Source organism: Gastrolobium bilobum, unplaced genomic scaffold, assembly GCF_033153095.1.
Source record: "Gastrolobium bilobum isolate Gb01-03AN ecotype WA unplaced genomic scaffold, APGP_CSIRO_Gbil_v1 utg3440, whole genome shotgun sequence".
Lineage (NCBI taxonomy): Eukaryota > Viridiplantae > Streptophyta > Magnoliopsida > Fabales > Fabaceae > Gastrolobium > Gastrolobium bilobum.
Genome location: NW_026897292.1, coordinates 71,946 through 144,034, shown reverse-complemented (window position 1 = coordinate 144,034; position 72,089 = coordinate 71,946). Strand labels below are relative to the sequence as shown.

Below are 72,089 nucleotides of genomic sequence, written 5' to 3'. Positions count from 1 at the left end.
CTGTAAGTGCACCCATAAAGTTTACCTCCAGGACCTTTTTTGTACTCCTTTAACGGTTTAAAAAATTGCACCTGTCATTTTCGGCTTCCCCGTCTTTCTCATTGTTTGTGTGTTGTTGCGTGCATAAGACAAAAAAAGAGAGAAAGGATCGACCATTCGAATATTCCATATTTCATATCTAAATTTTAGAAGCGGGGGGAAAATCAAATAGATATATACGTAGTCTATATCTGTGTTTATTGAATCACGACTACAAAAATAATAGAATGATTTCTGATTCGACCAATTAAATCGTATCAGTCTCTACTGGGGATTATTACTCATTTTTGTACTTACTGTTTTATTTTCAAATTACTTCTTCAATTAATAAAAGAAAATGGGAGTAGTAAATTTATATTAGGAATTATCTTATCCCATTCGGAAGGATATCATTTCATAATTATCTACGACTGTTTATGCGCTTGCTTGACACACATGTGAGTATTCTAATACTTCTGCGTCCAAAGTTGATTGGTTCAATGATTTTACTATTTTTAACATTGATTATTTTATTTTATATTGAAATGATTGTTATTTGTCCATATCCTAATATTCCAGGACCTTATTCCTTCGTCCATCACATTGTAATTTTTTAGTGGAAAAGGCATAACAAGGGAGGAAATGATGACCCTTTTGGGTGCACATATTGTTAGTGTTGCATACTATCATTTCTTTTCTACTAGACTTGGTGGGGTACCTGACCAGTGGTGAACCTACTGTTGCGCACTTGTCCACAATTTTTTTTATTTTCAATGCGTTTAAAACTTTGTTTAAAAAAAAAAAATTCAAAAACGCTGCCCCTGAACCCCAAAACACCGACAATAAATGTGCAGACATAAATAAAATTTTTTAGATCCGCCATTGGGTATCTTCATTCAACCTCCTCCGGTCACCTTGTCCTCGGAGTACGGCTCGAAGGCTACCCCTCATTGAAACAACGAGTGCATTGAGCTTCGTTATCGGAGGAAGGATGTGACTAATTCTCCATTCGAGGAGAGAGAAACATCCTCTGGCCCTCAAAGATTTTCCAAGAATTTGTTTGAGACATGATTTAAACCCCTGACCCAAGCAAATCCTTGAAAGCTCAGTTGCTTAACCCCACATCTTCATCCAATAAATTCATAAATATTTATACTTATATGACAATTCATTTAGTTCCTTTTTAATTAATAAAAAACTTTATCACATTTTTTTTAAAATGTAAATTTTATTATATATATACACGCACTCCATTTTGTTTCCTTGGACGAGAAAAAGGGGTAGTCTACTCTGGCCCATATTCCTAATGTAATAAAGGAGTTTGGTTCCTATGGATTGTCATTATTATTAGCCCTGATGTGATTATATAGGACTTTATGCCTCCTTTTATCTCAACATTTTAATTATGGTATTTGTTGGCATGCAACGATAGGGTAAATCGGAGCGGTATAACTAGCTTATAAGAAATCATTTGACGTATGAGCCATCATTATATAAAGTTCCTCATTTCACATTTTCAAACTTAAACTTTTTATTGGTCTATTGGAATAATGGTGTTCTTAGCAAAGTTTTTAACTATTGTCTGAACCCACCTCGCAAGCCATGTCCCTTAGAATGATATATTGTTCATTTAGGAGAATGCAATTGTAGCGATTCATAAATTAATTTACAGAAGTGGCCCCTTTCATCTTATTTGAAGAAACAGAAATCATGGTCATGAATTTATTTCAATTGATAAGCTTTCCGTGTGAGAACCAAACTATTTATTTCAATTGAATGGTTATTTCATGAATTCATTGCAAATGTTCATGGGAATATATAAAATAAATACAAGTGACACTAATATCAACCAAATTGATTGACACCGACCAATTAACAACAATTTGGTATGATGGTAAATAAGTTATCATTAGAAAAAAATTAAAGTTCAAATCTTAAGGAGAAATTTTTAAACATAACAATATCAAGAGTTTAGTTTCAGGGAAAAATGTTTCTACTTTTAAATAACACAACTTGTATCCTTTCACTCTCATAAAGAGGTGAGACCTACACCTTTATTTTTTTTGTCCACTCTCTCTCTCCTCCTTTATCTATTTCTTTCTCTCACTTAAAATGACACAACTTTACATTCTTTAAAATGACACACACTTTACCCTTAGTTTTATATTAATACCTATAAAGATCTCTTGGTCAAAAGAAAAAAGAGAGTAACATTTTATGTACATGTATCATTAATGAATTAGTAATAATAGAACTAAAATAAAGGAAATGTCATTTTCTGTTCTTGTATGATCTACTTGATCACATTATATTCTTCTTGTGTTGAATTATAAAATCAAACTAAAAAATTATTTACAAAAAAAAAAAAAAAATCAAACTAAACAAATAAATAAAAAGTATTGTAGGACAAACCGACCATTGATTCAGAACCAAACAATCAAACATATAAGTAGGGGCATAGTTCATGCTTGATGCTGCTAGAAAATGCTCGAGTTTCAATGTGCTAGCTGGTGTTGGATTGTGGAGGGACCCAGATTAGCCATCTAAATTTCAAAGTATTCAACTACACGTTACTTCAACCATCTGAAATTCATTTAACACGAGAAACATTTTACGGTAATAATTAGACTGTGGAAACAATCTTGTTTGACTTTTGTTGAGAAAAAGGCTTGCTTGCCCAGATTTTCCTTCAGCACCACGTCTTGTGGATCTTATTTTCATTGTCATGAATAGAATAACTTTGAATAAGTGTTCTCATGAACACAATTTTAAAATATTTATTTAAATTCTTATGTTTTAGGCAAAATTCTTTCGACGAATTAAAAATTTAATACATATGCAGTATGATAATCTTAATTCAAAGTAATACAAGCCTTTTATTTGTCCTTTAACTCATCCTCATTCTTATTATGATAAATCTTGGACCTCCTTTATATCAAAAAATAAAAATTAGGTACCCGTACTAAAGAGTATTCATTCGGCCCACAACTACTTTTTTTTTTGATAGACGGCCCACATCTACTTCTAAAAAATGATTCGCTAACAAGAATCAACTAATATAATCACTAATCATCAATAAAATTTTACTCTGATTTATAGGAGTTAATTATGTCGAATTCAAAGATTTTCTTACTAACCGAAAATAGTTGATTCAAATGATACATGCTTGGTTCCGAGCTAATCTTATCATAATACAGTGTTCCCGACTTATAAAGAAAAAAAATAATCTTCTTACTAGTCATTTTTTATATCAACCGTAAAATAAGGGAAACGGAGCGGTTAAGGTGAACTATGGCCTCTCAAGCTAATATGAATTTTAAGAGTTCGCTTTTTCTGCAGATAAGTTATCTGCGGTAAGTCCAATACAACGTCATTTTGGAGCGGAAATCATAATATTTTTGTAATTTTAATTTATTTCAGGATTATAATAGTCTTTATATTTATAATTTTTTAAAATTTTAATACCAAAACAACGTCATTTCGAGAATAAATGCAGATAACTTATCTGCAGTAACTGTAGAAACATTTTTCCCAAACTTTAATCCTAAATGAAAGATAAAGTAACATAAGTTTCTCTCCTCAAGCTCAGATTCAGCGGTTCAGCTTTCGTATATGAAAAAAGTTTGAAAAATTCTTCAAATCTATTGATCCATTATTGTGTTACCTTACTTAAAATAATGTGAATTTTCCTTCTTTCGTCCTTCTTACGAAATTTTCTAACCCTTCCATATCATTTTTAAATCTAGTTCTCTTTTTACATACTAATAATTATAGCGACGATTGACAATGGTTCACTTTTTCATTCATTCCACTTCAGAACTGAACATTCTGCTACATTGTTCCCAAACACACCTTTGGAGTCGAACCCCAATTCTTGGGCTTTTTATCACAAACAACCTTTTTTTCCCCCATTCTTTTATCTCAACATCTTTGGGCCTAGCTAAGCCCAATTCAAAATAATCAAATATCAATCCTTACGGGCCGGGCCATGCTTATTTTTTTTAAAAAAAATTTGAAATAAAACAAAACGACGCCGCACATCACAAAACAAGGTTTTCACAAATCCCTTCCTCCAAAAACCCTCGGCGTTTGTTCTCACCACCAAGGAAAACGACAATCGTCAGACTCGCAGCCTGTTATCGCCGGTGCCGTCGCTTGGATTCCGACTGAAAACAGGTAATTTTTTCTATTTCTTGTTTTGTACTTTTGTTGGCTTGAAAAATAACCGTCGCCTGAAAACAGTTAAGTTTGTTTTTATTTTATTTTATCTTTTTTTGTATAGAGAGTGATATGGTTTTCTGTGAATACTTGCCAATTGCATTGAAAAAGCCTTGCTCTATATTACTCATTCGCAATCTATGATTTTTGCTGTGTTGTATGTGTGTATGTTTTGCTATGATTCTCAAATTCTTCAATATGATATAGTTTAATGGATTCTGAGGCTGAAGACACAAAATCCCAGTTAGAACCACTACCCAAGAAGAACAAGAACAAGAAGAACAAGAAGAAAAAGGATTCTCCACCTGAACCGGTTCCGGTTCCGGTTCAGGTTCGGGCCAAGGTCCAAGTGGTCCATGAGCACCCGCATAAAACACCTCCTATTGTTGGCTATTTTCCTTCTGGCTTTGATCCGGTCAACTCTTCTGCCAATGGTTCCGATTCGACCGGTTTTCAAGTTTATCGGAACAGGAACATGACCAAAAGGTTGCAGCTTGTGGTCAGCCCTGCTGGGTCTCCTGTGGAATTCGTCGGAACGAGTTATTCTGGCGAGGCTGGGGCTGCACACCGCGCCATGTATGCGCTTGGAGTTTTCGACAAGGAAGCTCAGACCTTGAAGGTTGTACCAATTGCTGCTAATAAGGTAAACTGTTAAGAAGAAAGGAAAAATTGACCCTGCTCTTTTTGATGTGGGGTGTCTGTCATGCTGATTAGTGGGTGTTGTTCAGATATTCAGGTTGGAACCAAAAGTTAAAGCCTTGGAAGTTGCTGACAAGGAGCCTGTGAACTCGACAATGGAAGAGCTTACTCCGCAGCTGAAGGCAGTGAAAGCGAGACAGACTACTGCTTTGTGGGGAACTAAGAAGGAAATAGAGAAAGTATATTCTTACTCATGTTTGAACCGTTTGCTAAGCTGTGTTAACTACAACAAAAAATCCTGAGTTCAGTATGAATAGTTGATATTAATGTGTGCCTGTGTAGTTTTATTGGAATATAAGAGAAAACACATGTTTGCAATGCTGATACACTAATATTGTGATTGTGGTAGTACGTCTGAAAGGGGACAATGCGTGGTTGGTAGCTCATTAACATAGAAACAACTGTTAATTTTTTAGCCCAATTGCTTTTGGTGTGCTTGGAAGGAAGGTGCAAAATAGGGAGGGGAGCGAATGTGTAGTAGGATGGAAAGGTTTTTTGATTTTAAATTATTGTTGCTTTTTTGGTAGAGGGTGAAAACAAAATGGTTTAAAAACACTTCAAAATCAATTGCATCTGATGAATGTTGATTTTAAAATTTCTCCCTACCCTCTTCTTTGTAGGCTCTCTGGTGAATGTTTGGGTTGTGTGTTTGGGTGTGTGAAAGAGGGCCATGCAAGGCCTTTTTAAGAAGCCTTTAACCGGGGTTCCTTCCTTGAGTTGGGTTTATTGCCATGATTTCCTCCGTTTACCTGTTATGCTATTAGGCAGCCATGTGTGTGGAGCATGCAGTGTGCTGCTCCTTATCATGGCAAATTATCGTGCCTCTCCATTGGGTTTTGCATAGATGCTAGTTCTTGGCCAATCCAATCCATGCAAAGCCCACTTCACGATTGTTTTAATTATTTCCTGTCTGGAGAACATTTTTTGTTAAATCATTTAAGATGCATTTCTATACTTTGTATATATAGCCTAAAAGAATGCCCCTGAATATAGGTGTTAAATTGTTAATGCGCCCATTTTATAGTTTCTCCGTTATTTTGTTATTATAAAAAATTTATTAGACATAACCTAATTTTAACCAATTCTTTGAGTTACTCCTCACCTTTTTTATAATCTTAATTAATTTTATTTTGTTAAGATTGTATTTATTGGTGATGTATTTAAGTGATTGGGTCTTCCAATAATCATCATTCAACTTGGTTCAGGTGATTTTTATCGGAAACATTTTAAACTAATCTTGGAATTTGTATCACTCTGCAGGCTAAAAAGAAGCTGGCTCTCAAACAAGATGATGATCCTGATGCTCAAAAGAATCTGGATGTGAAAATGAAAAATGTTGTTGTAAACAAAAAGGCTCTTGAAAGTACAGAAGCTCTTGTTTCTCGCAATATACCACCATATGATACTTCTGCTACTACACCTCAAGAGGCATATATACTGGACCAAATCATCCTTAAAGGTGAATGGGATTACCTTGAAGACATTTATAATATTTTGCACGGAGAAGAAGCCGACTTCAAGGCTTACCCAACTTTTGTTTGCAACAGGATAGAGAGATTAAAGAAGATTAAGGTAAAAATACAAACTTCGCTTTTTGCTTAAAAGTATAAGTTTATAGTTCTTAATTTTTTGTCATTTGGAGCTGTTTGAATTGGAAAAAATAATTTTGCTGTACTAGTGATACTCTATTCTTGCTTATATTATGGCAGGATAAGAAATGTCTAGACTTTTGCTATATCAAACATTTTAGAATTCTTACTTAGGGGATGCTGTAATCAGTTTTCGGTGAACCTTTGTTGAAGGTGCCCAATTAGTCAATATGATTACCCCATTGCTAGTGGTAGATGCTGGACCTGAACTTATTTAGACTAATTTCAGTACTAAATCCATCTTTTCTAATATTCTGGAAGTTTTATGACTTATGTTTTTCCCAATTAAAATAATATATCCATTATCTTTGTTTACAGGAAGAGTCAGAAAAGAAGAAGCTTTCTTGCATATTCTCATACATCAATCATCTTATAAAGTTCAAAGATCAGCATTCCATGGATGGTGTATCCTCTGCAAAGGGCCATAAAATCCCCAACATTCTGCGTCATAAATTTTCATCAATGTTTCCTGCTTCTGAATCAAAAAGGCTGCCTGCTGAAAAGATTAATCTTCTCATTTGTTATGTCTTGGTGCTGACTCTTTTCTCAGATGAATTTCGAACTGACTACAGGGATATAGCAAAGGATCTGAGGATGAGTGTAATACCCGTGAGACAACTCTATGAGCATTTGGGTTGCAAATTTGCACGCCAAAACAACATGTCTTATGCCACCCTTCCTGTTCCTCTTAAATTTCCTGATTCGAGGACGAGGAAGCGAAAAAGATAGATGGATCATTTTTGAGTCTGTTTTTTTGTCATTGAATGTTGCAAATCAAGTTGTCTGCCTGTCTCTTTGGTGCAGTGATGTCAAAAATTGCTATCCAACCCCACTAATGGTAGGATATTTAAGATATTTTTTTTTATCTGCACAATTTGAGCCATGTTTGTTGTTTTACTAATCATGGAAGTTACTCTGAAATTAGCATCACATAAATTGATAGAGATACCCAAATTATTTTGAGAAAAGAAGGTAGAGTTATATCATTTTTAGTTACTCACAGGTGATGAACAAGCTGTTAAGAATACTTGCTGATTTAAGAGGGGGTGGAAAATTCAAACTTTATATAATATAACAAACAAAAAACTGTTTGGATCCTAAATGTTCTCCTCCTTTCACCCAATTTTGAGATAGTGAACTCACAAGAAGCTATTATCTCATTAGTTAAATGGAAACCAATTCTAATTCCTGAACGTTAGATGCATAATCTTCTTCTGTGTCTGCCACTTAAACATGTAATATGCAGTTTAGTTTCCAGTTCCTCGCCACTCGCAGTGGACGTTAGTCTCTGGATTTTACTTTTACACGACAATAGTTGCTGACCGAAATAACCACATAGCCATTTGCAGCCTACAATGGATATCGAACTTCAAATGAGAAAGCACGACGAAATTTCCTTCAGCGAGCGCTATTGTTTCCTTGATTTTATGTTATGTTCATAATGAATATCATAGTCTGATAAATTTGAAGTTGCAGTTCTTTGTTGAGGCAGCGAGAGTGCATTCACTCTGATTTTATCACTAATTCTCACGCCTGCACTAGGCTTTTTATTTTTATTTATTTATTTATTTTTGAGGGGGTGAAATTTTGATTTTGATTTGATAGGCACTCAACACTTTTACAAGTGGAGAATGACGCCAAACGATGGAAACTAATAAGTGATAATAAAGTAATTAACTTACTGTTTCCACTTTCTTGTGATTCTTTTAAGGGTTTTATAATTCTCATGTTGAATGAGAATTGAAATCTTATGTTGTAGAAATAAAAAGTATGTGGGACTCATGTGTTAGAAAAAATTATATGTAGGACCTATGTAAGCACGGAAATCGAAGGGTGTGTAGGAAAACTTGAATTCTCATGTTGAATGAGAATTATAAAATCCTTCTTTTAATTATAATAATGAAATTCAGAGCCCAATCTCCAAGCATAGACCAAATTAAAAGGGTTATATTTGTAGTAGGGAGTTGGTTATGGCTCAGTGAATCGTACCGTTAGGTAAGAAGAATTCATAAAATTCAATAGATCATTGAATAATTACCAAAACCGTGGTAAAAGAGGACAAAGGGTGCGATTAGATAATGTGATCATGTACCCTTAACTGGCACCAAAAGGTCTAGTTCCTTTGTCACATTTGACAACCACCTTTGTCCCCATTTATAACAAATGAATTAGTGCATGTCATTTTCAACAAGTTCATCAAGGATTGGAAGTCCTATCGCACATGGGTAGATACTAGAAAGTGTGAGAAAAAGGGTCTACAAACGTATCAATCAAAAACAGTGATGGCTCATTGCAGTTTCTAGTCTTGTATTCGTATTTGTTAATCATAGTACTTTGAATTTTTATCACCCGTAATAGTTTTCTTTACTAGACAGCTATTATAAGCCGACAATGTAGAAAATAGAAAGATTTCTTTTTCTCCCTCTTTTATTTCCTTACCTCTCTTTTTGAACATATATTAAAGGAATGATTGTCACCGACATAGTTATGAACTTTTGATGATCATAATCTAAATTTGATTGCGCAGAAAAAGATATGGCTTTCGGTTATACATGCATTGGTTCATTTAGTACTTAAATATGGTTGAATTAGGATGTTGAATGTTGAGTCTGATGTAACATAAAGCATGTTAGATTAGATATTACCACCACCAAATATGTGCATCAACATAAAGCATGCTAGATTAGATATTACCACGAACCCTGGATATTCATAGATGTGTTAAAAACTTAATAAGAAAAACTTTATTACGCTGAATTAGATATCACTGTGTTTATAAAAAAAATAAAATATTTTATATTCGTTCTAGAACTTGTTTTTGTTATAAAGTAGTACATTAATTAACTTACTAAATTAAGACACTTTTTTTTGTTGTTGTTGTTGTACATAGACACTATTTTTCTTATGGCAAACTATATTAATACTACAAACAAAATAATCATTCATTACTGCTAGATATACATTAGATGACGATGAAACTCTAAGCGACTTCATTTAGTATTTGATAAAGAAGAAAGAAAAATTGAAATAGGGACAATGTTTTCCTCCTTACTAATTAGGTCAAGCATGACTTAATTTACAAATAGGCAGGTCTAGCATGTGTTTTTACCGATTTATACCATTTCAATGCTTGGTTCTTCATCCAAGATTATTCTCTGATTGATTCAGTGGATTTTTTTTTTAAGAAATACAAGCAAAATCAGGTCAAATGTGACCCGTGATGCAGAAAATGGGTTTGCACCAACCTAAATTGTGAGCTAAAGTCCCTTTTAAAATTTATAGCCATTACTAAGTTTTTAGGGCTTGAATTCATTTCCAAACTTGTTGAGGGCTACTTTATATAATGTTATTTAGGTTTTTTTTTTACTGTCAATGTAGATGACTTATCTGCATTGAGCCCAAAACAACATCATTTTGAAGCGAAAATCAAGATATTTTTGTAATTATAATTTATTTCAGGGTTATAATAATCTTTTTCATTATAATTTTTTAATTTTTCAATACAAAACGACGTCGTTTTGGGAGCGAATGTAGATAACTGCAGAAACATTAAAATCATGTTATTTTGAAGAAAGTAACCTAAATATTGTTTAAAACAGAATTACGATTTTTTTTTTTTGCCTCTATAGCTGCTGACAATAAAAGCTTTAATTTTTCTGTAAATTTCAGAGGGCAAATCGTTCCAATATATATAGAAATATCTAAAGGAAGAAAACTCATATTAGTTCATCAAACCTAACTTTGAAATAAAAATGAATATATAATTACACAATGCGACATCTACATTCTTAATTTTACATATACATTTGTCATTTCATATAACACGTGTATACATTGCCAAGTTATAAGATATTTAAGTAAATTTTCGCTTATCCAAAGTTATGATAACACAAACAAATTAGAGTTCAAAGGATAGAATTAGACAGTAACAATACGTTGTATTGATTTATTTACTAAGTTTCAAAAAACTAAAATTATGGTGTATACCAAAACAATTAATGACTTATATTACTATCACAAATCTGATTTATCAAATTAAAATCAAAAGGGGCCTATAATTTTATTGTTGGAATGATCCAGTTTAGTATTCCATTAATATCAGACAACACGTCGGGGTATAAATAAGTGTGAAGACAAGGGTGGTGGGGTTGGCCTACATGTGCAGAAGAAATCATCCATTATCCATAAGCACATTTCCATCTTCCAAAATAAACAAGGGAAATGGGGTAAAGTGGTAAACAAAACAAGAAACTTCTGTTTGTTTGATCCAATAATTAGAGCATTCTCTCTCTGAGTCTCTCTATCTCAGTTCCCTACCTGTCCACTAAAATAAGATGTGCGTATATATCTATGTATATATTGTGGGACCCTCCATACTAATTAAGCTGCATTTGATACTGAAGATGACTTTGTAGTAACGCCTTCTTTGTTATACTAAAGGGCATTGTCATGCGATTGTTCATTCAAAATGTGTATGTTTTGTGCAAATACTTTCCTTTTCATTTAATTAATTTATGACTTTTGAAGGGTAACTTACTATCTTAAAAAAAGTTAAATTAAACATTTTTTTTTAGTGAAATATATTTAGAAGACATAAACAATTTATGCTGATATAAATGTTATACCAAATATATATATATATATATATATATATATATATATATATATATATATATATATATATATATATATAGAAACATTTCTCAACCAGCTTGAGATAAGTTTATCTCCGGTCACCTAAAACTACGTCGTTTTATTTATTTATTTCTTTATATTCATTGATTCATCTTTGGATGATTATTATGATTCTCTTTTTCTCTCTCTTCCTTTATCACCATTGATCCATCTTTGTACAGTTATGATTTAGTAGCCAGAGATAAAATTATATCAAGCAACTTGAGAAACGATAAGCCCATATATATATATATATATATATATATATATATATATATATATAGGAAAAAACTATTTTCATGCTGCATGAGATAAGTTTTTTCTCCTACACACCATTCGATAACTGTGCCACTTTTTCTTTTCTTTTCTTTTCTTTTTTCAGGTGATAGAGTCTACAAGTTTATCTATATGACGTGAGATAACTTATCTCCTTTAACATGAGATTAATAAAATCCATATATATTTTGGAGATATTTCGATCTGTTTAAAGTTTTGCGACTAATCCAATTCAGGGCGAGTCATGAGATTAAGATTTTAAACTCTTTCCAAAACGATATTAGGAGGATAGAATACATGTTTTTATCCTTACCTGCTCAATCTCCTGCGTCAATTGAGCTACCATCATTTAGTATAACAAATTTATTTTAACTACTACTTTAACATATATATTTTGTGAAGTGAATACGAATGAATCAGCTGAGTTAAAATAATTTCTTTTGGCTATCAAAAAATAAAAAAAATAATTTCTTTTGTCTTTTTGAAGTTTTATTTCAAATTTTAACTAAAATTTATTAAAAAAGAAGTAGAATGTGCATAACTGCATGCCACGTCCTTATTCTGAAATATTTCACCAAGTTAATTGTCGATATTTAGCATTCTTTTTTTACGCAATAAATGAAGGTGTCATAATATCAGATTATCAGTTATAAATGTCTGTGATATAATTTAATTTATTTTAAACTATATAATCTTATCATTGTCTTGTTATGTAATTCTTAATGATTAGTAATAATATATATTAAAAAGTCAAGTTGCAATCCAAACAAAAAAGCAGCTATTGTTAAACGTATTAAAATAAAATAAAAATATAACATATATCTAAATCTAAATAAGAAACAAAAAAATTCAACTATTCAAATTATATTAAAAATTGTGAAAATAAAATAGAATAAAAGGTTGACACCGAAAGGGTGCCTCCTCTGATTACGGATACGCGTAAACACCACCAAACTCTAAGGGCAGCGTCGTCTTTTCGCTTCAAACGTCCGACATCTTGCGCGCGAATAACATGAATGTCCCTTTTGTCACTTTTATATTAATTCTCAATTAAACCCAAACCCAAAACTTTATTAAATTGCCAAAACCGATTGAAGCTTCAAATTCAATTAACACATATCACATACTTTCGGCTAAAATCTGTTTGCATAAAATGCCTCTGTATTTTCTCTTCAGGCAATAGCCCGTAAAAATATTAAAATGGGCAGCATTCTAACAATTTTTTTTTAGAGTTATTAGATAAATATAAATAAATAATTTTATATTATTTTTTTAACACACTGAAAAATAAATAAATTAAACAATATTTATCTAGAAAAAAATGTTTCTTTTTTTTTTTTTTTTTTGCAGAATTTTAATTCTGTCACACTTACATAAAAGTTAATGAATTTCATGAATCTTTTCCTTATCTTCTCTTTATAATGAGACCTATTTATTTTTATATTAGTGTAATAGAAAAAAAATTTCTACAGTAAAAATAGAAACATAAAACCCATATATTTAACACTAAAATAAAATATGAGACAATTATATTATCTACTTATTTAATCTTCTTATCCCTGTTACCTTTTTGTTATTGTTAAATTAAATTTAAATCAATGGTTACCTATGAAGCACTAATACTTCAAAAATTCTGACGTGTCGTGTCCGACATTTTCCGACACTCCAATACTCATTATAAAGACTCAAAAAAAGTTCAAAGTTTACGTTGCATTGCATTTTGAGTTCTAACTATTAGATTCGTTAGATTACAATTATGATTTTATTGAGCTTAATATAAATATTTGAGATATTTTATGTTTCTTTGCAAAATTGATAGGTATTATAAGTTTAACTTTATTTTTTTATTAAATTACTAAATACTAAATATAATATACACTACATAAATTAAAAATACTATATACTATCAAAAAGTGTCCTAACGTGTCAAAATTTAATATTTTTCAGAATTAACGTGTCGGAGTGTCGTGTCATATCCCGTGTCCCGTGTCGGTGTCGGTGCAACATAGACGGTCACAAATATAATAGTTATTTTATTTTATTTTCTCTCCTTTGTTTTTTTCACTAAATATATATATATATATTTTTTGAGCTGTTAATTTTTTTTTAGTATACCGATCTTAATTATTTCTTTGAGAAAAATCAGTTTTCCTTTTGCCTCTTTTTAAAGATATATTTGACGGTTTTATTTTTTTCATATTGTATGATAGAATTATTTCTTGTAAAAATAATAATAATTATGTATTATGAGTAATATAAAATTATAATTAATTATAATTTTTTTTTCTTTCCACTACATCAGTCAATAATATTTGAGGAAAGATATATATATATTTTTTTTTAGCATAAAAGAATGATTTCCGTTATTATATATCATGAAATCCCTTTCCATTTATAGTATGAGTCCCTGGTGCTGCGCATCACTGGCTTCACTCTCACTCACTCACTCACTACGAAAATCAACGATGACCGTTAGATCTCCGATGAGCTCAATGGCGTGTTTGTGAATCAACCTGGGTGATCATAGCATTACCTTTGATACAATACAATCTTCTCTTTTTCTTGTAGCCGACGATTCTTTGCTTTCACTACTCTACTTATCTCCTTTACTCTTCTTCTTCTTCTTCTTCTTCTTAAGCTTGCAATGAGTGTTTGAGTTGAGCTTATTTTTCAGCTTCACCTCCACGCGCTTCTCTGGACTACGCGCGACTCTGATCCGAGTCACTCACTCTGGTATCGTAACTAACTTTTATTGCTTCACCTCAGTTTTTTCCAAAATAAGAATTAACAAACCAACAACCATCATTATTATTATTATTTGGCTTTTTTATTTTAATTATGTTGGAATTGAAGTACCAAATTGTGTGACTAGGTGGCACTCCATTGTGTGAGAAATGAGGTTGTTGGAGTTTGGGTGTGTATTTATAATCCTATTTGAAATTGTGTTATATGGAAAGGCTGAGATTTACATAGCAACCGTTGAAGGTGACCCTATCATAAGTTACACTGGCGGCATCGATGGGTTTGAAGCCACTGCAGTGGAATCTGGTGAAAAGATTGATACCACAAGGTATATTATGCTATTTTCGTATTAAATTTTTAATTATTTAATACCTCTTAACAAGCATAAGAATAGTAGAGTTGAAATCAACTCCTAAGAGGTTTACGTTTCAGTTTAATCAGTGATCTCGAGTTTGAGTCCCTTGCAACTCAGCTGTGTTAAAACTTGATAGGAAGAGTTTTATCATTCATGTGCTACGGTTGAATTTGTCAACAAATATGAAATGGTTCCTTACTGTTGAGATATTCAAGTGTGATGAGTCCCACATTGGTTGGTAATGAGCTAAGTGAAGAGTATACAAGTGAAAGGACCCATGAACCCAATGCCTTAAGGTTTTGGGTTGAGACATGGTGTCGGATCCACTTGCTACGGTTGGTGTAGCCTTAGCTCATTGGTGGTGGCCCCCCCGCCACGGGCTTTCCCTGGACCCGCTTGACATTGGAGTTTGAGGGAACGAATTTTCCAACACTTACTTCCTTACTTTATCTAAATTTCATATTTTTCGATTTTATTTTTGCGGAATTATTGAGAAACCTAGTAGTAGTCAAAAGTTTGTATCCATTTTTCATGATATTATATGTATGGATACACACTTGAGATCACTAAATATTCAGAAGTTTCTCTATTTAATTAATTTTCTTCTTGTTGTTTCTGGATATCTTGTTTGTGTGTACACCTTCTCTTTGTTTCTTTGTCTATAGTGAGTTACAGATTTTGAAAAAGTGGAGATATTCCTATAGGGTAACTTCTGAATACGGCTAGTGCTATTTGTTATCTCTTGGTTTTTTAAGGAACAGAATGCTATGATCACCGCCTCAATCTGTTGAGTAAAAAAGCGATTTGTTGACATAAATTAATGCTAAGTGGGTGTTGAACTAAGAGCTGGATATTGATTTGTGGGGTTGCTCAATTTTCATACTATGTTAAATTTGTTCCAGTGAATTGGTCACTTCTTATGCTCGCCACCTTGAAAAAAGACATGATATGCTTCTGGGGATGCTGTTTGACCCTGGGACATACAAGAAACTCTATAGCTATAGACATCTTATAAATGGGTTTGCTGTTCATCTTTCTCCAGAACAGGTGACGTCTTGTGTTGTCTTTTTAGTGTTATGTGGTTAACAATTACAAAAAATCCATTTCTAATTTCCTTATGCTATCATCTTATATTAGTAGGCAGAAATTCTTAGACATGGTCCTGGTGTGAAATCTGTTGAGAGGGATTGGAAAGTGAGGAGACTTACAACTCATACCCCAGAATTTTTGGGGCTTCCAAATGGAGTGTGGCCAACAGGAGGTGGTTATGATCATGCTGGAGAGGACATTGTCATTGGATTTGTGGACTCTGGGATTTACCCTCACCATCCAAGCTTTGGAACTCATAATACTGAACCATATGGGCCAGTTCCAAAATATAGAGGAAAATGTGAAGTTGATCCAGACACTAAAAGAAGTTTCTGTAATGGGAAGATTATTGGAGCACAACATTTTGCTCAAGCTGCAACAGCTGCTGGGGCATTTAACCCTTCAATTGATTTTGCCTCTCCTCTAGATGGCGATGGTCATGGAAGGTTAGGCCCTTTTTCCTTCTTTAACATTTCACTTTAAAGCCTTCAGATGTTCTCTTTATAATGGTTCATGTGCTTGACATTACAGAAAACTCTGTCTATATTTATCTATCTATTTTTCGTTGTACTTAAAGTAATAACTGGTAGTCAACACGGTTTATTGATAAGTGTCGCCAGTAATGGATATCCCGTCACAAATTATAGTGAGATTTCTGAAGCATTGACACTTAGAGGCTAAAAAGTGAGATGTATCCTCATGATTCATGATTGATGATAAGGAGCTAAACGTTGAAAATTTGAAATGTACACGATCCTTCACTTAGCCTGTTAGCAAAAACCATACTTATCAAATGCGGATTGCGGCCTGATGCGGCCAACCCTCAAAACCGTTATGTCGTTATTGCGGGTTGCGGTTGAAAAAATAGCGAAAAAAATATATTTATTAAAAAATCAAATTATATGTATATATATCTGTGTGTAACATAATAAATTATTAAAAAAATAATAACACCTAAAAAAATACAAATAATAAAAAAAATATAAAGATAAATAGTAAAAAAAATTTAAAAATAAAGGCAGAGTTGACATGTCATCTCTTAGTAATAAGTGTACAAACTTTAGCTATAGTTGTACTACTTTAGTTGTAACTATACTTTACTGATTTATCATATTTATCTTAGTTACTTTAGTGTTTTACTTTAGTTACCTTTTAATGATGCATTCTTTTTTTTTTTTGTGGGATATAAAAATAGTTTTACCCACTTTTACTATAACCAGGTTACTTGGTTACAGTGACTTGTGAATTCACTTTTCTGACAAATATATTTTTCTCTTTTTTTGAATAAAGATAGATCAGAATCTCTTTCTCTCTCTCTCTCTTTCTCTTTCATCCGTTCTCTCTCCAAGAGTCTCTCTTTTTCTCGCTCTTACTATTTCTCTCACTTTTTCTCCGTCATATGCTCTCTCTCTCTCACTCTTTCTCTCACTCAAAGCTTTGCTTCTTCGTTCATGGCTTCCACATTGAACCTCAATACTATAAGAGAGAAATAGAGAAGGGAAGAAACGAGCTCGATAAAGAAAGCAAGAGAGGCAGAAGAGAGACGCACAACAGAAAGGCAGAAAGAGAGAATGAATTAGGGTTAAAACCATAAAAGGACATTGTTCAAGCGAGATTTGGCCGCAAATGCGGCCGCAACAACCGCTATTGCGATCTGGTGCGGCGCTGCGAGGATGGTTGCTGCGAAGCTCCTCAAAGCGCAACTGGCGTGGCTTGCGGCACAATAGCGCCGCTATTGACTACTATGTCAAAAACTTTCCAATTCCGGTTCTTCATACTATGTCTTATAAACATCTGAGATGGATAGTATCAGTAGTCGTGGTTGAAGCCATATATTCTAATTTGATAACAGTTGTTCTTTTAACAATACCCTCGTTCTTCTTGCCTTATCATCTGGCAGTCATACAGCCTCTATTGCAGCTGGAAGAAATGGTATTCCTGTGAAGATGTATGGACATGAATTTGGGAAAGCAAGTGGTATGGCTCCCCGTGCAAGGTGAGGAACATTGTTTGATTAAAACTGGGAAGTGGGAACTGTGTTTACACTTCTTTCTGTTGCGTTAAACACTTGATGTATTTATCTTCAGGATTGCTGTGTACAAAGCACTTTATAGACTGTTTGGAGGATTTGTTGCAGACGTAGTTGCTGCACTTGATCAGGTATACAAGTATACTATATGTTTATGATGGTGTTTTTACTCAAAATGTTGTATTGTCCAACAGCATATTTATGTTAAAGATTTTTTGTTGGTTCATTAACTCTGGATGAAAAACTCAAATTTTTTACTTCCTCCTCCACTGATCTCTAGACAGTTCACTGCATTGCTTATGAAAAGTTTCTTACCCAGCATTTTTCTTTTTTGTTTTATGTTATTTTTATCTTCAAAGGAGAAAAAAAGAAGCTCTAACTCAACATTCACGTTCAACATAAAATTGAACCATCAGTTTCACGGCCTTATAATTTTTTTAACAGTTAGTGTTTTATCTCAAGATGTCTAATTATTCAAATTTGAGACTCAACAGGCTGTACATGATGGGGTGGATATACTCAGCCTTTCAGTCGGACCAAACAGTCCTCAAGCAACCACCAAAACCACGTATTTGAACCCTTTTGATGCTACACTTCTTGGAGCTGTGAAAGCTGGTGTGTTTGTTGCACAGGCTGCTGGAAATGCTGGTCCTTTTCCTAAAACATTAGTTTCGTATAGTCCGTGGATAACATCTGTAGCAGCTGCAATTGATGATCGTACATATAAAAACCATCTGATCCTTGGAAATGGAAGAATCTTAGCTGGAGTTGGATTGTCACGTGAGTTTTCCAACTTCCTACTATGTTTCTTAGGATGTATTTTTCTTAATAATGGAATGATACTAGGAAATACAATGCTGATGATTTTGGTGGAAACTTTAATGATAGTTGGTAAAAATCTGAAAAAAAAAAACAAAAAGCTGTCCACGTAAAAGGTAAAGAAAGAAAAGTACAAAAACACAAGAAAGAAAAGTATAAAAACACGTTGTTCTGGAAGAAAAGTCTCTTTTCATTTTACTGCTTTACTTAATTGATTATTTCAACAATTTTCTCTTGTGTGCCACAAGAAGAAAATAAGAAACCGAAAGAGAAAACTTTCATAAGCATGACCTTGGGACTAAGCCCTGGCATAATCTTCTGTTCTTTTCTTTACAATAAATGGCAAAAAGCATTACTTGCTTTTAATCGTATCATTTCCTCATTGAAGTTTGGTTTATTAAACAGAGATCAGTATTGTTGAATTATATTCACCTTTGGTGGTCTAAAGTATTTTAGTGAAATAAGTATCGTTACATCTGTATAGTTGTGTGCAGTTCCGTTGCATGGTTTGGAAAATATTTTTTTTTAAGCTGAAGATAAATTTGTACATTGTGAGAGACAAAGATAGATTGTATTGGCGAAACTAATATCAGACTTTGTTTCACAATGTACCTTTTTGTGGCTGAAGATCAACATGTACTCTGATGTTGGTTTTCTGTACATGGATGACAATGCTTCTTGAGGAAACAGAAATATACCGTTCATTCTTTGCTCAAATCATTGATTGTCCAACAATATTATGCACTGGATTGTGTACAAAGTTCTGTAAAATGTTGGCGGGCCATGAGTGCATTACATGATATAAAGGCTTTTGTTTTTTATTCCTTGTGGTTTATTGTCTTTAAAAGCAACTAAGAATGGGTGCTGGTGGTGCCTGCAGCCAGCAGAAAACGCCCAAGATCATTCTCTTAAACTTTTTAATTTCCTTTTTGTTCAAATAAAGAATAGTAGAAAGATTTGAAAATCAATAATATTGAAAATATATAACTAATATAGTCATCAGAGCAAAGCCACTCCTGTTGACCTTTACCAATTAGGTTCGTTTTGTTAAATTGGGGTTCAGCTATGAATGCTATGCTGGTGACGAAGCAAAATCATGAGTTCTTTCTAGAGAATTATTGTCACCTCAATGTTCTGTATAAATTTCATTCTTATGTGCCAAAGCATATTTATTGTTGTCCACAATTCATTTATGTCTGCTGGATCCCTTATGTACTCAGTCTGTTGCTAATGGATTTGTGCAGCTTCTACACATTTAAACCAAACATACAAATTGGTTGCTGCAAATGATGTGCTGCTAGATTCTTCAGTTATGAAGTACATCCCCACGGATTGCCAGAGACCAGAAGTTTTAAACAAGAAATTGATAGAGGGGAATATTCTTCTATGTGGCTATTCTTACAACTTTGTTGTTGGTACTTCATCAATAAAGAAAGTCTCAGAAACAGCAAACACCCTTGGAGCAGTTGGATTTGTTCTTTGTGTGGAAAATGTTTCTCCTGGAATGAAATTTGATCCAGTCCCTGTTAGCCTTCCTGGGATTCTTATCACAGATGTCAGCAAGTCAAAGGTACTTGACTCATCTTTACTGGTATAAGTAGGTAGAGATGGATAGAATATGATAACTGCTAACTGTTTCCATCTGTTTGCTTATAGCCCTTAACTTACTCCACATCAGCCACTCATCTCGGCCACTCTTTTGATCTCCTTTTTTCTATGTTTTCATTAATGGTTTTTTCTTTTTCTTTTTTTTTGGATACATGAGGAAGGACTAGAACACACACCACCTAATACAACTACCTACGCCCCTCGTGATTAGGCTAACCCTAGTGGCTTGCCCGGTCATTAATGCTTTTTTCTGATCACAAAGTATGTGCTATTTATAATGTCATTTGGATCTTGCAAATCCTTATTTTTCAGGAACTGATAGATTATTATAATATCTCCACACCTAGAGACTGGACTGGAAGGGTGAAGAGCTTCAAAGGTACAGGTAAAATTGGGGACGGTTTGATGCCTATTCTCCATAAATCTGCACCACAGGTGGCATTATTCTCTGCTAGAGGGCCAAATATAAAGGACTTTAGCTTCCAAGAGGCAGATCTTCTCAAACCAGATATATTAGCTCCGGGTTCATTGATTTGGGCTGCTTGGTCTCTAAATGGAACTGATGAACCAAATTATGTTGGTAAGTAACGGTTTTACGAAGTTGTCTCTTTTTAATTGTTGATGTTTGAAAATTTATGCCTCCAACTAAACATTTGAATTTCACCACTTGGCTTAGCTTAGGTGAGTTAGGGAAACAGGTTTTTTAGGTAGCATAAAGGTGTTAGGTTCAGTTTGCCATATACAAAGAAGAAAAAAATGAACCCTCAAAACAGGAAGAAGTGCTTTCCATATAAAACATTAGAGTCATGTTAGAAAGAAACTACTACTTTGAAGGACTGTTGGACTCCAAAGGTACTGGTGGGTCATTGCACAAGAACATTTGTGTTTTTTCTCTCATAACTTGACACTATCAAGTTCTTAAGGAAAAGGAGAGGATTCAAATCCATTATACTTCTTTAAACAGGATTTCTTTTCTATTGAATATGTTAATAATACAAGAAATTCATCAATAACAGTAAAGAGAGAAGATATAAATTATTATAGAATTGGATTTACTTAAGCAATTTTTGGCTTGAGCAGGGGAGGAATTTGCCATGATATCTGGAACTAGCATGGCTGCACCACATATAGCTGGAATTGCTGCTCTTATAAAGCAGCAACATCCACATTGGAGCCCTGCTGCCATTAAGTCAGCCTTGATGACAACAGCAACAACTCTAGACAGAGCAGGCAGTCCCATTCTAGCACAGCAATACTCAGAAACAGAAGCAATGAAGCTGGTCAGAGCCACTCCTTTTGATTATGGGAGTGGACACGTTAATCCAAGAGCTGCCTTGGACCCTGGGCTCATCTTTGATGCAGGTTAATTTACTTCCTCCCTCTAATGTAACTATTTTGTTTGTCTTAGCTAGTTTGCATTCCAAGTCAACTACAATACATGGATTCACTTGTAACAGAAAAAAAAGAAAAAGATAAATTAAACAAAATAGAAAATGAAAATGTAGCCGAAAAATTCATGATCAATTCATCAAAGTAATAAAATAACAGATAGTATATGTCATTAAAAGGGAAAAGCACTATTTTAGGATTTTTGGGCAAACGAATTGTCCAATTAAAGCTGATTAAATAAGTTTTTTCAAACTAATGCAGTCAAACACGTCACTGATACTGACGGGACTAGTCCCGTCAATATAGTGGGATGTCAGCGCCACGTTGGCAGTCCCGTTACCGTAAAATTTCATAAGGCTATAACTTTTGACTCGGGTATCCAAATCAGATGATTTTTTTTTTGATTTCACATAATTTTTCGAAATCTACGCAATGACACCTTATTTGACATATTTTATCACCCACAAACATAATTCGAATTTGTAACAGAAGATGGCACGTGCGACAGCTCATGGTGTTGGTTTGGAAAGAAGGCAGGATCTTCTGGATTTAAATGATCTTGTAATTGTGGAACTATTATTGCAAATTCAAATTATATTTGTAGAAGATAAAATATGTCAAATGAGGTGTAATTGTGTAGATCTCGAAAAGTTATGTGAAATAAAAAAAAATCATCTGATTTAGATACCCGAGTCAAAAGTTATGGTCTTTCGAAGTTTTGTGGTAACGAGACTACCTACAAGGCTCTGACATGGCACGAGTCTCTACGTGCCGCTGAAATGGCATGAGTCTCATCAGTATCATTGACGGGACTAGTCCCGTCAATATTTTGACTGCATTAGTTTGGAAAAACTTATCCAATCAACTTTAACGAAATAATTCTTTTGTTCAAAAGTTCTAAAATGGTGCTTTAGCCGTCATTAAAAGGTACCATAAAACAAAATTAACTTAAAAGTGGTTATTTTATATAATGTAGAGTTAAATTGATTAAAATAGAAACTTTAAGTGATTGTTATTCCTTTAAGGTAAACATTTGTATCGAGAGTTCTGCTTTTGGAATTATCCCTTAATAAAATTAGTTTTTAAATATATCTTTCTGGAGGTGTGGGGGTTCTCTTTCCTATTTTCTGCATTTATTTTTAATTTACTAAAACAAAGTGTTCCTGAAATAAATTATCATTAATACAGGAAGAAAAATCCCAAAAAAAAAAAAAAACTTCTTAATTAGTTTTGCTAATCATTTTGCAGGATACGAGGATTACCTAGGGTTCTTGTGCACAACACCTGGCATTGATGTTCGTGAGATAAAGAACTACACAAACTTGCCATGTAACAATACCATGGTCCACCCATCAAATTTAAACACTCCATCTATTACAATTTCCCATTTGGTAGGAACTCAAGTTGTCACCCGCACTGTCACAAATGTTGCTGAGGAAGAAACCTACGTGATCACAGCCAGAATGCAACCAGCAATTGCCATTGAAGTCAACCCTCCAGCAATGACCCTCAAAGCAGGTGCATCACGTAAGTTTACTGTGACACTTACTGTTCGCTCAGTGACAGGAATTTATAGTTTTGGAGAGGTTTTAATGAAAGGAAGCAGAGGGCACAAGGTAAGAGTACCAGTTCTTGCCAATGGATATCCAAGATAGCTTAGATATTTGGTCAGCAAAGAAAAGTTATGCTTGTAACATTCTTTGTAACTTGTGGGAATAAGGCATGCTGCTAGATTTATTATAAAAATATATATATATGATGTTGAATAGGTGTAAAGGTAAGCAGGAGGTGGTAGGAGGAGAATACTAGTTTATTTTCCTTCAAATGTTTCGAGACCATCTAGCTTGGGAATGTACCCTTCGCTATTCACCCCGGTTGCAACCACTAGATAGTGTGCAATGTAAATCTCATCAACATTTGATGATGTGTCCTTAACAATGAGCCTCCATTTCCCAATGTTGTGATCCAGAGAGGCAGACTAAACATGACGGTTATAGCGGATGCAAATCTTAAAATGGGACACGCAATCATCTAAGTAATGTAAGAACTCAATCCTAGGGACAAAGGTGGGTAAATCAGAAGAGAGACATGAGGAAGGTTACAAAATTCTTTTCCCAAGTGAAGTTTCAAGCAATCATAGATTCTTTTCCTCCAACGAGATGCATGACAATCATCTCTTTCTAAGATCATAGGTTCTTTTCCTCCAAAGAGATGCATGACAATCATCTCTTCCTAAGAACATAGGATCGCTTGAAACTTTTCTTGGAAAAAGAATTTTGTAACCTTCCTCGTATGTCTTTCTCTTCTGATTTACCCACCTTTATCCCCAGGATTGAGTTCTTAGGTTACTTAGATGATCGCGTGTCCCATTTTAAGATTTGCATCCGCTATAACCGTTACGTTTAGTCTTCCTCTCTCGATCACAACATTGGGAAATGGAGGCTCATTGTTAAGGACACATCATCAAATGTTGATGAGATTTACATTGCACACTATCTAGTGGTTGCAACCGGGGTGAATAGCGAAGGGTACATTCCCAAGCTAGATTTATTATAAAAATATAAAGTTTTGCTAATATCATCTACTGATTTGTTGAAATGCTTCTTCTTCCAAAGTTTTTAGTATGTATCTACCCGCTTCACCCAAAATTGCTTATCATTCGTATAGTTGTGGAGAGACAATCTTACAAAAACTATTGGTTAGCTGATTTCAATCAATCTCCTAAATTCAAGTTCGTGTTGTGTGCAATAACATAAACTTAACGGGGAAGAATATTTATCACCACAAAAATTTATCACCCTTACAACCAATTTAATCACCATTGAATTCTCTATCAATTTAACGGTTATAATTTTTTGAAAATTATTGGATCACTTTTAATAATTATAACGGTGATTAATTTATTGAGAATTAATAATTAATTAATAAGAGTGATTCAATAATTTTCAATAAATTATAACCGTTAGATTGACGAAAATCAACGGTAGTTAGATTGGTTGTAAGGATGATAAACTTTTGTAGTGTAAGTATATCCTGCCCAAACTCAATACCTTCCTTTGTATTCTGTTTTTGCAAAAAAGAGTCGGTTCTAACTATATTTTATGTATTTCTCTTCTTTTAAAATGACAGTGCTTTTATTATTGATTAACTATTTAGAGTCTGTTTGATATAGTTTTTTAAGTTAAAAGTTACTTTTAAATTGAAGTTAAGAAAAAAGAGTTTAAAAAATAAATTTAAAATCTGTTTGATGATTATATAAACAATTTTGAGGGTTTTGAATGAGGGAAGATAAAATAATTTATTATTAGAATGAATTTTAGAGTAAATAATAAAATTGCTAAATACAAATTTAGAATAAAGGTGAAACTGGAAAAAAATAGATGAGAACTCTACAAAGTAAATATATATCTTAAGAAAAACTCCTCTTTGGCAGCTTTTAGCTCTTTTTTCTTTTATAACAAAAAACTCTTTTAATAAGAAGAGCTTTTGTAAATGTCTATTTGAGAGGTCTTTTATTTTAGTTTCTCTTCTCTTTATAAGTAGAAGTTAAGCCAAATATATTTTTACAAAAGCTCTTATATAAAAAGGGAAAAACTTTTCTTATGTTACATAAGATACATTTTCTCTCCTACACACCCTTCGATAACTGTGCCACTTTTTACTTTTCTTTTCTTTTATTTTTTCAGGTGGTGGAGCCCACAAATTTATCTTTATGACATGAGATAACTATCTCCTTTAACATGAGATTAATAAAACCCATATAAAAAGAACTTTTATTTATAATGAAGAAAAAAGATGTTAGAGAAGTATAAAACTATTAGTTCTTTACATGGTACAGAGCCTTGGCGTCACATTTTTTATCCTTAGCACCCCTATTTAATTAATAAATAATAAAGTATTGTGAAGTTTCTTAGCATAGGTGGGCCTGTGCATTGTTCACCCTTCAAGCTTAATGAGCTCTCTAGGGAGAGAGCGTGATAGAGAATTATAAAAATCATTAACGTATCATCACCTAACAGTTTAAGTTTTTGGGTTGAATTAGTTCTTTACAAAAGGCAAAGCCAAAAGCTCCTGGAATGAGCTTTTTTTAAGTTGTATCAATTTTTGTTTGTTGAAATGTACAACTTTTTAGCTAAAAAATTTATATAATCATCAAACAACTTTTAACTTTACTTTTAAAGCTTTTTTTAGCTTTAACTTAAAAGTAGCTTTTAACTTAAAAAAAAAGGTGCCAAAAAAAAAGTTGTATAAACTTTTAGCTTAAAAATATACTTGACTAAGTTTCTGTTTATAAGAAGAAGAGAAACTAAAAATAAAAATTCCCAAACATGAGAGTTGACAAAATGGGCCAACCAGCCCTGACCCGCCTTCAACCTGCAAAAAATGGGGCGGGGTGAGTCGGGTTGATCCACCATTGGTGAGTGGGTTGGTAGTGGGTTGAAAATACCAACTAACCCCGTTTTGAAATTCTGACTCAACAAGGCCACAAATTTGGTCTACCAACGAGGTTCTTTCCTCCACAAAATGGCCTCTTGAAGCACCAAAGTGAGTGAAAATGGCCTTCACACTCTCAACCAAAAAGTCAGCAACTCAACCTCACAAAACAGTGGCTACAACTCATAAAGAAGGTTTCTTTCTCCCTCACAAAGCTTTCTCTCAAGTGTTTACAAGATGGAAGAGGTGAAATGAAGAGAAAAATGGTGCCTTGGGTGTTTTACAAGCAAAAGGCTCAAGATTTCAAGAAGGGAGGAAGGTGGCAGCCAAGAAACACATGAAAACTCTACGTAGAAGATGAGAAAAATTGACCTAGGTTCATGTGCAAAGGCTATTTATAGGTCCACTTAATTAATCCACCGGTATTAGTTCTAATAGCTCCGCTAATTATTTTAATCTCAAACTTCATATTCTGGACCTAGCCATTTTTCTAGGAATTATCATATTTTTCTTATATTTTTTGCAGCACTTTGCCGGTAGACGTTTTATACGTACTGGTATTAGTCTGACATCAACGCTCATTATTCTTACTCCAAACTTGATATCCTTGACCTAGATATTTTTCTAGGAATATCTGTATTTTTATTATAATTTTTCGGAATACTTCACCGGTACGCATTTATACGTAAGGATCTCCGACAGAGTGTGTATGCTTCCGGCAACCTCCTTCACGGAGCTTGATCTTGAAAGAGAAAGTATTATTGTCCGAAAAATATTAGGAAATGTTCCCATCAGGTGGGAATCGAAGAATCCCATCGGATGAATGGTATTCTTCAATGGGATTTTTCTTTACAAAAATAAATCCTGGGAATTTGATTTTCCAAAGAAAATTTTTATAGTCCTTACCTATGAAGCACCGACACTTCAAAAATCCTGATGTGTCGTGTCCAACACTTCCTGACACTCCCCGACACTCCAACACGCGTTACAGAAATTCAAAAAAGGTTCAAAGGTTACGTTGCGTTGAGTTTTTAGTTCCAACTATTAGATTTGTTGGATTACGATTACCATTTTATTGAGTTTAATATAAATATTTGGGATATCTTATGTTTCTTTGCAAAATTTATGAATATTATAAGTTTAGATTCATTTTTTTTGTTAAATTATTGAATATTAAATATAATATATACTACATAAATTAAAAATATCATTTAATATCAAAACGTGTTCTAACGTGTCGAAATCTAACTTTTTTTAGAATTAATGTGCCAGAGTGTCGTGTAGTATCGTGTCACGTGTCCTGTGTCAGTATCGGTTGTACATTGGTCCTTACTAAACATAGGTAAATAGGATTTCTAATGTCATTTTCCCAAGAATTTAAATTTACTCATGTACCAAACGCCCATTAAGTTATTATTTTTGGCCGAGTTTGTTGGGTTCCGCAATCCTTTTCTTTCTTTCTTTTTTCTTTAGGTCAAGTGTGGTTGTAATTTATAATTAATTAAATTTCAAGTTTCGGATAATTTTCTTCTCTATTTTACCTCCTTCCTTCTTGGGTTTTCCCCCTACTCTTTGTACTTGAAAAGTGTTTCATGAAAATACGAGACAAGTGAATAATTTATAAGGAAATAATTTCTGAAATTGTGGCAGAAATCATTTGTCTGCCAGATAGAGAAAAAAATAAGTGGGCTCCCCATCATGTTTTTCTCTCTCAACCTTTATGGTTTCTCTCTCTGATTTTCTTTCTATGGCAAATAAATAATTTCTGCCACAATTGTACAAATATTTTTCCATAATTTATTTCGGTTTTAAAATACTCAATTAGTTTTTTACCAATTTATATTATATATTAAATTAGTTTTTTCATTCTCGAACATCACAATTTTTGTATACTCTCATATTTCTTAACTAAATATGTAATTTTGTTGTTGTTTACTACTTTTTTAATATGCTTTTTAAAAAATTAATTATTTTCAATTTTTTTACATTAAAATTTCCTTTTTCTTCTCAAATCTCAAATTCTTATAGTCTCAAAATAATTAATTACCCCCTTTACCTTGCATAAATATTGCATGTTTGTTCATACCTCAACGGGGTTACCCCATTCTCAATGGTGTGCAAAATGGAAATTGTACGGACCTGTTTGGATGAACTTTTTTAGTCAAAAACTATTTTTTTTTTTTTTTTAAGAAAAAAGCATTTCTATTACAAAGTGTGTTTGAATATTTGCTTTAAAAAAAAACATAAGTCACAAAAAAAGTCAAAACATGTTTTTTTTTTTGTAAATTAAAATTTTTAGCTTTTAAAAAAGTAGAAATCAAAAGGCAAATATTTTTTAAAATCTAAATAGCTTTAATTTTTTTAAAAAGTACTTCTAAACTAAGCACAGTATAAAAATCCTTTTTTATTACAAGCTCATCCAAACGAGCCCTTAATAAATATAATAGAACGTAACATTGCTTTGCTCGTTAATTTGGGAGTAAATTATAAATTTCTCCATTCACAAGTTAAATTTTTTTTTTTTTTCTGTAAACTTGATATCTCTAGCTACTTAATGACTATAAGAGTAATTATACTTAAATAGTGTAATTTTTAAGCTATTTTGGGCAATATTGTAGAGTGGCCCCATAATGAAGGCAATTATGAATCAAATGGGTGCTGTGGTGGTCCTATTCCATTGCACTTTTTACAAATTATGTAAAACATGTAAACAGCAACCGGACGATTCTTTATTTCGGTCTATCAATTAATTTCATTCACACCACAAAATTCAAGTTCGTCTTATGTGCAATAACATAAACTTAACGGGGAAGAATATTTATCACCACAAAATTTTATCACCCTTACAACTAATTTAATCACTGTTGAATTTTGTCAATTTAACGGTTATAATTTATTGAAAATTATTGGATCGCTTTTATTATTATAACGGTGATTAATTTATTGGGAATTAATGATTAATTAATAAGAGTGATCCAATAATTTCCAATAAATTATAACAGTTAGATTGACGAAAATCAACAGTAGTTAAGTTGGTTGTAAGGATGGTAAACTTTTGTGATGGTAAATATATCCTGTCCAAACTCAATACCTTCCTTTGTATTCTGTTTTTGCAAAAAAGAGTCGGTTCTAGCTATATTTTATGTATTTCTCTTCTTTTAAAATGACAGTGCTTTTATTAATGATTAACTATTTAGAGTCTCTTTGACATATTTTTTTAAGTTAAAAGTTACTTTTAAATTGAAGTTAAGAAAAAAGAGTTTAAAAAATAAATTTAAAATCTGTTTGATGATTATATAAACAATTTTGAGGGTTTTGAATGAGGGAAGATAAACTAATTTGTTATTAGAATGAATTATTAGAGTAAATAATAAAATTGGTAAATACAAATTTAGAATAAGGGTGAAACTGGAAAAAAAATAGATGAGAACTCTACAAAGTAAATATATATCTTAAAAAAAACTCCTCTTTGGCCGCTTTTAGCTCTTTTTTTTTTATTATAACAAGAAACTCTTTTTATAAGAAGAGCTTTTGTAAATGTGTATTTGAGATTTTTTATTTTATTTTAGCTTCTCTTCTCTTTATAAGTAGAAGTTAGGCCAAACATATTTTTACAAAAGCTCTTATATAAAAAAGAACTTTTTTTTATAATGAAGAAAAAAGATGTTAGAGAAGTATAAAACCATTAATATAGCCTCACCTAATAGCTTAAGCTTTTGAGTTGAATTAGTTCTTTACATGGTACAGAGCCTTGACGTCACATTTTTTATCCTTAGCACCCCTATTTAATTAATAAATAATAAAGTATTGTGAAGTTTCTTAGCATAGGTGGGCCTGTGCATTGTTCACCCTTCAAACTTAATAGGCTCTCTTGTGAGAGAGCGTGATAGAGAATTATAAAAATCATTAATGTACCATCACCTAACAGTTTAAGTTTTTGGGTTGAATTGATTCTTTACAAAAGGCAAAGCCAAAAGCTCCTGGAATGAGCTTTTTTTAAGTTGTATCAATTTTTTGTTGCTGAAATGAATAACTTTTTAGCTAAATTTTTTTTATAATCATCAAACAACTTTTAGCTTTATTTTTAAAGCTTTTTTAGCTTTAACTTAAAAGTAGCTTTTAACTTAAAAAGGTGCCAAAAAAACAAGTTGTATAAACTTTTAGCTTAAAAATATACTTGACTAAACCTCCAAAAAAAAAAAAAAAATACTTGACTAAGTTTCTGTTTATAAGAAGAAGAGAAACTAAAAATAAGAATTCCCAAACATGAGAGTTGACAAAATGGGCCAACCAGCCCTGACCCACCTTCAACCTGCAAAAAATGGGGCGGGGCGGGCCGGGTTGATCCACCATTGGTGAGGCGAGTTGGTGGTTCAACCTATTTGAAAAATAAAATGTTAAAAAATAGACACATATTCCATCCTTTAACTAGAATTTCATAAGCATTATCTAATTTGATTTGTATAAATACTAGTATTTAAATCCAAAACAAGTTGAAGTTTCTTTAATATTTTATATCAATCTTTTTTTCTGTCAAATATCCTTCTCAATAAAATAGTATCATTATGGCCTTAAAAAATGATTTTGTCTCACATAATAGCCATTCACATAGACCAACTAAGTCATAATATAACATTTAATATATATATATTTTTTAAAAAGTGACTAGTGGGTTGATCCGCAGGTTGACTCGCTCCGTTTTTGGGGATTGATCCGTCGAGTTTAACCCATTAAAGGCATTTATATATTACTATTTTATCTGAATTAACAGAATTTCATATTCTTTTACTAAAAATTATATAACAGTAAGAACTGAGTTATTTTAATTAATCAAGTAATACTATATTGTTGTTGAAAAGGTTGTTGATGAATTTTGTCCAACTGGGTATCGATGAATCACCATTCAAGGAGATATTGAATAAAATTTTTAATTATTTATATACTTTAATTTATTAGAAATATGAGTTGTTAGACGTAGACAAATCAATGACTAAAATTTGATGCAAGACTTCTTATTGTTACACTGATGTAAGAATAAATTGCTCGTGCGCGCGTATACACAACTAATCATACGTGAGCTCCTCTTCAGGAGGATTCCTCCTTTTGCTCCTCAGCCTACGAGGTATTAGCATCCGTTTCTAGTTGTTGTTCCTGACTTAACCCAACACCTTACGACATGAGCTGACGATGGCCATGCACCACCTGTGTTCGCATTTCCCAAGGCACACACACATAATGAAACACACACACACACACACACATAATGAAGCACAAATACACACACAATGAAAGTATCAACTACCTAGAGTATGACACAATTTTTAGTAAGGTATTACAATAACATCTATCAATGACTTTCCACATGGATTAAAGAGTTGGCACACAAATTGTAACCTTAAATATATATGGTGGTTTTAGTCCTTAGTGATAAGTGTCAAAGACACTATGTTTTTAATGTCAAATATAGTTCAAATAATAATTAATATGATTAAAAATATAGTGTTAATTAATAAAATCTTAAAGAATATTAAAATACCAACAAATAGATAAGATTCTAATCCTTTTTATTGTTTCAGGTTGTTTCATACTAGAAAGAAGAAATTACTAACCTGATAAGGAAAAGGAAGTTGGCACCGGCTAAATATAAAGGAAAAACAAGAAAATAAATAATTAATAAAAATTAATTCTTCCTCGCTCTGCTTTTCGATTCAGCGAGAAGCTCGCTCTGTTGCTCGCTTCAGCGAGCACAACAACGAGGGAAGGAAAATAGCCCGCTAAACAGCTCGCTTCAGCGAGCTGGCCCAAAATTGAAGGCTCAATTTTAAGCCTATAAATACAACGCGACGAAGGCTGTTAAGGTAGAATTCGAAAGACGGAAGAAAGGAGAACTCGGAGACGAAGGCAGAAGACAGAAGCGGAGGAGAAATTCTGGAGAGGAATTCCAGAGGAGGAGAAGGAGATTGAAGTTTCATCACTGATCATCAACCAAGTTTTATCATGAACCCCTTTTATCTTTCATTATTTATTAATTCTGATTTTATGAACATGTTAGGCTAAGTTCATTTATGTAGTTGGGATCATGGATCCGATGTGAATCCTAGTTATGGTTTAATTTAATTTCTTTAATAAATTGTTTTAGTTGTTTGTGTTTTACCTTGCATGAATTTCTATATCCTTGTATGAACTGATCACTCTTATTGGGATTTGAAGGTTAGGGCTCGCAATAGACATATTGGGGTTTTAATCCTGACAGGGGTAAAATACCAATTCTTGCATGATCTAGACATAGGCTTGCTTGAGTTGTAGACTTCATAATTCATCGCGTTTAATGCTTATTCTAAGAGGAATTACTAAGACATTAGGATTCTAATTAGAGTAGAGGGTTAAAGTCACTAAGACATTAGGATTTAACTAACTATTTTTAGAAGATGAATTGTCTGAAATATCTAAGGTGAATTATTATTGAATTTAATTTAAACTACTCTAGGAGGATCTGAGGTAAAATAAATTCTGGCTACAATTTATTATTACAGCTCTTTAATCGTATCTCTTCTTGCGTTCTTGAATATTCTTGATATTTACTGCAATTAATTTTCATTTTATTTTAATTAAAAAATTATTCTCAAAAATCAAATCGAATTATCCAAATTAAAGGGAATAGTTATAATAGTATTTGACGCATTAATCCTCGTGAGACGATATTCTTTCTCACTACTTTTGTTACTTGAAACGAACGGTATACTTGCCGTAATCGCAACAAGTTTTTGGCGCCATTGCCGGGGATTAATCACGCCAATATTATTCATAACTTTTCGATCTTTGAAATTGGATTTTATTAATATATTTTTTTCTAATATTATTCTTCTTGCTTTGATGGCTGGAAATAATCAGCCACATAATGAAAAGGAATTGATGGAGTCAATCCTCACTCCTAGTTTTACAAGGCCGAATTCAAGTATCGCGAGACCAACAATCGCAGATAACAATCGTCAAGAAAAACGGAGTATCAGATGATGCGTTGCGACTACGATTGTTCCCGTTTGCTGTAACAGATGAAGCACTCAGATGGCTGGAACGACTATAAGCAAATAGCTTCAGCACTTGGGAAGATCTAGCTGCAAAATTCTTGGCCCAATTCTTCCCAAGGGCAAAATACAACAGGCTAGTAAATGAAGTAACCAATTTCATTCAATTTGATGGAGAAACCCTATGTGCAGCCTGGAAACGATTCAAGGAGCTTATGAGAAAGTGTCCTCAATACGAATTGCAACCCGGACAAAAAGTTTGAATATTCTTCAACGGGATGACACCAACTTCAAGGATGGTTGTCAATGGTGCAGCTGGAGGTTCTATCAGGCAAAAGACACCCACTCAGACTCTAGAATTGATTGAGTCTATGGCAAGGATGGAGAATGAGAGTATAGCAGCTCAGGCAAAGAAAAGAGTCTTCCAATTAGAAGGTAATGATGCCATGTTAGCTGAGCAGAAACTTATCTCACAACAAATTGCCATTCTGAATAGCAAGTTTGACAAGCTTCAGGCTTCTATAGCTTAAGTTAAATCAGTATCCTGCGAATATTGTCGAGGAAAGCATGAGACTAATGAGTGTAATGTATTCATTGGAGCAGATGCAATTCAAGTTAATGAGATCTGGTATGATCAGAGAACTCAGCAGAATCCTCCAAGGAATCAAAACAATGCTTTGGGGGATACCTTTAACCCCAGATGGAAGAATCAAGGAGGTCTCAATTACAAATCGAATTAATATTTACAACCTTCACCAATTCCACAAAGTCAACCTTCTTAGTTAGAGAGAGCCTTATTGCAGTTGACAAAGGCCACTGATGTATTTATGAATAAGACAAGGTCTCATCACAAGAATCAAGATGCATCCATCAGAAACTTGGAAAGTCAAATTGGCCAACTTTCAAGACAGCTAGGTGAGAGGAGTCAAGGAACATTTCCTAGTGACACCATAATCAACCCGAAGGAGCACTGCAATGCCATCATTACCAGGAATGAGAAGTTAGAAAAAGAAGAAGTTGAAGTTTCTACAAGCAAGGATGAACAAGTCCAAAAGTATAAAGAAGAAGCAAATGAACAACCTCCTGCAGTTCAAAAGAAGCAATGGGATTTCTCACGTTTTGAGAAACCTCCATATCCCATGAAGCTCAAGCAACATGAACAAAGAAAGCAATTGTCTAAATTTTTAGATATTTTTAAGAAATTGCAAATTAACATTCCTTTTGCAGAAACTCTAAAGCAAATGCCTTCATATGCCAAGTTCCTGAAGGAGACATAATCTAAGAAGCGGAAGCTCACAGAGAATGAACCGGCTACACTAATAGAGGAGTGCAGTGGATTCTTACAAAAAAACTTGCCTCTAAAGTTAAAGGATCCAGGAAGCTTCAGTATTCCATGCACTATTGGTAAGACGACTATAGAGAAAGTCTTATGCGATCTTGGTTCCAGTATTAATGTGATGCCACTAACCTTAATGAAGAAGCCGAGAATTAATGAAGTGAAGCCAATTAGGATGACTGTTCAACTGGCTGACCGCTCAACAAAGCAAGCACATGGTATTGTGTAAGATGTGCTAGTCAAGGTAGACAAATTTCTAATTTTTGTTGATTTTGTTATTCTTGACATTGATGAAGATGCCAGTGTGCCTATGATCTTCAGGAGACCATTCTTAGCAACCTCAGGGGCGCTAATCGATGTACCTAAGGGTGAGTTGATTATGCGCGTGGATGGAGAGCGAACAACATTCAAGGTACTTACAAATGAAGCTCCATTGCCTGCATGTCAACCTAAAGATCAAGTTAATTACATTGCGGAGAAAAAAGGTTAAAGAAGAGAACAAGAAGGAAGTCCATCAGCGGCTTGAAGAACGCAAGCCAAAGGTTAAGATGGAAAAGTCCAAGAGCAAGGAAAAACATGTGAAGACTAAGTTTAAAGTTCCTGAGAACTTTCATCCTTATCCACATGCACATGAGTATAACCATGGCACGACACAAATTCTGAGCAAGGGTATGGTGTCATCACTGAGCCCGAGCTACTAGCCACCATGATCACATAGAGTACGTCAGGCTAATGACGTTAAACAAGCGCTTGTTGGGAGGCAACCCAACGGATTTATGCTTTTATTTTATTTTGCTGCATTTAGTTTTGTTTTTGTTATTTTATTTTATTTTAGTTTTAACTTTTTATTCATGGTGATGTATATTTGATGATTTTATTATGCTACTGCTTGTTTCTATTATTATTATGTGCTCCTTGTTTCTGATGTGTAGCCCATTGCTGAGGACATCAAAATTTTAAATCTGGGAATGGGGAGCACCGCATATACAGTAGCAGTTAGACTTCGCTGTGAGGATGAGTAGAGCTTCAATTTTTTTTTGAGATAAAAAGGGAACCTTCTTTTAACTTCTTTTTAATTATTATTTTTTTTCTCCTATTTATTTAATTTACTGATAATAATTAGATTATGCCAATGGAGAATTAGTCGGTGAAATTAATCCATTATGTGATGACTTAGGATATATTTTTTTTTTATGAATAAGCATTGATTGAGTTAGTCTAAGAGTCAGCAAAAATAATAAAATTTCAGTATGAGTGATTGAGAAAGAGCATAATTTACTGAATTGCACACCTATAGCCGTGAGGTTTTGAGCCTAAACAGAAAATTCTTTTCGGTGTGCACCTCAATGTTGAAAATACTTCTAGAACTTGCTTTGTTTCTCCTTGAACTGGTTGTTTACATGCATGTTTGAAATGATTGAGGCATTTTTATTGTTTTAGCTACTTAGCCAAAAAGCCAACCGTTATGATATCCTTTGTTTAGCCCTTTGAGCATAGGCATTTTCTTTTCTTAATACCTGTTATTTTAATTAGCCACTTCACATACACATCTACCTTAAATAGGATTGGATTGTAAAAATTTCATGGTAGGATGTAAACATGATTACTTCATCATGTAATTCTAAGTGGTGAAAAAGGAGGTTAGATGAGTTGAGCAAAAGCAAAGGTTGGAAAAATGGTGTAAAAATATTTATTGCTTCTATGCAAATAAAAGTGTTGAAAAAGAAAATGAAAAAGAAAAGTATTGGGGGTTGAAAAATAAATATATAGAAAAAAATAAAATTGCTGAAAAAGAAAAAGGAGGAAAGAAGGAGAAAAAAAATTATCTGTTTGAGTGTTTACACTTTACCATGATCTTTCTGTGTTCCAATGCTTTAGCTATTTCTCTTATTTATCCTTCCTTTAGCCAAGCCCCATTACAACCCGAATAAAGACCTCTTGATTTTTTATGCATGTTAATTATCTGTACAGAGTGAGAATATGACCAAGCTTATGAAAATATTGATACAGTGAAAGTTTGAGGGAAACACTTACCCTTAAACTGATGAGTAATGAGTGACATGATATATCTAGTGAGGGGTGTTTAAAATTCAGTTGCATGCTCGATTGATAGATCTCATGCTTTAATTTTATAACGTGTTTGCTTTCAATACTGCTTAGTTGAATGTTTGTTCTTAAACTTTGTTATTTTCTACCTAAGTCTGATCATTTTTAGATTGATGTACTGTCTAAGTCTTACATTAAGCATGATTTTTACACTTTTGCATTATCCCATGTTTCTGAATTGATTCATTACTGAGGACAACAATGAGTAAATCTGGGAATGTTTGATAAGTGTCAAAGACACTATGTCTTTAATGTCAAAAATAATTCAAATAATAATTAATATGATTAAAAATACAGTGTTAATTAATAAAATCTTAAAGAATATTAAAATGCCAACAAATAAATAATATTCTAATCCTTTTTATTGTTTCAGGTTGTTTCATACTGGAAAGAAGAAATTACTAACCTGATAAGGAGAAGGCAGTTGGCACCGGCTAAAGATAAAGGAAAAACAAGAAAATAAAGAATTAATAAAAATTAATTCTTCCTCGCTCTGCTTTTTGCTTCAGCGAGAAAGTGAGCAAGAAGCTCGCTCTGTTGCTCGCTTCAGCGAGCACAACAACGAGGGAAGGAAAATAGCCCGCTGAACAGCTTGCTTCAGCGAGCTGGCCCAAAATTGAAGGCCCAGTTTTAAGCCTATAAATACAACGCGACGAAGGCTGTGAAGGTAGAATTCGAAAGATGGAAGAAAGGAGAACTCGGAGACGAAGGCAGAAGACAGAAGCGGAGGAGAAATTCTGGAGCGGAATTCCAGAGGAGGAGAAGGAGATTGAAGTTTCATCACTGATCATCAACCAAGTTTTATCATGAACCCCTTTTATCTTTCATTATTTATTAATTTTGATTTTATGAACATGTTAGGCTAAGTTCATTTATGTAGTTAGGATCATGGATCCGATGTGAATCCTAGTTATGGTTTAATTTAATTTCTTTAATAAATTGATTTAGTTGTTTGTGTTTTGCCTTGCTTGAATTTCTATATCCTTGTATGAACTGATCACTCTTATAGGGATTTGAGGGTTAGGGCTCGCAATAGACATATTGAGATTTTAATTCTGACAAGGGTAAAATACCAATTCTTGCATGATCTAGACATAGGCTTGCTTGAGTTGTAGACTTCATAATTCATCGTGTTTAATGCTTATTCTAAGAGGAATTACTAAAACATTAGGATTCTAATTAGAGTAAAGGGTTAAAGTCACTAAGACATTAGGATTTAACCAACTATTTTTAGAAGATTAATTGTCTGAAATATCTAAGGTGAATTATTATTGAATATAATTTAAACTACTCTAGGAGGATCCGAGATGAAATAAATCCTGGCTACAATTTCTTATTACAGTTCTTTAATTGTATCTCTTCTTGCGTTCTTGAATATTCTTGATATTTATTACAATTAATTTTCATTTTATTTTAATTCAAAAATTATTCTCAAAAACCAAATCGAATTATCCAAATTAAAGGGAATAGCTATAATAGTATTTGGCGCATTAATCCTCGTGGAACGATATTCTTTCTCCCTACTTTATTACTTGAAACGAGTAATCGCAACACTTAACCACTCCACAATTTATAGTGTGTAGTTTTGTGGGAATTCTCTGTATTCTGTATTTATGTTTGATAGATTTGGTATGTTTGAACAAAATGTCCATCTTAAGGGTCAGTTCAGTATATATGCTTAACATTTAAAGTGAAAATTTTTAGTGACATTTATATAATCTTTTTTCTAAATGTATTCATTTTCATATTTAAAACCATACCACTATGTCTAGAGCTTCTTCTTCCCTCGATTCATTATTAACTTGCTTAGCATTTTGTGTTTGTCTGATTTTCTCTGAATTGCTTGATTGTGTGCCCTGTTTAAAGTTGAGTTTATTTTATCAATTAGCTGATTTAACTTAATTACTACAATTGTTTTATTGTGTCTGATTAATCTTAATTTATTGCATTACAAGATATAGTTTTTTAGGGGAATATAACGATTTTTTTAAAAAAAAGTAATAATCCAAAAGACTTTAATTTTCATTAAAATTGAAGAGAAAAATTCAAATCACATAACTATCCTGCGAGCCATTTCTTTCAATAGGAAATTCATGAATAGTGGTTTGGTTGAGATACTCACTGCAAAATGCTAAAATATTAAATTGGGTTAGACTGGGTTGATGACAGGTGGTTTCCCCACTATTTGTGTTAAGCAATATAGTATTGTCCAGTTTCAGAATATTCAGGTTTTTTTTATTAATGATTAAAAAAAGTATAAAAAGTATAAAATATTTTTTTTTTAAGTAAATTTAATTATAATTTGGACAATTATTTTTTACTGTATTAATGTTTTTACTTATCATGATCAAAAGGTAATAAAATAAAAAAAATAGTTAACACCTTCTTAATTCTTTTAAATGATAAAATAAAATGAAACACAATATATTTTTTAAAAATTAATATTTTAAAACGAAAGAAGTATTCATTTTACAAATATTATCATTCGAGAATAAATACGTCAATTAATAATATGAAAAACACACTAATATTTGAAAAATATGTCAGAGGTCTTGGTGCTTTCGTTCGGCACAATTCCCGTCCATTTGTTTCACATAATTTATATTGCTCAATTATTCTTTATTTGATAAAATATAATAACCACTTTAATAATAAATCTTTTTTTGGAAACATAATAAAATAATAAAATATTTAATTATCGTTGGGAAAACCCCTCTCCTTTTGTTGACATTATTTAATTTAATTTATTTTTTACTTATTCCAAATATTTTGACATCTTTATTGATGTGTCCTGGTAATAAATGGAGGACATTTGCGTGCGTTCGAACTTTGATATTGACATCTCAACTTCTAAAACAAATATTCTATTATTTTCGGAGTTGCAATCTATATGGACGGAACAATAATTACAGCTTTACAAGCATTTCTCTTTCTTTAGTCTTATTAATTACAAAGAGGAGTCAAAGGTGCGCCAGCATTTTCTTTTTGCTTTCCTTAACTTTTTTAGACGCGGAATCCATAATAAACTTCAATACTTCAAATTCAAATCATGTGTTTAAGCCCAAGTGTATTTTTTAATGTTATGTCATCTATGTTGGAAGGTTCATGGGATGATATAGACATATAGTGTATCAACTTGTAAGATTGTTTCCATTTTTTAATGTTATAAATATTCAGAAAAGATGCGCTTCTTCTTGTCGCATACGTTTAGTATTAATATATATTTAATAGTTTTGTGATCATTTATCTTCATCTTCCTATGTAGTGTATGTTGAATCAATCATATGCACCTATCCTATAATAAATTCTCCTGATATGCATTAATTACTTAAAACAAAATATGAAACAACTAAATAAAGGGATAAAAATATTGGGAAAAGTGTTTGTCATTTTAAATGACATAAAATTATGTTATTTTACGAGAGAGATAGACACAAAATAAATTTTTTATTTAAAATTTAAATTAAAAAAAACCACCAACTTTTTCCCCCATGATTTTCATTTTTGTGTCTACTTTCTCCTAAAATGACATAATTTATGTTATTTAAAATGATAGACATCAAACCCAAAAATATTATGCCTATCTTTTATACCTATTCTAGCTATTTCTCTCCGATATCTTTAGATTATAATATCAAGAAAAGAGAAAAGAAGGTGAAAGTGGGTTAAAATTGTGATTTAACAGTATTAAAAAGGAGTAATTAGAGCATGTATAAAAAATAGTTATAATATCCTATCCCGTAAATAAAATCATTTAATATTTTAAGAATTTGAACAACATTATCTAATCTATATAACGATTAAGAGGATTACTACACTACTTCAATAGAAATATATCATTTTCAAAAAAAAAAAAAAGTTGAATATTTATAGTAAAGACTAACAATATCATTTGTGAATAGCTACAAAAATAGGAAAAAGCAACCCCAAACATACATACATATATATATATAGAGAGACATAAATTCACCGAATTTAATGTGTTCTTGGTTCTACCTATGCCTCAGCGTCAGTTCATTTTCATTCCCTCATTCTCATAACCAAAATCAAAGCTCATCTAAAACTGTGCACGTACTTATTTAACATCCCACTCCTCTCTCTCTCTCTCTCTCTCTCTACTGCTTCTTCTTCAACTTTGAGATGGTATGTGCTCTGATCCCTCTTCTTATATATGCTTCTTAGACATATTTGATATATGATATCTCTTGTTCTTTGTATATATTATGATCATTTATGTGATTTTTATTTTTATTGGGGAATCGATGGCTGTTTTCCGGCACCTAAGAAGGTGGTTTTAGCCTTTTGGATGGCCAAAAGAGTGGTATTCCGACGCATGCATACATATATACAACCACACATTCTCTGTTTCTGGACATAGAAAATAAGCATTATATAAATATATTTGTGGGGTGTGTGAATGGAATATTTTACAATATGATTCGCTCTTCACTTCATGTGAAAGCTAAATCAAAAAAGAAAAAGTTGATGTTATTGTTGTTTAGTTCCCGGGCATAATGCCTTAGAATGTGGTCGACCTAGTTGTATTTGTTTTGATTGGCTTTAAAGGATGGCATATCTTGTGTTTTTCGCTGTTATAATTAAAACGTTACAGGTCCTACATCCATTTTGAGGTTTTGCTAAAACCTCTTTACAGAAAATCTAGAAATTAACTAATTAGTAATTCTAAAAAGGAATCAAAAACTAAAAAATAGACTTCATTATATGACATTTGTTTAGACCTTGATTTTTTTAAAATTTTTTAAAAGTTTCTAAGCCCAAAATTATAATAAAAAAAATATCCAAAATTTGATGTCTACTAAAAATATTTTGATCTTAGCTTCGGTTTAGACCTTAATTTTTGTTTTTACTTGGTGTAGAACTCTCTTTCTCCAGCTTTGTTTTATGGTCAAATTTTGTCCACTATAGATGTTCGGCGGATTCTACTTTACTTCCAATTTGCAGGCCAAAACGGCATTGTAGTCGTCGCCGCTTTTACTTTCCATAAGAAAATTCAATTAAATACGACGACACATTTTTTTTATGGGAAATGTCTATATATATATATATATATATATATATATATATATATGGATATATGTAGGAAAAACAAATAATTGCAATATGTTGTAGTCTCTATAAAAAAATTGCTTATTTTATCTATATATATGGGTTATATTAATCTCATGTTAAATGTGATAGTTATCTCATGTCATAGAGATAAATTTGTGGGCTCTACCACCTGAAAAAATTAAAGAAAAAGGTGGCACAGTTATCGAAAGGTGTGTAAGAGAGAAAATATATCTTATGCAACATAAGAATAATTTTCCCCATATATATATATATATATATATATATATATATATAATTCTTTTCAAATATCTTATATAATTTGTGATTATCACTATCTATTTCTTTATGATTGTATAGAAACATGTTTGAGAAAATAAAAATGTGAAAAATGGTTGTGCAGGTGAACAAGGAAGAGAAGAAAGGGACAAAAATTGTGCTCACAAAGCCGTTGACTTTTGAAGGGGAATCTGATTCAGACGAGGCTTATAGAGCCCCTAATCTTTTGCAACGTATACTAAGTTTATTCAAGAATGTACGGCCAGGATCTGATCTCACACGCTTCCAGGTAACTTCTCTTCTTTCCATGTTTTGGCTTAAACTTTAGCCTATCAAGTTTGCTATTTTTTTGTGTGTCAGCAATCCTTAATGGCACTAATTAATGAATACATTAATGAATACATTTATGAGTCAAAACATTAATGTATACATTTATGGTTAATGAGCGAAAATTGTACCCCATTGGGACCAAATAATATCCCAACTGCCAACTCCCAAATAATGATCAGAACGTAAAAGCCATTTAAAATTCTAGAAACTCGTAAAATAAAAAATTACTAAAAAAGTCAATTATTTTACATATTTTGTTAAAGGTGTTTGAAGTTTCTGATGTTCTAATAAATAAAATTATTTCTTAAACATATAAAAGTGTGTGAAATTCATGTGGGTTATGTGAGGAAAAGAAAGAGAAGGAGAAAAATTAATCTTCGTACATTTTTATGTATATATAATAAACAATTTTATTTCCGGATAAAAAAAAATTATTTCTTATAATATGATAAACTTTAAATCTTTGTTAAAATGAGTTAGCATTCTTGTTAAATTTTAGTTAAATAAGCAATGCTGTTTTGACTTATCCAACAATTATTTTTAAATTTTTATAAAGGGTTCACTTTTTCTATAGTCAATGTAGATAAGTTATCTACATTGAGCCCAAAACGATATCGATTTGAGGTGGAAATCAATGTATTTTTGTAATTCTAATTTATTTCAGGGTTATAATAGTTTTTTTTTTATAATTTTTTAACCCAAAATGACGTCGTTTTGGGAGCGAATGTAATAACATTCATGGTAGAAACATTAAAGCGTTTTATAAATTCTAACTTAATTTTACAGTATGATAAATAAGTGTGACTAATAATTTTTTTTTCTAAAGAAGTCCATAACCTGTGTGAGAATGAGGATGATAGATAAAGTGTTGGTAGAACGGTTTGGACTATGATAAATAAGTGTGCCTATCATTTGGGTCACCGTATTATTACAAAAAGTGATGAAAACCTTTTGCCTTACTTCATGATTTGCAGCTGTCACCTATGTTTAACATACCAAAGTCACAACTTCAGTGCTATGGTGAATCGGTGTATTGCAATGCTTTGGACTTGCTAAGCATGTGCAACAGTGGGCAGAGTCCGCTTGATAGGTTCATATCTGTGGTAGCATGGTGCATATCTACAACACGCCCTGCCACTTTTGGTGTTGCTCCTTATAATCCCATTCTTGGTGAGACACACCATGTTTCAAAGGGAAATCTTAATGTGTTATTGGAGCAGGTACTTACTTCTCAATTCTGCATTTCCCTATTTCTAATATATAAAACTTTATTGCTAAATGCTTAATTTGGCTGCAAAATGCTAAAACCTTACCTTGTTCTGATTTCCTTGATATCCATGTCTGCAGGTTTCACACCACCCTCCAGTAACTGCCCTCCATGCAACAGATGAGAGGGAAAACATAGAAATGATATGGTGCCAGCAACCTGTTCCAAAGTTTTATGGTATCTTCACCTTTCTATCAAGTGCTACATTTGATAATTTCTAGCCCACCCAAAAGATAGTTTTGTATTTTGACAAAACCATTAGGAACTCACAATGTCTATGTTTATTTGAATCCACATCTATGCAACACATTGCCTATAATGATGTTTTGATCACAATTTTGAATGATTGTCTTGTATTCTTAAATTCTTCACAAATGATCTCGAATAAGTATATATGTCAATTTCAACTTTGAAGTTCTCAATGTATAGCTCCTTATGTAAAAATATGTTGATATATATATATATATATATATATATATATATATATATATGTATCTCAAATAAAATATGCAGGTACATCAGTTGAAGCTCAAGTGCATGGTAAACGGCAACTGAAGCTCCTAAATCATGGTGAAACATATGAAATGAATTGTCCTCACCTTTTATTTAGAATTCTTCCGATTCCTGGAGTTGATTGGGTTGGTCCAGTTAATATACGGTGCCTAGAGACTGGCCTAGTAGCTGAGTTGTCCTTCAGATCAAGTCATTCTTTTCTAGGCCTCGGAGGAAATCATAAAGTGATCAAAGGGAAGATCATTGACTCTTCATCTTTGAAAGTTTTATATGAAGTTGATGGTCATTGGGATAGGTATTATCTTCCTTCTAAGCACATCTATGAACTTTCACCTTTTGTTTTGTCATTTACACACTAAAAGTATGTAAAGTGGATAATAATAGAAGTAAAGGAAAAAAAAATCTTATATTGAAGCTAAGCCAAGCAAACATTGATTAATGGCAAGTTGTATAATTGATTAGTTATTCACTTGTAACGTGCCTAAATCAATTTCAAGAATTATGCCTTTTTAACTATAGAGCAGTTCTTATCCAATTTGTTATGCAGGATTGTACAATTGAAGGACAAAAATAATGGGAAAGTGAGAGTAATATATGATGCAAAGGAAGTAATTTCAGGTCTCCAAACTCCTATTCTCAAGGATGCAGAGGTACTAGACGTCTATTCTCTGCCCCCATTCCTTTATCTTATGTTATTTATTTATTAAGTATGAACCAAAATCTTTGTGGCATGCCCTGAAATGTCTTTTCTAATGGGGAAAATTATGTGCTTGTTGAGGTATCAAAATATTAAAAATGAAAAACGGGGCTATTGTTTATTTCATGATTACTTAAGAGTTTGGACTAGTATAATTTGCATGTGTATAATAAGTCCAAATATCAGCACCAAAAAGAAAGAAGCATATTTAGGTACTTTCATACACAAGAGACAATTAAGCTTATTGTTATAGTAATTTAGTGTCATGTTTTCATGAATGTGACATGGGATTCTCTTGTTGATTAGTGTGTGTGGCCAACAGAATCAGCCCATGTATGGAGTGAATTGAGCCAAGCCATTATGAGCAAAGAATGGGAAAAAGCAAGAGAAGCAAAGCAAGCAGTGGAGGAAAGACAAAGGGAGCTCACGAAAGAAAGAGAGTCAAAAGGAGAAACTTGGGTTTCTAAGCATTTTATGGTATCTTATAGCAAAGATGTAGGGTGGGAATGTTCACCTATTCATAAATGTGTCTCAGTTGCCCCTATTGTATCTGAATAATTGTTACTATGGAGTATTAGTTATCATTTTCTTTTGCATAGATATGTGTCTTACTTTGGAAGGGACGCAGGTTTTGTGCGAGACCAGCAATAGGACCCACATAGATGTGTTTATGCTTGAGTTAGATAGAAAAATTCTAACGTGCGGTTAGAATTTTCTTATTCTAAGAGAATCTTCACCACAGATTTAAAAAGGAAAAAGAGATTGAAAAATAAATCAAAGCTGCATATATCTTGCTAGGAATTTTCTTTTACATGATTATTGTAATTAACCTTCTCTAAATTTTAAATATATTTATCATTCGGGATATTATTCTTACACCAGTATAATAAGAAGCCTTATATCAAATTTTAGTCGTTGATTCACTTGCATTTAACAACTCATATATTTAATAAATCAGAGTCGTTAAATATAAATTAAATCAACGATCAAGATTAAGAGTATGTGTATGAAATGATCTTACCCTTATCTTATCATAAAGCTCTTATAAAATTTTCCACTCTTTAAAAGAGTATCTAACATTTAAGTTTTAAGAACACAAAAGTTTAACTATATTTAAATTAGGATTTTATCTGTGTCACTATAAAATTTTAGAGTCTCCTGTTGACACAACAAATATGATAAGGCCTACAATGTTTTTAAAAAAAATGGAAATAAATTAAAAATGCTAGAGAGTTTGTGGCATACAAAAATCACTTCTGCAGTGATAACAAAAGTAATTTTTCCTTTAAATTAAGGGAAAATCGTAACAGAAAATCTCACTTCTCTTACGACAGACATAGATTTTAAAGTGGGTCCATCACTTAATGAAAAGCAAAAAAAATTGCTGGCACTGTTTCCCATGAACAATATTGTCAAACTCGAGTTTCTACGTAGAAACAGAAAGAAGTGATAGAAACTGTTGAGATATATAGTCCCACAGTGGTTGTATGTACAACTAATGTGGAGTTTATAAGGTCTTGGGCACTCCCACCCTTTGAGCTAGCTTTTGGGGTGGTGTATCCCAAGGTTCTTTACATGGTATCAGAGCCTCGCCGTCCCCCACTTTCTCTTGTGGCATTTCTTAGCACAGATAGGCTGGGCCTGTTGCATTGTCCACTCTTCAAGCCCAATGGGCTCTTGTGTGAGGGAGCGTGTTGAGATATATAGTCCCACATTGGTTGTATGTGCAACTAATGTGGAGTTTATAAGGCCTTGGGCACTCCCACCCTTTGAGCTAGCTTTTGAGGTGGTGTATCCCAAGGTTCTTTACAGAAATATAAAACGTAAAAACGACACGAAACATGAAGTTTCTACTTTCTACCACTTAAGGTCAAGATACAAAATTATATATATGCATGTAAAAAAAATATCACATAATGAACATGTGGTTGAGCCACTTATCTATCCAAAAAGGAAAATTATTTTTCATAACCAAGTATCAAAGTTATAAACAGTGATAATTAACAAGTAATGAATAACTAATCTGCTCTAACTGCTTTATACACTCTGCAGATTTTGGATCATCGCTCTTCAGGATATAATTCCACTTCTTTCAATGCATACAATGATCCAAAAACACAAAACGATTCTCATGGCATAACTTAGAATATAATTGCAGCTTTATAAGACATAATTATAAAAAACATATATCCAAACAAAAAGATATTAAGATACTGTGAATATGATTCGGGAAAACGAAAATTAGGTTTATTTTAAAAAAAAAATTTGTAAATTTTTTTTATTAAATTTTTAGTTTTAAGTAAAAACGGTCAAAACACTGTTTTTACGTTTTTACGTGGCGTTTCCACCAGTTTTTATCAATGATAGTGTTAACTTGAGTTTTAACACGTACCACTCTAGTAAAAACACAAATTTTTACATTTTTACACTAATTTTTGACAACAATACCCATAAGTGTGCAAGAAAATTTTCCTTCTTACGTTCCCATCAGAAGTGTAAACCCCTTAAATTACATAGAAACGAAGAATAGTGGTTTGGTTGATATACTCACTGCAAAATGCTAAAATAATAAATAGGGTAAGACTGGGTTGATGACAGGTGGTTTCCTCATCATTTATGTTAAGCAATAAAATATTATCCAGTTTCAGAATATTCCATTTTTTTTAATTAATGATTACTTTTTTAAAAGTAAATATAGTTATATTTGAATAACTTATTTTTTACTGTTTTGATGTTTTTACTCATCATAAGGCAATAAATAAATAAAAATTAATTCCTTAACTCTTTAAAATGATAAAATAAAATGAAACTAAATTTATTTATTTATTTTTAAAATTAATATTTTAAAATGAAAGAAGTATTCATTTACAAAAATGAACATTAGAGAATAAAGAAATACGTTAATTAATAAAATAAAAATGCACTAATATTTGAAAAATATGTCATAGGTCTTTACACTTTCGTTCGGCACAATTCCCGTCCATTTGTTTCACGTAATGCACTACATTTCTTGCTCAATTATTCTTTGATAAAATATAATAAACTCATTTATAACCTCTTCTCCCACTACTAAAAAAATAGGTATAAGTAGAGAAAAATTCGATCTCTAAAAAATTTAAATTCGTCCCTAAATAAATTAGGGATAAAATTTGAGACGAATTTTTTTTCGTTTCATAGCTAATATTTTGGGATAGAACTTTAGTTCCGTGGACGGAATAAAATCCATCTTGAATATGTATTTTTCGTCCCTAATATTGTCATTAATTTTAATCTAATAGGGATGAAATTAGGGAATGATTTTTTCATCTTAAATAGGGATACACTGTATCCATCCCTAATAGAGATAGAATCATGGAGGATTTTTTCCATCTCAAATAGGGACAGAATATATCCGTGCCTAATTGGGACAAAATTGGTCTGTCCCTACGAGGGACATAATTTTTTTGTCCCTAATTTCGTACCTACTTACAAAATTTCTTAATATTCAATAAAATATTTCAAATTTCTTGTAACAAAATTTATACATGATAATCATCGTAATATAAATCATCAAAGTCATATAACAAATGAAAGCTAGTCCGAAACGTATAAGAATTATAATCATACAAACCATCATTGTCGTAACCAAATGTATAAAAAGGTTATAAAATGTCTATCAACTATCCTCGTGTAACTGGGCATCACAAACATCATCTTTTGCATCATCACTAGCTTGAACCTCCTTGTATACCTCACGAGTAGGAGGCGTAGCAGTGGACATAGAGACATAAGCCATCAAAATCGCCAGCTGCACTTTCATAATCAGTGGCGGACCCAGAATTTTTTTTTTATGTGTGCACATTTAACACGGGGGTTGGGGGCAGCGCCCCCGAAGTTTTTTTAAAAGAAAATTTTAAATGTATAGGGTTTAAGCTTTAAGCTTTTAATTATAGTGGTTGGTTGGGTTGAGCCCATGTTAGTTAAAATCCCGATTTATATCTGTGATTTTATGATTTTACGATTTTTTTAATCAAAACGATTTCATCAAAATTCCAAACACTTTTACGATTTTACGATTTTTTTACGTTAAGATTTTACGTTTAATGATTTTTTATCCTCCTTCTGATTTTAGGTAAGATCCCGATTTTAACTACTATGAAGATCCCGATTTTAACTACTATGGTGGGGCTTATGTTTACTTTTTTCTTTTCAATCTTCTTAAATCTTTTTTTTTACTTTACCTAAATCACCCACCCCTTTGAATTTTTTTTTTCTAAAATGTTTGTGTCTGCATGTGCAGACACATGCAACACCGTAAGTCCGCCGCTGTTCATAATAGTCATCTCTGTTTGCAACTCTTGATCATGTGTGGATATGGTTGTCACTAGCTCTCTTATACGATTATACTTATATGTAGAGACTCCTTCAGATGAACTAGAAGACTTCTGTGAAACCAAAATCTACTTGCCTCTGCACCTAAACCGAAAATGCGCTCCTTTTTGTTCATACCCCCAACAGTCTGCAGGAATAATTCATTATCACATTGGCGGGTGGATGTGACATTTCCAGTCACCATATCACATTCATTCCTCTACTCGAGGAATTTATCCTAAAAATAAACATATTACATTAGTCATCAATAGAAGTGGCATTTTTATAAACGCATAGGCATTTCAAAAAAGGCATATTGTTTCAATAAAATGTAGTAACTTATCTATAGCTCTCTCCAACATACTTATGCAGATTACCAAGTAATATCATGCGTCAAACCAAAAATTACAAATGAATATTTAGGTTGCTTTCAAGGCAGCAACTAAACGAACAAGATCAAATTATCGACATCACTTTATGAACTTTACAAAGATTACAAGTCAGAAACCAAATTTTCTTTTCCAAACAAAATTTAATCATATCATAATTTTAAGCAAACACACATTTAAGACTATAATCAAGCATAATTCAATAAAAACAATGTTATAAAAATGTTGAACTACACACACACACACAAACACACACACACACACACACATATATATATATATATATATATATATATATATATATATATATATATATAAAATCGAGACAATTACTAAGGTGATTAAAGTCAACATGTTCATATTGTTTTCGATTTGTACACACATTTAGTTCAACTAAATTCATATGCTTACAATTAGTTTTGTATGATCAAGGATAGTTATTCAATTGTATAAGTATATGGTAATGCAATTAACCTTTTAGCAGGGCCTGTTTGATATATGCTCCAATCAGAGTTATTGTTAGTCTCATTTATCCATAATGAAAATAGAATAAATAAAGATGAAAATAGAAACCACCAACAATGTCCATAATTTTATAGGTAATGGAAAGAAAATTACAGCAACTTCCTTTGTCCTCTGGGAAGTCCACGAGCTGTCCCTTTTAACCATATGAGTCTTCTCATATAGCAATCAATCTATTGAATATGGAGGGTTTTCTTCCCTCTATAACACAAAAGTTCAGCCAATTAAACATGATGAAAACATTGAATAATTATTTATAATTATCGAAACTTATAATTTAAATTAATTACCAATCTTTTTTGTGCTTCGTAAATGGAATGGAGCCTCCAACATGGGAAGCTCCTTCATAAGAAACTTTGTTTTGCTTATTTTTTGAGACTTTATTTGCCATTCATCTGAAGACCATATTTCTTTCATTTTAGCCAAAGCATTAGGGTTAATCCATGTGTCTTTCTCCTTCTCATTTCAAATCTTATGCAAGTGATGAGCCAACAAAGTTGATTCTTTGGAATCAAATGTCTTCCTCATCTTATTCTTGTTGGACAAATGACTTCAATACTCAAGAGGGCGATGAATTGAGTTTTACAAAATCTTTTCGCAAAGTGTCTCCTTTGATATTTTAAAGAGTGTTTCTTCAATAAAATGATTTATTAAGGAAAAGTTTAAGTATAAGAGCAAATGTGTGATCAATAAAGTAAGCAAGCAAATAGATAGACACAATTAAAAATTACAATTTCAATACTAAAGTAAAGAGTTTAAAGTAGAGAAATGGCAAACTAGATGTATCCTGATTCGGTCACCCACTTAGCATAACGTCCCTTAAGTTATTATTTTTGGCCCAGTTTGTTGGGTTCCTTTTTTTCTTTCATTTTTCTTTGGGTCAAGTGTGGTTCTAATTTGTAAAAAAAGAGAGTAAAGGTAAAAGTTAATTGTGATTGTGATCTAATTACCGATATTGGAAAGAAGTAGTTAGAATAACTGAGTAGGTATTAAAAAATAGGCATAATAATTCTTTATCTTATATAATTTGTGATCATTATTGTCTATTTCTTTATCATTGTGTAGAAACATGTTTGAGAAAATAAAAATATGAAAAGTGGTGGTGCAGGGGAACAAGGAAGAGAAGAAAAAGATAAAAATTGTGCTCGCGAAGCCGTTGACATTGGGAGGCGAATCTGATCAAGACGCGGCTTATAGATCCCCTATTCTTTTGCAACGTATACTAAGTTTATTCAAGAAGGTACGGCCAAGCTCTGATCTCACGCGCTTCCAGGTAACTTCTCTTCTTTCCATGTTTTGGCTTGAATTTTTTTTTTGACAAGTTATATTTATAAATTTTTTTGTTCACAAACTCTTATAAACTACACTAAGTATGATCGGTCATACTTTAATCATACAGTGTACGACCGATCGTACTTAGTGTGATTTGCAAAATAAAAGTTTATAAACGGATCCTATTTTTTTTTTTATATCTCAATACGTTGTTCAGAGCTGAAATTGAAAGCCTATCAAGTTTGCTATTTTTTTTTATTTTTTATCAACTATCTTTAAATACTCTAACATTAATGCGTACATTTATGGTTTATGAGTCAAAATTGTTACCCCAACCAAATAATATCCCATTTATGGTTTTTGAGTCAAAATTGTTACCCCAGTGGGACCAAATAATATCCCAACTCCCAAATAATTATCACAACGTAAAAGACATTTAAAATTCTAGAAACTCATAAAATAAAAATTACTAAAAAAAGTCAAAATTATTTTTCATTTTTTGTTAAAATGAGTTAGCATTATTGTTAAAGTATTTTGTAATACACCAACCATAATTAATTTTTTGAGGCGAGTCGGCCTCGAATATTTTTACTAGAGGTGCTAAACGAACCAAGGGCCTTTGGCTAAGCTTGTGAAGGGCCTGAGCTTACATGTCTAAAATTGGTTGTTGGCACCCGACATGAACTTGTATAAAAACTCGTTTAATAAAAAGGCCTCAGGCTCCAATTCAAAAGTTCGGCTTTATTGCATCTCAGGCTGGCCTAGTATATTATTTTATATTTTTATTTTATATTTTTTATATTGCTTGTAATAGCTCTCTCTTTCTCCTCAATCCATTCACCCAATTTTATTAGTTAAATAGACTTTTTAATTGATTTTATTCTATATTACGCTGTTTGGGTATACATTGAATTTATGAATATTTATGGAATTCTAGTGTTATTGATTATATATTCTGTTTGGATAAATTTTTGTTGTCTTATTTTTTTAAACATATTAATAGGCTAAATGTAAGAACTCGCACCGTTAAATTAAAAATTTAATCAATTAATTATGAGATTAATGAGATAATTCCATAATTGACCCTAATAATTATGAAAAGGCTTAAATAATTATGGTAAGTGATTAATAATGTTGAAAGTCACTTTTCTGGCGAAAAAGTGCAGATACCGGTTCTGCCTCACGATATAAATGTGTATCGATGAAGTATCCCAGAAAATTATGAAAAGTATATATATGTCACCAGAATAATATATAGGACTAGCATAACAAGTTTCAGGTCAAAATAATGAGAACTGGTGTCAGAACTGATACTGGCTATGTAAAAGCGCGTACCGAAAAAGTACTGCGAAAAATAAAATAAAAATATGAAAAATCTTAGAAAAATGTCTAGGTTCAGAATCTCAAGTTTGAGACTAAAATACTAAGTCTAACTATTAGTGCTAATAGAGTGCGATTAAAGCTTAAGTGGACTATATAAGGGCATGACACACACTTATAGGTCAGATTCTTGTGCCTCCTACGTGTAGTTTCTAAAGGAGCTGCTGTCACCTTCTTCCATGGCCTTCCTTGCATGAAAAACTCTCCAAGTTACCTCTTTTTCCTTGATTTCTTCATCTCTACACTAGTAAACACTTGAGAACAACCTTGGGGTGGGAGAAAAAGAGGTTCTTGTGAGTGTATGTTCTGAGTGGTGGGCTGTCCTCTGAGTTGAAGTGATGGAAACCATTTTCTTGCTCTTTGTGAGCTTAAGGAGTCACCTTGTGAAGAAGAAACACCTATTTGTGGAGTCATTTTCGTGATTTCGTGTTTGTTGCACTTTGGAGCTGCATTGGAAGCTCCTTGACCACCTTTCAGTTCTGTTTTGAACTCTTGGTATGCTTCACCACCTTTGAGCATAAGTTTTTTTTGTTAAAGATAAAGTTTTGGCATGAGTAATGAGTTGTTTAAGTAACTAACATGATCTTGAACCTAAAAGGGTATAAAAATGCATGCTTGGACGTAGTAATGGGTTAAAAGTTGAACCTTTGAGTGATATCTTCGCGAAAATGCAGAACTGCATTCTGTCGCGAAATATCTGGATATGATATCCGGATATTGATATCCGGATATGGGGTTTGTGATATCCGGATATGGTATCCGGATATGGATATCTGGATATGGCCCCGACAAATATCTGGATATTCTGGGAATTTCGAGACAGTGACTGTTCTGTTCATACAGAACTGTATTTGGGGTTTGTGGACCCTAGATTGGTTAAGTTGAACCTCTGTAATAATTAGTTGAACCTCTGTAATAATTAACTAAGTCTGGATCTAAGTGATTAAGGGCTTATGGCTTTGTGAGAAGCCTAAAGACATGAAACGTACAAGGAAAGCGTTGTCTTTATGTCATATGCTTGTAGAGTATGGTTATTGATGATATTGCTGGTCTAAAACAGATTGTGATTTTGCTGTTTGTGGACTTTGAGCTAGTGTGGACCTTGGATTGGATTGGTTGCTTAGAGGTAAGCTTTCGTGTCCTCGGTTTAGCTATTGTTGGTCCCACCATACTCCATAGGGGGATGATTTATATGCATGATGTGTTTTCATATATTTATATCTGAAATGCTGTTGAGCTGTTATGTGCAAGCGCTTATTATATGCATGTGTTGTTCCACCTAGACGGTAAGCCTGTGTATGTAGGAGACATACCATAGGGTGATTCTTTGGGTGGGTGCAAGTAGTGACTTGCATTGATTATAGGTAATAGAAGTATGTAAGTCCTGTATTTCTCTGGCCAGTAGAATAGTTGACACACATGACATGATTATTCTGCTGCATTGCACTGATTTTGGAACTTATATTATATTCCTGCTTTTGAACTTATATTGCACATGTAAGTGAGCTTGGGGTGGAGAAATCCTTTAGGACCCCTTGTCTTACTGAGATTTCTGTTTAGAGATCTCACCCCACGTTTGAGGCACATATTTGAGGTTCTGGTAACTCGGGGGTTGAGACCTCGGGCGGCAGGAGGCCGGAGCTGAGTTAGTTATATGCTGATTATGATGATATACTTGGATGCTGATATCCTATTTATTTATTATCATGTTGTATGATTTGAGACTCTGTTGGGCCTTGTTGCCTTATTTGGTGAGCAATGGGGGTTGTCCATCCCACATTGATTGACTATGTCTTATTTTAGATTCGAGTTGTATTAATGTATCAGGATTATCGTCCGGACTACGTGTTGTAGTTCCGTGACTTAGATACTCACTTATTTATGTTATGAGGTTATTCAGTGTAGATAGATGTTTATTTGCAATTACATACATGCAACATTTTGAAAGTGATTAAGTAATCAACTTGGTTAATAATAATGATATCATAATTGAAAAGAAAAAGTTTATTTCGCATTTTAATTAAGCGCTGTTTAATACGATGATATGATAACAAACCGGGTATACACGGGGTGTTACACTAAACCAGACTTTTATTTTTTGTAAATAAACCAGGCCACAGGCCGAATAAAAAGTCTTTGGCCGAAGCCAAAAAGAGATTGACTGTAAGAACCCGCATCGTTAATTAAGGAAGTTAATGAATTGATTAAGAGAAATTAGGAAATAATTCCATAATTGACCCTAATAATTATTATGAGGCTTTAATAATTATAGTAAGTGAGTAATAATGTTGAAAGTCACTTTTCTGACGAAAAGTGCAGATACCGATTCTGCTACTCGGTATAAATACGTATCGATGTAGTATCCCAAAAAATTATAATAAGTGCATGAATATTCCTAGAATATTATATAGGACTAGTAAAACAAGTTTCAGGTCAAAATAATGAGAACTGGTGACAGAACTGATACTGGCTATGGAAAAACGCCTGCTGGAAAGGTGCTGCGAAAAATAAAATAAAAATATGATAAATCCTAGAAAAATGAGTAGGTTCAGAATTCTAAGTTTGGGATTTAAATTCTAAGCGTAGCTATTAGTGCTATTACAGTGTGATTAAACTTAAGTGGGCTATATATAGCCACTTGCACAATAACCTAGGTCAGATTTTGATGTGCCTACGTAGAGGTTTCTGATACATTTGGCTGCCACCCTCTCCGTCACCCCCCCTAGCCTTCTTCTCCATAGAAAACCTTCAAGAAAGTACCTTTACTCTTGATTTCTTCATAAAGGCTTCATATTTTAGTGTGCTAAAGCCTTGAGAGATTGAAAGGTGCTCCATTTCTGAGTGTAGCTTCTGAGTTTGAGAGGTTGTGGGGGTTGAGTTGGTGGTTCTCTTGGAGAAAGCCACCTACTTGTCTTTGGAGGCTTCAAGGAGCCATTTTGATGGTGAAAGGTCCTAGCTTGTAGTGCATTTCGTATTTGGGAAGTGGCAGAACTTTGGTGCTGTGTTGAGGACCCTTATGGTGTCTCATTTTCGGATTTTTGGAGCTTAGAGGTATACTAGGAACACCTCTTCGTCTTTTGATGATTTTAAGCTTGCTTAATCGGTTAAAAAGTAAAACTTTGATCAATTGAATAAAGGAATGTGTTTCTGAGTCCTAAGCATGTTAATAAACATCTGTTTAAGGAGTTCTTGGACTCCAGATCAAGTTTGGATCATTGGAGGTCAATTATACCTTTAAAACTCAGTTTTCTGCATTTTGTCAAAGAAGTATTCGAATACTTTTCGAGCAGTATTCGAATACTTCCTGAAAAAATGCAGTAATCGAATACTTCGCAAGACAGCAGCCACCTTGTTTAGTAAAATTGCAATATCTTGAGCTACAGGGCTCTAAATTGAGTGAGGTTTAGACCTACGTGAAGATAACATATAGGGATACAACCATGTAAATTTTTAGATCCATTGGATAAGTGTATTGCTCTCAGTTTATGTTTGAAGTCTCGACCCTATTGCTGGAAATTCAGTTGTTGTAGGAACTTTGCAAAAATCATAACCGGAGTTATACAACTCCAATTGAGACGTAAAATATGTCGTTGGAAATCTGGAGATGTCTAGTTTAACATATTAACATCTTAGAGTATTTGGTAAAGATTTGCAACTGTAGTTTTAAACTAGTAGTCGAATACTCCTTGCAGGAGTATTGAAATACTTTTCTGGGAAGAAAAGTATTCGGATACCTTTGAAGAAGTATTCGAATACTGGAAAGTATTCGAATACAGTAAGGTTTGGTATTCGGATACTGTGGTATTCGGATACTGGGGGGAAAAGTATTCAGATACTTGTTAGTATTCGAATACTTAAATGAAAGTAATTGAATACTTTCTAGAGAGATGGAGTATTCGAATACTACTCGTGGAGTATTCGAATACCTTCTGCAAAAATAGCATGAAATGAGTTAAAATGAGTAAGAAAGCCTTAATCACCTAGTGTAATCTTGAGTAATGATTATTGATGATTAATTATTGCTTAAACAAATTGTGATTGTGCTATTTGTGGGCCTTGAGCTTGTGTGGACTCTTGGTTTGGATAGCTAGCTTACAAGGTAAGCTTTCGTGTCCTCGGTTTAGCCATTATTGGTTCCACCATGTCCCATAGGGGGATGGTTATATGCATGATGTTGCTTTCATGTATTGTTTTGATAAATGTTATTGAGCTGTTATATGCGAGTGCCTTTATGATATGTATGTGGTGTTCCACCTATACGGTAAGCCTGAGTATGTGGGGGCATGCAAGATGGTGATTTCGTGGGTGAGGTGCAAGCGATGTTCCTTGTACTTATTGTGGGGTTGTAGACGTACGTCCTGCATTTCTCTGGCCAGTAGAATAGTTATACACACATGGCATGGATATCTGTTGCACTGCATAGTTTTGGAATTTATATTGAACTACTGCTTTTAGAATTTATATTGCACATGTAAGTGAGCTTGGGGTGGAAGATCCTTGAGGACCCCTTGTCTTACTGAGATTTCTTGTTTAGAGATCTCACCCCACGTTTGGGGACGCTTATTTCAGGTTCAGGTAACTTGGAGGCTGATGCCTCTGGCGGCAGGAGGCCGGAGCTTAGTTGATATATCTATGATGTATGCTGACATGACTGGATTTGGATGTTGTTTATGTTTTCTGTCTTTTATGATTATTGAGCTGAGACTCTTGTTGGATGTGTTGCCTTATTTGGCGAGCATGGGGTTTGTCCATGCCACTTTGATGTTAGTACTGGATAGCTTGAGTTGTATAAACTATCAGGGTTGTCCGGTCTACGTATTGTAGTTCCGTGACTAGAGACATATTTATGTTATTTATTTAATTGAGGTATTTCAGTTAGCTGTCTTTTGCAATTTACATACAGGCGATGTTTTGAAAATGGTTAAGTAATCAAGTTGGTAATGAATAATGACGTCATAATTGAAAAGAAAAAGATATTCCTCATTTTTAAATTAAGTGTGGCTTAATACGATGATATGTTAACAAACTGGATATATACGGGGTGTTACATTGACCCATTTCATTCGCTTGGCGAATGATCTTCGCTTGATCTATAGGGGAAATAACAATTCCTCAGGGGGTTGAGCCCCGACCCCTAAAACCCGTATGAGCCGGTACCCTCTATAGATGAGTCAACTTATAAATGAGTTATGGAATGGAACCAACTTATTGATGAGAGGGAGGATCTTTATATCAAATGATGAGACGGTATGTTGGAAAGAAGCCTAAAAAGACAGAAAAAAACCTTTTTTAATTCTTTGTATCATTGGACTTATAAACATAGTGGTTTTTTTTCTGTAAGTTAACACCCCTAATTTTCACAAACTTCAATTCCTTGAGCTGGTCATGGAACTAATCATGAGTTGAGATTTAGTCACATTTAAATCTTCTCGCCCCTCTCCTAAGATGCATTTGGTGGAGATTGAACCCAAGTTCTTTCCTCACTTATTTAGCATGTGTTGCCAACTAAGCTATACCCATTGGGTTTATTTTTAAATTTTAGTTAAATAAGTAATGTTGTTTTTGACTTTTGGCTTATCCAACAATTATTCTTAAATTTTATAAATTCTAACTTAATTTTACAATATGATAAATAAGTGTGACTAATAATTTTTTTTCCTAAAGAAGTTCATAATCTGTGTGAGAATGAGGATGATAGATGAAGTGTAGGTAGAACGATTTGGATATTATTTCATTTATTTGATTATGATAGTACTATCATTAATTGGGTCATCGTATTATTACAAAGAGTGATAAAAATCTTGTGCCTTACTTCATGATTTGCAGCTGTCACCTATGTTTAACATACCAAAGTCACAACTTCAGTGCTATGGTGAATCGGTGTATTGCAATGCTTTGGACTTGCTAAGAATTTGAACTACATTTTATACTTTATATAATGATTACGAGGATTACTACACTAATTCAATAGAACTATATATAATCATTCTAAAAAAAAAATTGAGTATTTATAGTAAAGGAAAGAATTGAATGCCTATGTTGCATAATATTTCTTGTGTTATGTCACTCTAATAAATTTGATGTGTGTCCCACTTAAAAAATAAAAATAAAAAAATAAGATGGGGCCATACTTTTTTTGTAATAGTGACATGATACAAAAAAAATGTCATGCAACACGACATTCAATTCTCGTATAGCAAAGACTAACAATATCGTTAGTGAATAGCTACGAAAATAGGAATAAGCAACCACAAACATACACGCACGTATATATAGAGACACATAATTAATATACCGATTTGAATGTGTTCTTGGTTCTACCTATGCCTCAGCGCCATTTCATTTTCGTTCCCTTATTTTCAGAACCATTCAAAGCTCATCTATAACAGTGCTCGCACTTATTTAACATCACACTTCTCTCTCTCTCTCTCTCTCTCTCTCTCTCTCTCTCTCTCTCTCTCTCTCTCTCTCTCTCTCTCTCTCTCTCTCTCAATCTACTGCTTCTTCAACTTTGAGATGGTATGTGCTGTGATCTCTCTTCTTATATATGCTTCTTAGACATACTTGATATATGATATCTCTTGTTCTTTGTATATATTATATGATCATTTATGCGATTTTTATTTTTATTGGGGTATGGATGGCTGTTTTCCTGCCCCTAAGAAGGTGGTTTAGCCTTTGGATGTCGAAAAGAGTGATATTCCAACGCATGCATACACATATACAACCACCAAAATGGATCCTCTTATGTTTAATAAAAATATAATATGATCATGTGAGACAATTATAATCATATAAAAGTAAATCAACGGTTATAATTTAGTAACTATTTATTTTAATATTTTTTCTCTTTCTCTTTTATTACCATTGATTCACCTTTGTATGATTATGATTGATGTTATTTATATGATCATGTGCTATGATGTCATGTCTTTTTCAACACGAGAGAATCCACTCCATGCAACTACACATTCTTTGTTCTCGACATAGAAAATAATCATTATATAAATATATTTGTGGGTTTATGGATGTAATATTTTTTTTTAGTACATTAAAGGGACAAAAGCCCAAAGAGTATGGATGTAATATCTTACAATATGATTCTCCTTCATGTCATGTGAAAGCTAAACCAAACAAGAAAAGGTTGATGTTATTGTTCTTTAGTTAACATGCATAATGCCTTAGAATGTGGTCGACCTAGTTGTATTTGTTTTGATTGACTTTAAAGGATGGCATATCTTGTGTTTTTCCCTTTTATAACATGACAGGTCCTATTTTTGTTAAAACCCCTCTACAGAAAATCTAGAAACGTAGTAATTCTAAAAAGGAATCAAAACTAAAAAATAGAGTTCATTATACGACATTGTTTAGACCTTGATTTTGTTAAATTTTTAAAAGTTTCAAGGCCCAAAATTATAATAAAAAGAAATCCAAATCTTGATGTCTACTAAAAAAAATTTAACCTTTGCTTCGGTTTAGACCTTAATTTTGTTTTTACTAGCTTGGTGTAGAACTCTCTTCTCCAGCTTTGTTTTATGGTCAAATTTTGTCCACTATAAATGTTCGGCGGATTCTACTTTACTTCCAATTAGGCATGTAAATAGGTTGAGTTAAGCTAAATTTTGGTTTAAATAAGTCAGGTTTGGTCAGTTAACTTGTGTAAACTTAAATTATAAGTTTGATTTGACTTATATTTAAAAATTAAAAATCTTGGTCTAAATCTGTTGATCTGTTTAAGCCTAGCTATTATAAATACAATAATTAAAATAATATTACTTTATTATTCAAAATTATTAAAATAATAATTTATTTATTTTATTTAAAATAAATAATATGATATAAGTCGATTTATAAGCTTATAAATCTTACATGTAAAAAAAAAATCTATGATTGTTATAAAAAAATAAAAATGAAAAAAATCTATGACTTGTTTTTTAAATAAATTTTTTTTTTACGCCTGAAGATATATATGACTGTATATAATAAATTGAATCTGACTTGATATACAGTAGCTGAGCCATATATCGTGTTCTGCCGACTGATTTATTTACATTCATACTTTCAATTTGCAGGTCAAAACTTAGTGGCCTTTACTTTCCATAAGAAAATTTAATTAAATACGATAATTTCTTTTTCTTTTTTTTATAGGAAATGTCATATATATGTATAATACTTTTCAAATATCTTATATAATTTGTGAGCATCAGTGTCTATTTCTTTATCATTGTGTAGAAACATGTTTGAGAAAATAAAAATATGAGAAGTGGTGGTGCAGGGGAACAAGGAAGAGAAGAAAAAGATAAAAGTTGTGCTCACGAAGCCGTTGACATTGGGAGGCGAATCTGATTCAGACGCAGCTTATAGATCTCCTAATCTTTTGCAACGTATACTAAGTTTATTCAAGAATGTACGGCCAGGATCTGATCTCACGCGCTTCCAGGTAGCTTCTCTTCTTTCCATGTTTTGGCTTGAACTATATAGCCTATCAAGTTTGCTACTCTGTTTTTTTTTTTTTGTCAACTATCCTTAAAGGCACTAACATTAATGTGTACATTTATGTTTTTTGAGTCAAAATTGTTACCCCCGTGGGACCAAATAATATCCCAACTCCCAAATAATTATCACAACTTAAAAGACATTTAAAATTTTAGAAACTCATAAAATAAAAAAAGGAAGATTATAGTTATTATCTCTTTTTCTTATTACTTTTTATTACTAAATCTTAACCGTTCATTTTTGTCAATTTAACAGTTGTAATTTATTGAGTCATACTTATTAATTAATTATTAATTTTCAATAAATTATAACTATTAGATTGGCAGAAATCAACGGTTAAGATTTAGTAGTAAGAGGTAGTAAATATAACCTCTTTCAAATAAAAATTACTAAAAAAATTCAAAATTATTTTACAATTTTTGTTAAAATGAGTTAGCATTATTGTTAAAGTATTTTTTAGTACAACGACCGTAATTAACTTTTTGAGCGAGTCGGTTCCAGATATTTTCACAAACTCCAATTTTTTGAGTTGACCATGTAATTAATCCTGAGTCGGGATTTAGTCACAGTTAAATCATCTTGTCCCTCTCCTAAGACGTATTTGGTAGAAATTGAATCCAAGTTTTCTTCTCACTTATTTAGCATGTGTTGCCAACTAAGCTATACCTATTGGATTTATTTTTAGATTTTAGTTAAATAAGTAATGCTGTTTTGGCTTATCCAACAATTATTTTTAAATTTTTATAAATTCTAACTTAATTTTACACTATGATAAATAAGGGACTAATAATTTTTTTTTCTAAAGAAGTTCATAATCTGTGTGAGAATGAGGATGATAGATAGAGTGTAGGTAGAACGGTTTGGATATTATTTCATTTATTTGATTATGCTAGTACTATCATTTGGGTCATCGTATTATTACAAAGAGTGATGAAAATATTTTGCCTTACTTCATGATTTGCAGCTGTCACCTATGTTTAACATACCAAAGTCACAACTTCAGTGCTATGGTGAATCGGTGTATTGCAATGCTTTGGACTTGCTAAGCATGTGCAACACTGGGCAGAGTCCACTTGATAGGTTCATATCTGTGGTAGCATGGTGCATATCTACCACACGCCCTGCCACTTTTGGTGTTGCTCCTTATAATCCCCTTCTTGGTGAGACACACCATGTTTCAAAGGGAAATCTTAATGTGTTACTGGAGCAGGTACTTACTTCTCAATTCTGCATTTCCTTATTTCTATATATATAACTTTATTGCCAGATGCTTAGTTTGGCTGCATAATGCTAAAACTTTACCTTGTTCTGATTTCCTTGATATCCATGTCTGCAGGTTTCACACCACCCTCCAGTAACTGCCCTCCATGCAACAGATGAGAAGGAAAACATAGAAATGATATGGTGCCAGCAACCTGTTCCAAAGTTTTATGGTATCTTCACCTTTCTAAGTGCTACATTTGATAGTTTCTAGCCCACCCAAAAAATAGTTTTATATTTTGACAAAAAACATTAGGAACTCACAATGTCGGCTTTTTCACCCTTTTCCCCTTATTAATTAATTAATAACCATTTTGCCCCTAATTCGAAACTATCTACCAATCTTCCCTTCTTTAATCGACTACCTTACATTTTTAATCGACTAAACGGTTGTTGGGAGATTTAATCGACTAAATCTCCCTACTTAATCGATTAAAATCATACTGACTTATTTTTTTTTGTCAAATATGAAGATTTAGTCGACTAAATAGAGAGATTTAGTCGACTAAATCTCCCAGCAGCCATTTTTTGTCTGTTTTGACCATTTAGTCGATTAAAAATGCAAGGTAGTCGACTAAAGAGGGGCAGATTGATAAATAGTTTCGAATCAAGGGCAAAATGGTTATTAATTAATTAATAAGGGGCAAAAAGGTGAAAAAGCCTCACAATGTCTATGTTTATTTGAATCCACATCTATGCAATACATTGCCTATATGATGTTTTGATCACAATTTTGAATGATTGTCTTGGATTCTTAAATTCTTCACAAATGATCTCGAATAAGTATATATGTCGGTTTCAACTTTGAAGTTCTCAATGTATAGCTCCTTATGTAAAATATGTGGATTTATATATATATATATATATATATATATATATATATATATATATATATATCTCAAATAAAATATGTAGGTACATCAGTTGAAGCTCAAGTGCGTGGTAAACGGCAACTGAAGCTCCTAAATCATGGTGAAACATATGAAATGAATTGTCCTCACCTTTTATTTAGAATTCTTCCGATTCCTGGAGTTGATTGGGTTGGTCCAGTTAATATACGGTGCCTAGAGACTGGCCTAGTAGCTGAGTTGTCCTTCAGATCAAGTCATTCTTTTCTAGGCCTTGGAGGAAATCGTAAAGTGATCAAAGGGAAGATCATTGACTCTTCATCTTTGAAAGTTTTATATGAAGTTGATGGTCATTGGGATAGGTACTATCTTCCTTCTAAGCACATCTCTGAACTTTCACCTTTTTTTGTCATTTATATACTAAAAGTATGTAAAGTGCATAATAATAGAAGTAAAGGAAAAAAAATCTTATATTGAAGCTAAGTTATGCAAACATTGATTAATGGCAAGTTGTATAATTGACTAGTTATTCACTAGTAACGTGCCTAAATTAATTTGAAGAATTATGCCTTTTTAACTAGTTCTTATCCAATTTGTTATGCAGGATAGTAGAATTGAAGGACAAAAGTAATGGGAAAGTGAGAGTGATATATGATGCAAAGGAAGTCATTTCAGGGCTCCAAGCTCCTATCCTCAACGATGCTGAGGTACTAGACGTCTATTCTCTGCCCCATTCCTTTGGCTTATGTTATTTATTTACGGGAAATATGTCTCTCACTTTGTTTCATGCAAACACAGAAAGGGGATGAGATCCACTTTTTTCTTTCTTTTTCTTTTCCCTTTCTCTTTTTTTTCCTTAGCGGATCCCATCTATTGCTTTTGTGTTGCATAAGACAAAATGCAACTTGCGAAATATATTTCTCTTTATTTATTAGTAATTTCGTGTATGAACCAAAATCTTTTGTAGCAACATTCTCTTATAAAAAGAAGAAGCATATTTAGGTACTTTCATACACATCAAACCATTAAACTTCTTGTTCTAGTAATTTATGTGTCATTTGACAAGGAATTCTCTTGTTGATCAGTGTGTGTGGCCAACAGAATCAGCCCATGTTTGGAGTGAATTGAGCCAAGCCATTATGAGCAAAGAGTGGGAGAAAGCAAGAGAAGCAAAGCAAGCAGTGGAGGAAAGACAAAGGGAGCTTTTGAGAGAAAGAGAGTCAAAAGGAGAAACTTGGGTTCCTAAGCATTTTATGGTATCTTATAGTAAAGAAGTAGGGTGGGACTGTTCACCTATTCATAAATGGGTCGCAGTTGCCCCCATTGTAGCGCAATAATTGTTACTATGTAGTGTGTATGATGTGACGGGTATGAGGCCATCCGGGCAGAGACGTGAACCTGTATGGTCTAAAGACTATTGTGAAGTATTACAAAAAATAAAAATAAAATGAATAATATTGTGGAGTTTAGTAGATTAGAGTTTCCAACACGTGATGAAATGTAATAGTCTGTTAAAAGAGGGAGGGCAGTTACGTGAATGGTTAGGAAGTTTGGGTTGTTTAGAAGTGACTAGTTAGCTGGAGAGTAGAATATGTTTCGTAATACGGATGCACCGAAAATTCGGTGCATCTTCCATTCATATTGTGACACGTGTCTTATTTTATATCAAATTACTCTATCTCTTAATTTTGAAATAAATTATTTATTATTGATTTGACAAAAGTAAAACACGTGTTACAATATGAATAGAAGATGCACCGAGTTCACGATTCATCCGTAACACCAAAGAAATTTCCCTGTGGAGAAATATTATAAAAAGATATAGCCATGTATTGTATATGCATGTGAATAATAAAACTCTTGTTTGTCTTTTTCATTCGTATATGTGTTAACCGGTGCTTTCATTGCCTTAAACTCTTCCATCATGATGGTTCAAAACTTAGCTGTGGAATTTGCCTCTCATCGAATAGAGGTGCAACAACGTTTGGAGCACATCATTGATTCGTTGGACGCTCGTTGTGCTGCAATTAATGCTCGTTTGCGGGAGCTGGTACCACAAACTTCGCATCAATCTCCTGTTCATGTTGCTTATTCACACATGAATATGGAGAATTCTGATTCTAGAACGTTGTGTAAATTGGTGAAGATGAAGATTCCGATCTTTAATGGTAAAGATCCTAACACTCGGGTCTTCAAAATAGAATTGCATTTTTGTTTACAACGAGTCCCTGATCATATGAAAGTACGACTAGTTGGGTTGAAAATGGAGGGTGCAGTTGCACCTTGGTATCAATGGTTGTCCAACAGCAGCACAATCGTGTCTGGATGGAGTTTTGCATTGTTGTTCGACCACGCTTTGCCTTTCCAACTCATGGAGAAGTTCGAGGGGTTCTTTCAAAGTCAACAAATTTCTCGAGAACTATATAAGTAGGCTGTAACAACATTCATGAGACGCATCTCAAATTTTTCACGTACTGTTAGACTAATAAAATATCTGAAGGTGATTGTATCCACCACAGGAGAATATGTTTCCATATAATCAATTCTAGGTTTTTGTGAAAACTCTGCCTCGTTGCGGGTCAGTACCTCCGAAAGAAACGGAGGACTTCATTCAAAGTCAACAAATTTCTCGAGAACTATATAAGTAGGCTGTAACAACATTCATTAGATGCATCTCAAATTTTTCACGTACTGTTAGACTAATAAGATATCTGAAGGTGATTGTATTCACCACAGGAGAATATGTTTCCATATAATCAATTCTAGGTTTTTGTGAAAACCCTTATGCTACAGGTCGTGCTTTATATCTTACGACTTCATTTTTCTAATTAGGTTTTCAAACAAAAACCCGTTTGTACCCGACTGACTTTAAACCTTCAGGTGTTTGAACTATAGGTCCAAAATATTTACGTTTCTCGGGTGAATTCAATTCTACTTGAATTGTGTCTTTCTATTTTTGCTAATCATTTTTGTGTTTATATTCATCAACTACTTTAGGTTCAAGATCATTGTCTTGTTTTATTATTTCAATAGCAACATTATATGCAAAAATATTGTCGACAACTATATCATTTCGGTTCCATCTTTTTCCTGAAGTAACATAACTAATCGAGATATCTTCATTTCCATTAGTTTCAGGTACCTGAATCTTCCCTGAGGTTTTATGTAAAGTTATATCTTTAGGATTTCTATAAGTACTTGTCTTCATAATATGACTATCTTGATCATTTGTTCTTTTCCTTTTTCGAGAAGTTTTGTCCTTAGAACCGATTGGTCTTCCACGTTTTAAGCATGATTTTGTTTCATTTGCACTAGCAGATTGTCCTATTGGGACATCAATTCGAATTGGAGAATTTACATCTGGAATATGAGATTTAGTAACTCTTGCTAGGTTAGTAAAAGTATCTGGCAGTTGATTTGCAATATTTTGCAAAAGAATTATCTTTTGAACTTCAATTTCACAGTGTTTTGTGTGAGGATTTAAATGAGATAATGATATTGCATTTCAATCAATTTCTTTTTCCAGCTGTTTATTCTCTCCCCCTAATGTTGAAAAAATTGATTCATCAAAATTACAATCGACAAACTTCCTTTCGATTAGTTATTCTCCGGTAATATGCCCAAATTAATTTCAAGAATTATGCCTTTTTAACTATAGAACAGTTCTTATCCAATTTGTTATGCAATATTGTACAATTGAAGGACAAAAATAATGGAAAAGTGAGAGTGATATATGATGCAAAGGAAGTCAATTCAGGGCTCCAATTAGCTCCTCTTCTCAAGGATGCAGAGGTACTAGACATTTATTCTCTGTCCCCTTTCCTTTCGCTTATGTTATTTATTTATTGGAAACTATTTTTCTTATGTTTTAGGAAAGTAGTTACCTCATGTTGTAGAATAAAATTACAAGTGGGACTCACAGGTAAGAGGAGAGAGAGAAAAAGAATGGTGGGACCCATTCCTCTTTTGTGTGTGTAGAGAAATTGTTTATCTCGTGTAAAATAAGATAAATATAACTCTTATTTATTAGTATGAATCAAAATCTTTGTGGCATACCCTGAAAAGCCTTTTCTGATGGGGAAGATTAATGTGTATGTTGAGGTATCATAATACTAAAAATGAAAAACAGGGCTATTGTTTATTTCATGATTACTTAGATTTTGGACTTGGATAATTTGCATGAGTTCAAATATGAGCACCATTATCTTATAAAAAGAAAGAAGCATATTTAGGTATTTTCATACACATCAAACCATTAAACTAATTTATGTGTCATGTTTTCTTGAATGTGATATGGGAATCTCTTGTTGATCAGTGTGTGTGGCCAACAGAATCGGCCCATGTATGGAGTGAATTGAGCCAAGCCATTATGAGCAAAGAATGGGATAAAGCAAGAGAAGCGAAGCAAGTAGTGCAGGAAAGAAAGAAGGAGCTCATTAGAGAAAGAGAGTCAAAAGAAGAAACTTGGATTCCTAAGCACTTTATGGTATCTTATAGCAAAGATGTAGGGTGGGAATGTTCACCTATTCATAAATGTGTCTCATTAGCTCCTATTGTATCTCAATAATTGTTACTATGGATTGGAGTATGTATTATCATTTTTTTTTTGAAAATTTCTTCGGTGTTACGGATGCATTAAGTTTTGTATCTCAATAATTATTTATTAATAATTTGATAAAAGTAAGACACGTGCTAAATTATAAATGAAAAATGCAATGAAAACTCAGTAAATTTAACCATATTTAAATAAGATATACTTGTGTTTACTTGCTGAAGCAAAACACATTTCTTATTGGCCATACAAGAATCATGACATAGATATTTAGTGCCTGTTTGGATCCTCTTATTTTTAAGCTAGAAGCTACTTATAAGCATAAGCTAGGCCAAACAGGTTTTGAGAAAAGCTCTTATAACGAAAAGCTCTTTTTTTTATAATGAAGAAAAAAGCTGAAAAACTAAAAGCTCCTAGGAGGAGCTTTTTTTTAAGCTCTTATCTATTTTTCTTGAATTGTGTGCTTTTTTTTAAAATGAAGAGTGATAAAGAGAAAGAGAGAGATAATTTTCTTGAAATATGTGCTTTTAATTAATTTTTAAGCTAAAACTTTTATGTAATTTCCAAACAGCTTTTAGCTTATTTTTTTAAGCTCTTTTTTTTAGCTTTAGCTTATAAGTAGCTTCTAACTTAAAAATAAGAGAATCCAAACAGGCTCTTAGTTTATAAACTAATGGACTTTTTAGGTTCATTATTTAAAGTACAGTTGGTGCAAGAGACCAGTAGTTCTACATAATGAGTAAATGACAACTAAAAGATTGTCGTAAATCACTTTTTCTCCTTTATATAAAACTAATGAAACCTAAAATCATCAGTTGAATATATGTCATCAATTTCTATTTCCTAGATGGAAAGTTCGCCAGTAGAATGCGGTTGAGTTGTTACCTAACTTTGGAAATATAAATTGGGCTTGGTTATTTATTCAAGGCCCATCAATTTATATTTGACACTACTTGTTGCTTATTTTCCAAGTTTGTTCTGAATTTTTTTTAATAACTAGTTTAAGTTACTTTAATTTAGAGTTCGTTTTTTCACCACTCTAATTAGACTTCCTATTATATTTTTTTTCTTAGTTGTTAGAGGTATAATATAAAAGTGGGGAGAGAATCTGAGTTCGATTCTCATCAAATATATATTTAGGAATGGACGAAGAGCTTTAATTGTGACAAAGCATTGTAGCCAGCTCAAAGAGTTAAAATTTATTAGGATACCCGGTGACCAACTCACCTCAAAGAGGTAATGAAGGTTGGTATACCCAAAAAATATATATTAATATAACCTTATACATAATAGATTAAACTTTTGGATTAAAATAATTTTTTATATAATATCAGAGCTTTTATGATCGACTGGTCACGAGTTCGATCATCATCGTCTCTATCTATTGATAAATAAGTAAATAGTATAAAGTTTTTTAGCATAAGGAGATGGATATATATATATATATATATATATATATATTAGCCACTCTTCAAGCTTAATGAAAACTTGTATAAGGAAATGTGTTAGAGATATAATATAAAAATTATTAATATAAACTTTACCTACCAATTAAGTTTTTGGATTAAAATAATTTTTTACGTTAGATATGTCCGTCTTTCGTTGGATATGAAAGAATAAAATTGAAGTTTGAACTGTTGTGGAGGAAGATTTCATATTTGTAACCATTTCGTAATAATATGAATCAACACCACAACAAAAAGAACAAATGAGACCGTCACGCTGATCTTTGGTCTTTAAGTTAGTTAAAGAACAACCTTTTCGGTCTTCAAAATGCTGATTTTGAATTTTGCATATTTCATGAAAATTTCCTCATTCAGTCGCCCTATATGACTCTGGATCACAAAGGAATGACCAATGCAACTAATCAAAGCAACCTCTGTATTTGATATATTAATCGATCAATGCAAATTAAAATAATTACATTCATAATTACAAATAGTTTAAAATAAGAACTGTTACCATATTTAACTATATTAAACTAGGATTGGTCACTTCTTATATCGCTATAGATGATAAATTTTGCAGCAAACACATTTACATTAGGATCCGCCGACGGATCTTGGAGTTAAAAAAAAAAAAAATCAGGATCCGCATGCAATCCTAACTTTATATATTTGTGATGCAGAAATTTTTTTTGCAGTGAAAGGCGAGCTATATTTCCATTTTAAGTGAGAGAAAGACACAACTTAATATTTTTTATTTAAAATTTAAATTAAAAAAACCAATAATTTTCTCTCTTGTAATTTCCATTGTTTGTGTCTTTCTCTCACTTAAAATGATATAACTCCATATCCTTTAAAAAGACAAACACTAAACCCTTAATTAAACTAGGCTCTTTAACCCATTTGAGGTTTTTACCCCTTTAATTTTTCAATTTGGTATTCGATTCACGATATTTATCAATGGGGGTCGTTGAGTGACATGAGGGGACCCAGCGGCACTGAGTTCCGCGAACCATCCTCGCGTCACACATACATTCATTTTTTTTCCAATTGAGTGACGCCCCTCTCCCTGGGGAACTCATAAGATTGTGTCACGTCAACAGTCTCATTAGTCCCATTACCATAAAATTTCGAAAGGTAATAACTTTTGACTCGGGTATCCAAATCAAATGATTTTTTTTTATTTCACATAACTTATCGAGATCTACGCAATAACATCTCATTTGACATATTTTATCTCTCACAAACATAGTTCGAATTTGTAAAAATGTGAAACTATTGTTGCAAATTTGAACTGTATTAATAGAAGATAAAATATGTCAAATGAGGTGTCATTACGTAGATCCCGAAAAGTTATGTGAAATAAAAAAAATCATTTGATTTGGATACCCGAGTTAAAAATTATTGTTTTTCGAAATTTTACGGTAACAGAATTAACTAGATTGTGCCACGTGGCACAATTCTATGAGTTCTGGGGAGGGGGTGCCACTCAATTGGAAAAAAAAAAATGAATGTGTGAGTGACGCAGGGGTGGTTCGCAACACTTAGTGCCGCTAGGTCCCTCTCGCGTCACTCAATGACCCCCCGTTGATAAATACCATAAATCAAATACCAAATTGGTATATTAAAATCTCAAAAAACCCCAATGGGTCAAAGAGCTAATTAAACTATGGCTAGTAATTCAACAAAGTTACCATATCTTATATGATTAAATTTCTATCAAATCTTAATTAGCATATTTAATCTTATATATGGTCATGTTATTTAAAGGATATAGTAAACATGTGTACATAATTATTAATAAGTCTATGCAATGCAGTTTTATGCTAAATATATTATAAGCAAAGGATTTAATGTTTGAACAGTGGATGTAGATAAGTTATCTACATTCGCTCCCAAAATGACGTCGTTTTTTGTTGAAAAATTAAAAAATTATAATGAAAAAGACTATTATAATCCTGAAATAAATTATAATTGCAAAAATACCTCATTTCTGACTCAAAACGACTTCGTTTTGGGCTCAATGTAGATAAGATAAGTTATCTATATTGACGGTAGAAAAAGCGAACCATAATCAAAATGCTAGATATTTAGAATTATTTTATCATTACTTAATAGAACTGATGACTTTATTTATCTAATAACCGCCCATAAATTTAATTAAATTTTGTTAAAGATCTAACTAATTATTTTTTTGTCTGTCTGCGATGAAAAAGTCCGAGTAATGTTCTCTATAATAGAAAAGAAGCTTCTAGGAGCAAATTTGGAATAATCAATACGCAAATTTATTATAAACTAAGTGCAATGTTTCAACAATATTGGAGTGTTGGGGTTTGAAATATTGCATGAGAACAAATTATTTTATTAACTAGAAGCATAGAAAGGGTCAAGGACACGGCTTTTAAAAATCTTTTGGTAATTTTTCTTTCTTTGTCCACATGTGACAACCAAGGTCCTTGATCATGACACAATGGTTAAAAATTTGACAAGATAACATCCAGAAAATCGTGTTTAAGACCAAAATTATATTGACCAATGATGGATGAACTTGTTGCAGAGAAATTGTATTTAGTTGCTTGTTAATTTGAGCTTGAGTCAACATCACCTATTAACAAACATTTTCACTAATTTGTTCTGGTTTTATAAATGATATGTCTATATATAAAAAGATAGCATGTTAAGCTAGGGACACAAGGTGAAGGAACAAAAAAAAAATGGCTTTTAGGAATAACATGAAATTGGTCATTATGACCTTGGTGGTATGTGCTTTGTTGCAAAATACAGATGCAGAGAAAGTGCATGTTGTTGGAGGTGACTTGGGATGGAGAATACCTCTTGGTGTCCCCATAGTTTATGATGCTTGGGCATCATTGCAGGATTTCAATGTTGGAGACATTCTATGTAAGCAGCATTAGATACACCTTCCATGTTTATTAATAATTAACTTTGTAAATAT

The 72,089-nt window shown here is 32.6% G+C and overlaps 5 protein-coding genes and 1 non-coding gene across 6 annotated transcripts in view; 5 read left to right on the top strand and 1 right to left on the bottom strand.

The window, feature by feature from the left end:
* Positions 1-4,085: 4,085 nt before the first annotated feature.
* LOC133305742 (uncharacterized) lies at positions 4,086-7,527 on the top strand. Its single transcript, XM_061505981.1, has 5 exons — positions 4,086-4,194; positions 4,444-4,879; positions 4,965-5,114; positions 6,196-6,507; positions 6,903-7,527. The coding sequence occupies exons 2-5, from the start codon at positions 4,448-4,450 to the stop codon at positions 7,311-7,313; spliced, it is 1,305 nt and encodes a 434-aa protein (XP_061361965.1). The 5' UTR covers positions 4,086-4,194; positions 4,444-4,447; the 3' UTR covers positions 7,314-7,527.
* A 6,569-nt stretch (positions 7,528-14,096) lies between these two features.
* Positions 14,097-23,348, top strand: LOC133305738 (subtilisin-like protease SBT2.6). Its single transcript, XM_061505978.1, has 11 exons — positions 14,097-14,267; positions 14,407-14,604; positions 15,534-15,678; positions 15,772-16,166; positions 17,621-17,716; positions 17,808-17,880; positions 18,244-18,529; positions 19,813-20,138; positions 20,489-20,756; positions 21,257-21,538; positions 22,814-23,348. The coding sequence occupies exons 2-11, from the start codon at positions 14,429-14,431 to the stop codon at positions 23,218-23,220; spliced, it is 2,454 nt and encodes an 817-aa protein (XP_061361962.1). The 5' UTR covers positions 14,097-14,267; positions 14,407-14,428; the 3' UTR covers positions 23,221-23,348.
* A 9,810-nt stretch (positions 23,349-33,158) lies between these two features.
* LOC133305753 (small nucleolar RNA R71) lies at positions 33,159-33,265 on the bottom strand. Its single transcript, XR_009750805.1, has one exon. It is a non-coding gene; the product is annotated as a small nucleolar RNA R71 (small nucleolar RNA).
* Positions 33,266-41,924: 8,659 nt separating this feature from the next.
* Positions 41,925-45,177, top strand: LOC133305741 (oxysterol-binding protein-related protein 4C-like). The gene is made up of 6 exons (XM_061505980.1): positions 41,925-42,101; positions 43,117-43,362; positions 43,490-43,586; positions 43,923-44,217; positions 44,470-44,572; positions 44,926-45,177. The coding sequence occupies exons 1-6, from the start codon at positions 41,925-41,927 to the stop codon at positions 45,175-45,177; spliced, it is 1,170 nt and encodes a 389-aa protein (XP_061361964.1).
* A 13,839-nt stretch (positions 45,178-59,016) lies between these two features.
* Positions 59,017-64,783, top strand: LOC133305740 (oxysterol-binding protein-related protein 4C-like). The gene is made up of 7 exons (XM_061505979.1): positions 59,017-59,051; positions 60,808-60,972; positions 61,993-62,238; positions 62,365-62,461; positions 63,204-63,498; positions 63,741-63,843; positions 64,222-64,783. The coding sequence occupies exons 1-7, from the start codon at positions 59,049-59,051 to the stop codon at positions 64,471-64,473; spliced, it is 1,161 nt and encodes a 386-aa protein (XP_061361963.1). The 5' UTR covers positions 59,017-59,048; the 3' UTR covers positions 64,474-64,783.
* Positions 64,784-71,825: 7,042 nt separating this feature from the next.
* The window catches only part of LOC133305752 (early nodulin-like protein 14), a 1,294-nt gene continuing 1,030 nt past the window's right edge, over positions 71,826-72,089 (top strand). The window contains exon 1 of the mRNA XM_061505995.1: positions 71,826-72,034. Coding sequence (XP_061361979.1) covers positions 71,848-72,034 — 187 coding nt within the window. The 5' untranslated portion in view covers positions 71,826-71,847. The remainder of the gene's footprint in view (positions 72,035-72,089) is intronic.

What these genes read in the sequence shown, in the direction of transcription:
- LOC133305742 (XM_061505981.1), top strand. Translation starts at nt 4,448, where the DNA reads ATGGATTCTGAGGCTGAAGACACAAAATCCCAGTTAGAACCACTACCC. An exon ending in TACCAATTGCTGCTAATAAG is followed by an intron (nt 4,880 to 4,964) that starts GTAAACTGTTAA and finishes GGTGTTGTTCAG; the next exon opens with ATATTCAGGTTGGAACCAAA. An exon ending in AGAGATTAAAGAAGATTAAG is followed by an intron (nt 6,508 to 6,902) that starts GTAAAAATACAA and finishes CTTTGTTTACAG; the next exon opens with GAAGAGTCAGAAAAGAAGAA.
- LOC133305738 (XM_061505978.1), top strand. Translation starts at nt 14,429, where the DNA reads ATGAGGTTGTTGGAGTTTGGGTGTGTATTTATAATCCTATTTGAAATT. An exon ending in TAGTTGCTGCACTTGATCAG is followed by an intron (nt 17,881 to 18,243) that starts GTATACAAGTAT and finishes GAGACTCAACAG; the next exon opens with GCTGTACATGATGGGGTGGA. An exon ending in TGATGAACCAAATTATGTTG is followed by an intron (nt 20,757 to 21,256) that starts GTAAGTAACGGT and finishes TGGCTTGAGCAG; the next exon opens with GGGAGGAATTTGCCATGATA.
- LOC133305740 (XM_061505979.1), top strand. An exon ending in TTAATGTGTTACTGGAGCAG is followed by an intron (nt 62,239 to 62,364) that starts GTACTTACTTCT and finishes CCATGTCTGCAG; the next exon opens with GTTTCACACCACCCTCCAGT. An exon ending in CTATCCTCAACGATGCTGAG is followed by an intron (nt 63,844 to 64,221) that starts GTACTAGACGTC and finishes CTTGTTGATCAG; the next exon opens with TGTGTGTGGCCAACAGAATC.
- LOC133305741 (XM_061505980.1), top strand. Translation starts at nt 41,925, where the DNA reads ATGGTTGTGCAGGTGAACAAGGAAGAGAAGAAAGGGACAAAAATTGTG. An exon ending in CTGATCTCACACGCTTCCAG is followed by an intron (nt 42,102 to 43,116) that starts GTAACTTCTCTT and finishes CATGATTTGCAG; the next exon opens with CTGTCACCTATGTTTAACAT. An exon ending in CTATTCTCAAGGATGCAGAG is followed by an intron (nt 44,573 to 44,925) that starts GTACTAGACGTC and finishes CTTGTTGATTAG; the next exon opens with TGTGTGTGGCCAACAGAATC.